The sequence below is a fragment of the Gymnogyps californianus genome, chromosome 2 (genome assembly GCF_018139145.2).
Source record: "Gymnogyps californianus isolate 813 chromosome 2, ASM1813914v2, whole genome shotgun sequence".
In the NCBI taxonomy this organism is placed as follows: domain Eukaryota; kingdom Metazoa; phylum Chordata; class Aves; order Accipitriformes; family Cathartidae; genus Gymnogyps; species Gymnogyps californianus.
This window is the reverse complement of record NC_059472.1, coordinates 166189892-166260006: the sequence shown is the minus strand read 5'-3', so window position 1 is coordinate 166260006 and position 70115 is coordinate 166189892. Positions and strand designations below refer to the sequence as shown.

At 44.7% G+C, this 70115-nt stretch overlaps 3 protein-coding genes across 7 annotated transcripts in view; 2 read left to right on the top strand and 1 right to left on the bottom strand.

Annotated features, from left to right (window-relative positions):
- The first annotated feature begins 18465 nt into the window (after positions 1 to 18465).
- Positions 18466 to 47880, top strand: ALS2CL (ALS2 C-terminal like). Its single transcript, XM_050892360.1, has 25 exons — positions 18466 to 18588; positions 19478 to 19670; positions 21512 to 21577; positions 22331 to 22496; positions 22954 to 23082; positions 23419 to 23538; positions 25357 to 25433; positions 25848 to 25914; positions 26614 to 26810; positions 29289 to 29354; positions 30188 to 30286; positions 31924 to 32082; positions 32388 to 32499; positions 34012 to 34089; positions 35594 to 35721; positions 36991 to 37164; positions 38351 to 38444; positions 39027 to 39184; positions 40670 to 40738; positions 41743 to 41916; positions 42794 to 42836; positions 43270 to 43331; positions 44404 to 44553; positions 45567 to 45663; positions 46542 to 47880. The coding sequence occupies exons 1-25, from the start codon at positions 18483 to 18485 to the stop codon at positions 46611 to 46613; spliced, it is 2856 nt and encodes a 951-aa protein (XP_050748317.1). The 5' UTR covers positions 18466 to 18482; the 3' UTR covers positions 46614 to 47880.
- Positions 47881 to 49837: 1957 nt separating this feature from the next.
- On the bottom strand, positions 49838 to 55997 carry JMJD4 (jumonji domain containing 4). Of its 3 annotated transcripts, XM_050891899.1 has the most exons (7): positions 55783 to 55997; positions 55394 to 55480; positions 54606 to 54771; positions 53350 to 53475; positions 52367 to 52634; positions 51496 to 51642; positions 49838 to 50626 (listed from the first exon to the last, which is right to left on the bottom strand). In XM_050891899.1, exons 1-7 carry the CDS (start codon positions 55829 to 55831, stop codon positions 50315 to 50317), a joined length of 1155 nt encoding a protein of 384 aa, XP_050747856.1. In that variant the 5' UTR covers positions 55832 to 55997; the 3' UTR covers positions 49838 to 50314. The 3 variants fall into 3 exon arrangements, with proteins under 3 accessions (XP_050747856.1, XP_050747853.1, XP_050747854.1); XM_050891896.1 differs by having other exon boundaries at positions 55394 to 55997; XM_050891897.1 differs by having other exon boundaries at positions 49838 to 50623; positions 51541 to 51642; positions 55394 to 55997.
- An 8579-nt stretch (positions 55998 to 64576) lies between these two features.
- SNAP47 (synaptosome associated protein 47) overlaps positions 64577 to 70115 on the top strand; it is a 23996-nt gene continuing 18457 nt past the window's right edge. For 2 of the 3 annotated variants that reach the window (XM_050892376.1, XM_050892377.1), the window contains exon 1: positions 64601 to 65118. In XM_050892376.1, coding sequence (XP_050748333.1) covers positions 64622 to 65118 — 497 coding nt within the window. In that variant the 5' untranslated portion in view covers positions 64601 to 64621. Of the gene's footprint in view, positions 65119 to 70115 lie in introns of all 3 variants that reach the window. The other variant, XM_050892378.1, reaches the window with a different exon arrangement.

The window sequence follows — 70115 nt, the reverse complement described above, 5'->3', positions numbered from 1 at the left end:
TTTCCTGTCATTTTCAGAGCCGGAAGGGTTGTAATCATTCTGCTACAATGAAAGAGCAATACAAAGGGGTATTTTATTATTATTATTACACAGTTTTCTGGAAACTTATCCATCCAACAAGCCACTGAAAGGCTCATGGTTTCAGATAACTTTGCATAGAGGAAGAAGCTGTTCTGAGCTGAAAGATGATGGCTTGGTGCTAACACAGGAAAGTGGGTTTCTTTTTGTCTCTTTTCCTGTTTTCTGGCTTCCTGCATGTATAGCAGCTCCTATGGAATTGGGACTGACTGCCAGAGGCAGTTTTCCTCTTTAGCAAGGCCTCTGGTTAGACAAGCTACCACGGAGCAATAAATAGTTTGGAATCATGAGTCATGTTTCATTCTTGTAACTAAGTGGGCATCATGGGTTTATTTAAAAAAGGCTTCGTGTTTGTTGTTACCGAGAAGTAATCCTCAAGTAAAGTCCCAATGGATTTCTTGGACTAGCCAGCTGTCTACTGTCGAAGGTAGCTGCTCTAAGGACTGGTATTTCTATCTGTTTTGTTCTGTGGAGTAAGACTTAGAATTGTTTTACTGAGCAGTAAGCTCATTAGTCATGTAACGTCATGTAGTATGGTGTCCCAAGTGAACTTGTGTCTTTGGATATGATGTGGGGCTTGGTGCAATTGCAGAGGGGCTTGGTATCTTCCCAAAGTGTCTGTAAACTGGACTTTCCAAAGTTCTGAGAGCAAGGTAGCACCCTGACCTTTGGAGGGCAGCTACGGCCAGATGGATGGGCATCCTGACTCGCCCCTCTACCCTCAGGGTAGAAGCAAGTACCACAGGTAACACCGAGGGGGACACACCTTGAAATGGTGACCATCCCCACCATGACCATCTAGTTCTCCTGCCTTGGCAGTCTAATCTCCTGTGCTGTGTAGGACAGGGGGAGGATGGGACCAGTTGGTGCAGCTTGTGATGCACAGTTTCAGCACCACCTCGTTGCAGCTGGAGTTTGTCCAACAGGGTAAGGAACTGGTACAGCTTGACTAACAGGCACAAGGAGACATGTTACTCTTGGGCACTTTTTGGTCCTTGGATCAGGACCAATGTTTTGTCCCTTATGCTGGTGGCCAGTGTGCTCCTGTGTCCTGGTTTCGGCTGGGAGAGAGTTAACTTTCTTTTTACTAGCTGGTACAGTGCTGTGTTTTGGATTTAGTGTGAGAATAATGTTGATAACACGCTGATGTTTTAGTTGTTGCTAAGTAGCGCTTATCTTAAGCCAAGGACTCTTCACTTTCCCATGCTCTGCCAGCAAGCAGGTGTGCAAGGAGCTGGGAGGGAGCATGGCCAGGGCAGCTGACCCCAACTAGCCAAAGGGCTATTCCATACCATGGAACGTCATGCCCAGTATATAAACTGGGGGGTGTTGGCCGGGCGGCGCGGATCGCAGCTCGGGAACTAACTGGGCATCGGTCAGCGGGTGGTGAGCAATTGCATTGTGCATCACTGGTGGGGTTTTTTTGTGGTGTTTTTTTTTCCCTTCCTCCCCTCCTTTTTGTTATATTCCTTTTCATTACTATTATTATTATTACATTTCATTATTACTATTGTTAGTATTATATCTTACTTTAGCTATTAAACTGTTCTTATCTCAACCCACGGGTTTTACTTTTTTTTTCCCCTCTTTCCTCCTCCTTACCCCACTGGGAGGGGGAAGGGGGAAGCGGCTGCGTGGTGCTGAGTTGCTGACTGGGGTTAAACCACGACACCCTGTTTGGTTTTGCCCCTTTCCAGCTCTTCCTTACTCTAAAGAGAACCGGGTGCTACCTGGTGAAGGCCATCAGCCAACAGTTACTGTCTGTCCAGGGTCTTGTCAATGCCTTGGATGACCTTGCACTTCTACAACTTAAAGTTGTAGCGAGTCCCTGCCGGTGATGGACCTTTGGCAATGCTGGTGCTAAGAACTGGGTCTGCCATAGACCAGGCACTGCATGGACATGTCATCAGAGACAGTACCAGGACCAACTGCTGTCTAACAGAAGAGAGCACAGGTGGAGTGGACTTGCCAAAGGTCATGTAAACAGCCGGGGAAATGGTATTTAGGTCACCTGGCTGCTCAGCTAAGGCTGAAATGTCTAGACTGTGCACACTTCCAGGGATTAACTCTTAACTCTTCAAGCTGAGAGCCTGTGTGGGATCAATACTGTGACAGTTTGCATCTCAGCTCTCTGTCTAGCAGACACTGAGACTGGAGGTTGTAGGAAGAGTCAGTCTCTTAACTTTGTGTGGGGCTTTCCTACATAAGGAAATGAGTGTGGTAAGGAAAGATGTCGAGTACATATCGATATCTTTTCCATGCCTTCTCTCCTTATGCTTGTTCTGTGCCTGTCCTGCTCCTGGCCAGTCTTGTGTTGCAATCTGTTCCTGGTCTTGTCTGATTGTCATCTTCGTCTCTCATGGACAGGAATGCAGACGCAGACACATGACTGTTTGCAGTGCCTGTTACCTGAATTCTTCTGTGCATCCTGACATGAGTCCAGAGAATTTCTAGAAGTGTTTGATTTCTGCACTGGTTTACTGCTGAATGGTAGCTCAGATGCAGAAAACATGTCTGTACCCGTTGTTGATCCCAGTTTCTTGTTCTTTGTTTTCTAATCACTCCTGCCTTGCATGTCTCCCTTACCCTTTAGGGAAAAGGCTTGTGTTGCCTCAGTGAAAAGAACTGGGACAAGTTTGATTATCAAGAAGATTGTGAAACTTCTTTTGCATGAGATACGAATAACTGCGCACACAGCTCTTGTTTCCATGCATAGTTTCCCAATGGCATGCACAAATACTGTGCTTCTGGGCTTGCGAGGCACATGATTGAAAGAGTACGTGCTTGGATCAGACATCCACCTCTGTGTTAGAGTCCCTTGGGTGAGTGAATCTGAGTACTTCAGCTTGTTGCTCCTGTCTGGGGTGGGTGCTGTGTCAGATCCTTAGCTGGCTAAAGCATAACGGATCCATTGAGGTCCCAGCTGCTATGACTGCCCTATTCCTTGCCAAAGCCTCAGATGGTCCTGTGGCATGTCTGTAGCAAGGCAGCAGAAATATCAAGTTGGTGCTAGCTGGGATTAGGGGCCTGGTGCCATCTTAGATTTGCATTGCCTCCTCCATCTCCCAACTCAGTCCTCTTCTACTTGACACCGATGTGCATCTGAAACTCTTGGGATGTCTCAAGGGGTAAATGAAGCTGCTGATTTTTTAAAAAGCTTTTTGGAAGGAAAAGAAAGCTGTAGGATACTGGGATTTATGCTAGGAGGAACTGTCTTTTGTTGGAGGTAAAAAAGGAGTTTCTTTTTCTCACTTCTTCAGCCAGCCTGCTGAAGATGTGGCCTGCTTACCTACCTAGGGGTAAGCAGGAGCCAAGGTTTCACTGAGTGATGCTGTGGGAATGGGAGGCTGCAGGCTGTTTGCTGCTGCTCTGGGGCACGCTTCAGTAACCCCGTATCGGAGCTGGTATAGTCAAGGATATTCTTGTAACTGAGTGAGTCATAGAGCAGCTATTTCCAGAATGGTTGGTTCTCGTAACATGGGGTGGTATTGCCCTGGTGATAGAAAGATGTGTTGGCCAACAGAGCTGACTCGGCACCAGTGGCCCCAGAACTCAAGAATTTGCCTGGGACCTAGTTTCAGCAGAGGAACGTGGATGTTCTGGACCAAACAGGCTTTGGTTTAAAACAAAACAAAAACTCCTTGATGGAAAAGGCAACTTGTTTCAGGGAAGCTGTATTTGGAGGAAACTATGAGGGTGGTGAGACACTGGAACAGGTTGCCCAGAGAAGTTGTAGATGCCTCATCATTGGAAGTATTCAAAATCAGGTTGGATGGGGCTTTGAGCAACCTGATCTAGCAAAAGATGTCCCTGCCCATGGCAAGGGGGTTGGACTAGATGATCTTTAAAGATCCCTTCCAACCCAAACCATTCTATGATTCCATGAAAGGAGACATTTTCTCATGAGGTACAAATTGGGGTGAGATTTGGTGGAGGTTTCTGTTCTCATGGCTAGAAACCCGAAGCAGGAGGAGCAAGATGAACACCTTCTCTTAGAGTTTTCTTGATCAAACCCAGTTTGGTATTTCTAGAGGGGTAAATGCTTTTAATTGCCATAGGTGGTTGAATGTCAATTTGCTGTGCCATCTATTTAAGGGCAGACGTCTTGGAGACAGTATGTTCGTTGGTGCCACTGCACTGCAACTGTCTCTCCCCGATCCCTTGAGTAGATGTTTCTAGTGATGGCATTAAGCCTAGCTTTAAACCATAGGAAACAAAGGTTTAAAAATGAGGTCAAGTAGGAGAGCAAAATGTAAAGCCTGAACCACCTGATATTGCTGTCTGTAGACAAATGAATGCTCGTACCATCCCCTAAGCTCCTGGCTAGAAGTGGTATTACGTGCTCTATGTTTAAGATCTGTGGCTGCAGATAGCCAGCAACAATTTCATTAATAACGATCTGGTCAGATAAGGGGAGAAAGACTCTGAGCTGATAGGGAAGATTTCTAAAGAATTTGGTAGAAAACCGCTGTGTTTATTTAATAAAAACTGTTAGTACAAGAAGCTTAGTTCTGACAAAACTCCAGGCATAGACTCCTTTTTTCAAAAAGAAAAGCTGCATCTGTCAATGTGTCCCTGATTTTTTTGTTGTCGTTGTTTCTTTTTTACAATTCAAAGTCTCTCAGGTCTACTTTCTTTTTTTTACCTCAAGTTTTGAAACCAACAAGCTCCCAAGATCAAAACAGTACTTTTTGTCTTCAGGTTGATCAGGACTAAAACATACCTATTTGCAAAATATGTCCTTGGGTATGGTTTTTTCCCCTTTTTTCCCCCCAAATCAAAGCAGGATGGGGAAGCAATTGGACTATTACATTTACAAGATGAGAAGCATGTCTCATAGACAGCCTTAGATGCTCTTGAAGCATCTGTGTCCTCATCACTGTCCTGTCTACTGCAGAAATGTTCTGGACAGCAGAGCACTATTGACACTTACCCTTTATCAGTCTTTACCTTAAGAAATACTATCTGTCTATACAATATAAGTGATGGACCATGCTGTGTCTCACCCTCCATATCGAACCCAGACCTAATCTGGTCTTAAAGGCTGGATGTAAAGGTGTCCACAGTGTGTTGAAGGTTCCCATTGTGGATGCAGAGGAGTCAGAGTGGTCTTAGCTCTAGGATGGCTCGGTGGTTGCTCAAGTAGCAGCAAATCACTATCATATTTCGCCCAGTATTTTAAGGCAAAGCAATGAAAATCCATGCTGTAACCTGTGGCAATCTGGTAGCTGCTGCACAATCGATGGGGACAGGTTAGCTGACGGTGGGAAATATCCTGGTCTGGAAGCTGGAGGTCTTATCTCTGTTGATGACAGCATGCAGGGGGCAGGAATGTGAAGCTGTTCAGAGGAAGATAAAGAAAAATCCTGGCTGTCTGGTTTGCTGTCAGAGGCATCCAAAGGAGCAAGGATGATTAGGGCTGGGGGAGAAGTGGGAGAAGAGGAAAAGCAGCAAATGGGTAGGAGAGTACTGAGAACTGGGTTGCACAGATCATGACTTGCCTTGTCCACATCCACGAGGGATGTCTCAGAGCTGAAATGCGGAGGTGCAAACATCAGGACTTGGGGCTTCTGCTGCGGCTCATTGGGGTTCAGGCTGAGAAGCAGCCTGGAGGTCTCAGACCGAACATGATATTTGTGCAAATTCAGAGCATTTCAGGAAAACTAGCTGAGTGACTGGAAACAGAATTCTGCTGAGGAAACACAAACAAAAGTAAAAGAGGTGTCCCAAACCAAACCGCTACACCCCTCTGTGTCAGCACAGTTTCAACACAGATTTACCAGACTGGAGTTAAAAAGAGTAACAGGGGAAAAACATGAATCCAAAGCACACACAACAAGCCACTTGACCAAAACTGTACAGAAACAAGCCACAAAGCTGAGCTTGAGGCCCAGAGCCAAATGCACTCAGTGGGTTGAACCAGAAGACCTTAGATGTAACGTAGGCTCTCCAGTGTCCGTCTCCCTCCGGCGTGGAGCAGAGCTCCTAGGCCTTTTCACGCAATGCTGCAGGGGAGCTGGAGATCCCCAAACCTTCGTGCTCAATAGGGAAATGCTCAGCACTGGGATCTCTGAAACCCTCCCCCCTTTCTGGAGGGCAGTGGCTACCATAAGCTCTGCCAGGGAGCAATCTCCATCCGTATAGGGTCTGGAGGCTGGAAAGTCCTCCTGGGCTCAAGCACCTGTGCAAAGACTTTGAAAGGACTTGAGGTGCCTGTCTGCCATCTAGTCCCTTGTGGGTGAGCACTTCCTCAGGACGTGGAAAATCTGATTTCATTCCAAATTTTGGACTGGAAGAAAAAGGTCTGTAATTGTGCCAAGTCCTGATCACCAGCTCTTTGACTTTGCAGCTTGCAGAGCAGGTAGGAGGCCGGCAGTGAGCTCATTGCTCACTCATCCTTTCCATTCCCCGGCTGCATCCTTCCCTGGTATTGTTCCCCGCTGTGTATGAGGATTGCTGCTTTGAGAGTTGCTGCTCTGCCTGCCTGTGTGGTGTAAACCATTGTGTTGAGGCAGACAGTGAGTTATGGGCACATCCCTCTCTGAAAAGACCCCAGGAGTCCGGGAAAGTGGGAAGGAAGTCAACACAATAGAAGAACCTCTCCGAACAAAAGCTGATTGAGGCATCTCTTGTCTCCTGTTACACCCTGAGCATCCTTGCTATAGAAGCTGACTTGTCCTGATCCCTCAGCCCGCAGTAAGTTCCAGTAGTTTGTAAAAGTCCTTGAAATCATATAGGCGGGGAGACGGCAAGCTCCTGAGTCGTAACATGTCGGAGCGCCTGGGAAAGAACGGGGCTTTGTTAGTGCCCTTCAGCACGCTCTGAAGCAGAAGGGGAGGGCACGGGGCTTTTGTCAGGCAGCGTATCTACTTTTTCTGATATGGAGAGCGAGCGCGTGGTGGTGGCTGCTGCTTTGACAAAACGCTTGTGGGGATTTGCTGTAATTGGGGATCAACTGGAAAAATGCTTTTGTGCTTTAGGAGGTGGGGTTGTGGCTGAGCTCCAGTAGATGGGCTGGGGAGGACTCCGGGTCCTCCTGATAGATGGACTTGGGGGGTTTGGGTTTGGGTTTAGGTTTTTTTAGAAGGACGGGAAAGAGTTGCTGCTGGCTGAGGTGTAGCAGAGGACAGACTTTGCATGCATCACGTGCAGGCTGTCACACGCTCTCAGCAGCAGGCTCTGAATAGCAGGAAACGTCCCATTTCCCAGGGTTTCCGTCTGTGAGCTACAGCGAGCGCAGAAGTCGCACGAGGGGAGAGACTGGCAGAACAAGGAGAAAAGCACAGGAGCTCCATTTGGCAAACTGCTATGGGAATGCACTGTAGGTGAAAAAGGATTAGAGCTGAGAAATGCCACTGTGCACAGGAAAACACATCCTCTCCTTCTCCCTTTCAGTTTCCTGTATTTTAAGTTTCCCCAACACATGAGCTGCAAGAGCATAGGTCACAAAATTTCTTGTCCTTTTAAAAAGCCAAATAACAAGCAACTGCTTTAGAAACCCTATTTGCACGGGTTTCGTAATTGTCTCTCTGGGCTCTGTGGGTGTCTCATCTAATGAACAGGCCCAGATCTGTGTTTCAGCAAACGAGGCGACTAGACGTAGGAGGGAGAGGTGGGAGGGGAGAGCGGCGGCTCTGGGAGCACCGAGTATTTCAGGACTCGGAAGCTCAGAGGAGCTGCTGCCGTAGCACTTACCACGGGGGAATTTTAATTGGCTGCCTTGTGCAAGGTACGTTGCTCTATGCGCTGGTTATTTTTGGGTTTCATGACCAGCGTTTGCTGGTTGGTTGTTTTCCCATTGATCCTCAGACTCAGTTTTATGTTTAGCCATGTACAGTAGGAGGGGTGTAAGATCAGCCTTAGCAGGCTGAAGGGACTGTTGAAGGTAATGTGCTATGAGTAAAAGTTCTGAGGCAGAGTAAAGTTTGGGAGTGTTTTCTACAGGTAGAAGTTTTACCTGTGCAAGCGACCAAAGGTGTGGAGTGCATTTTCCTGGAGTGTAAAAGGCACTTGCATGCACCCCTGTGCTTTATCTAGGCAACACGCTGGCCTTGCATAAAGAATGTACGTTGTCTTTAAGGTATATAATTCCCAGTGTGGTCTAGACTTGAGGCATTAAATCCTCTGCTTGCTCTCAGCTTGTGTTTTCCAGAAGGGGGATGCTGGAGAAGCATGTGCACGCGCAGTCCCTCTCCTGCAGGCAGCTGCCTGATCCTCTGTGTGTTGGGGCTTGCTCCTGTTTTGAGGGAGGGATTTTCCACCCGTGCCAGGCAAGCAGACAGCCTTACCTGGCAATACAAGCCTGATGAAGTAAGGCTGGAAACCGTGCATTCACGCTGGGGTTGCACAGCTTGCCTGGCAGAGTAAAGAAACCAATACCCAACTAATTAGTCAGGGCGAGAGAGGGTGATAAGCTCACTTGGGTTTCTGCAAGGGAGGGAAGCGGTCAAAAGCTTGCAAGTGTCTTAGGTGTTAAGTGAAAAGTCTGGGTCAAAGGCCCAATTATAGGGGAACAGTAACACACTTAAGACTTTTAAAAAGTAACAAACAACTACGTGTTTAGAGCCAGAAGAGGAGGAGCTGCAGTTCACAGGAGGGACTGTTTTTAAACTTTAGCTTAGTTTAATTTGGACCTGAACGAAAGCTCTTTGTCTGTGGAAATTTCCTATGGCCTGGAAGCTTCCTAGACCTTGCAGCCGCTCCCTGAACTTGGTAGTTTCATTACTGCCACTGCAATGATTTCAATTCCCAATGAGCTGCAAGACAAGATTTTTGAAGATCTGCAAGGAAATCAGGCAGAATTGTCTGTCAAGACCCTGCCTTCAATTTAGTAATGCATTTTGGAGGCAAACAATATCAGCAAGTTCAAGAGGGAGAAGATAAATTCAGGGACAATAGGTCCATAGGCAGATACTAGGAAAAGGGTTGCACCCTTTGAGATCTCTAACATAACAGTTGGTTGTTGGGGGAATACAAGAGGAATGGACCTCAGAAAGTGGCCAAGCTTATGTTTGTTCTCTAAGTAAGAGCTCTTATTCTTAATGCCAGACTAGCTAGACCACTGGCCTGACCTGATCGGGTATTGTTTACATTCCTGTTGAATTGGAAAGGGCTCATGCAAAGTACTTCGGGCTCAACAAACAGGAATTTTCTGGTGAAACAGTTTTGTCAGAGCTTTGACCAGCTCTTCAGGTCATCAAAAGACCTGGGTTTTGGCACTCAAAGCACCTCAGTGAACTGTGGCGTCTCGGAATGATGATCAGAGGTTAGGAAGCACCGGCGACTCTTTGCAGGTCTGTCCTGCCTTCAGTGGCTTGTAATTTGTCCTCTAAGAGCACCTGAAGGGTTTGATGAAACACTAGAAGCTTCCTACTACACATCAGTCTTTGGTAAAGGGCTTGGGCACTAGAGAAGAAAGGAAGAAAAATTTGGCAGGTCTTCAGTCGGGATTGTTGTTAATGTTCCTGGACATAAGTGAGTTTAAGGGACCCACACAGAAAGTAGAGAAGGGCTGGGTGCAGGCATTAAATTAATCCAAGAAAGTTTTGGGTTTTTTTTTTTTTCTCCATTCCTGTTCCTTTGTACGGACTTCAGCCCTGCCCTGTTTCTGGCAGGTATTGGGGATGCTGTGAAGTGCCTAGGCTTTGCATGGGTCACTTGGTAGGGCAGATCTGGGAGGTTTCGTAAGTGGCATTTTGTAGTGACACGTCGTTAGCTTTTGGACATTGCCTGTATCGTAAGCAAAGATCTGTGAGACGGGAGGAGAGGCAAGCAGTGATGTCAAAAGGCAGGGCAGCTAGAGGATGGATCCAGAGTCTCACTTGTGAATATTTGGTGGAGCCAGCCATCTCAAAAGTGGCTATTGTCACAGTTTTACGATGATTTTCTGTCTTTTAGCATAAAGGAAGTGAAATCCCCTCTGGTCCTACTCAAGTTCTGGAGGTGCTGAGTGGAGAGGATGGTTCAGGGGGATGACGTTACTGTACATTGAACTCCATCTCATCTGTGAAGCAGTTCTGCTACCAGCTCTCCCATTGTCCGAAGGGACACTCCTCTGATATTGTTTGTGCCTCTGGGTTGGTTTCCAGGCTGTAATTCAGACTCTGATACTCAGGATCTGACTCAAAACTGCTTCAATGCAGATGGTAACACGTATTCTAAACCCCAGATGTGTAGCACTGACATTTTTCTTGCTTTTTGAGGCCATGCTGAAATCCCATTTGCTTTGGAAAAGCGGAGTAGGCGTATTGGGAGTATGAGGCCAAAGGAGAGGAGCTCCTGCTCCCAAAGCTGCTACCAGAGCTGTGACACAAATTGTCCCTAGCTGTTATCTTCTGTCTTTCCCATATTTCCACTCCAATGGAGAATTACTGAGTTCTCTCTTCTCATGATCTCCTTTGCTTTGCTGCCTCCAGACAACCTGTAGTTGTTTCAGGTTTGGCTTGGAGTTTCCTCCAGTAACCGCAAGTCATTCTGTGTTGCATATGAGTTGCTGGGTCAAAATAGTTATGCTTCTGCATGCATAAGCTGCTCGTAAGTGATAACGATAATGATAATGGCAGCTACAAGGCCATGGAGGATTAAACCACTAAGAAAACATTATCTCACCTGTGGGCCTTATCGTACTTGCCTTGCTATTTGCAAAGGCTGAATGATATCCTTAATTGTGGTGAGAGTGATCTTCTCTAGCCTTAGTTGTCAACAAGTAAAGGGTCTTATTTGAGTTGTTTAAATCTGTAGCTAGTGGAGACAGACCAGGGATGCCCAAAGGTCCACTCATCTCGCTAAGGCTGGATTAAATTGAGCTTCTCACGTGCCTCTTTTTGGTTACAAAGGGTGTCTGGGGGGTGGGTAGTTCAGCCTTCAGACACCCAGAAAGGGCAGATGGGTATTGTCCTTTTGAAGTCAACTAGATGGTTATGGTGGTTTTTATTTGGCTCAGGAGTGAACTTCCTAAGGAAGGGACATGAGCTTCCAACTTGGGTTTGGGGAAGAAAGAAAAAAAAAAAAAGCTGTGTCAGATAAGGTTTGTGTAAAGCTTTTGCATTCCCTGATTTTGCCAAAAAAGAGAAAAACACACTCCTCTCCCCCACACATAGCTTCCTGTTTTTCCTGTTTTTCTGTGTTAAAGATGGACAAAGACAAAAGTCTGGGGGGGGGGAAAAAGTTCTCCTTGGGCTGAAAAATCAATTACACAGCTTCAGTGCTTTCTGAAGAGAGTACTGAATGCTTGTTTGACCCTTCGTAAGCTCCCAGCCACACACTGCTATCCTAAATTTGCTGAGATTTTAACGTGGTCGATATTTTGACAGCCTTGCGTTGTCTCTTCTTTCAGTGCTTGAGGTCCTGCCATGCAGGCGACCAACGAACAATTTTATGAGTGATGCATAAAATCAGCAATATAAGCCAGGCTATCTCACCTCTCATAATGCAGAAGAACATGCCTGGAGAAGAACACCACAAAAACTGGAAAGGGTTGTAGTAATACTTCCTCCATACGTGCTTCTTGCCTCCTCAGGGACTTCCTGAGCTGGAGTTGATGCCTTTGTTTTTATTAGCTTTTAATTGATTTTTTTCCTCCATGGACTCGTCTAGCTGCTTTTGAACGCACGTGTAGTATTCTCATAGCAACGACAGACTCTTGTGGCAGTGAGTTCCATGGCTTAATTAGACGTGGTGAGGTCAAATGTCCTGCTGTTCATCCTGAGCTGGCCCCATTGCTTGAGGGTAGAGGTGGTTGTGCTGTGCTCCAAATGTTTGCTGTGTGGCCTCATCTGTGCGTGAACCTGGACTGACTGAAAGCCTGAAGGTCTTGTGTTGCGGGTGGGAGTCTTGATGGGTCTGTTCATTTTTTTTATGTTTTTAAACTGTGCCTACCTACTTGCATTGCTGTCCTGCTCTGCAATTTCCCCTTGTAAAGAAAATGTTGAACTAGACCCTGCCTAGTTCCTTCACATGGCCGGCATTGGCACACTCCCTGTATCCCATGCTAAAGCCTAATCCAAGTAACTGCTGCCTTTGTTCTTCTCTTCTTCCTTTTATGCTGCTAAGGGCTGTCTTGGGATTCAGGGTTTTATTGTCTTTCTGCCCTGTTTATTCCCAATTACCTCTTAACTCGCACGTTGTGCGTTTCTGTCTGCTTATGAGGTGGCACCAGTAAGTTGAATGCTAATTCATCCCGAGTCATGACCATCTGAGGCTTGACAAGAGCACGGTCTGAATGGGAGAATTTGCTCCAGCGTGTTGGTGTTGGTTAAACAAAGTCTGGAATTGTTTTTCCACATGACAGAATGGTCTTTGTGCCAGCCTGAATGCAGGCTCAGCTAGAGCGTGACACGTGAGGGAGGATGGCGGTTGGAAACACAATTAGGATGCATGAGGATACTTGGCCCCTAGAGAAAAGCAGCAAAGGTTGGGACAGAAAGAGGAGCAACGTCTCAGCATTGGCCACCAGAGTTTGCCCCCATGGCCTAAGGAAGTCCTGAGTTTATGGACTCTGAGCTGGCACTATTAATTGAATGAGGAGATCCCACCCTGCTCGTGGGCATGTTTATGTGATGGTACATTAAACTACGCTGGGGAAAGGATCCAGGTTAAAAAGTAACCTGGCAAAGAAGGCTAGGGTCCATGGTCCAAGCTCAAACAAATCTTTCCTCTCCCCTCGCACCCCTTAAGACCAACTCTTAATGCTAATCCGTTCCCCCCCCCCCCCCCAAAAAAAAACAACCTATTTTTGATCATATTAATCATGATTATACAGAAGTTGAGCTGACCAAGGGGAGGAAACAGATAGTTAGGTCTGTGCTCATTCTGGTTTAAGGTCCTGAGATTTGTCTGTTACGTCACACACTGTGATGTGATGTGAAGTGCTGGCCTGTATTGACTCAGTCTAACAATAAACTTTTAGTATCTGCTAATTTCTGAGGCAGAAACTCCCTACTGGCAGGTTTTGTGCAGAGCTGTATATTATTCTGCCCTGTAATATGTATCCTTTAGAGCTATACGCTGCTTCGGGAAAGACACAATGCTCATGCAAAGGGTAAGTGAGAGGTTAACAGCAAGGGAGGAATTCTGGGCATCTAGAAGACAGCCTGGCAAGAAAAGAGTTTAAAATTTCAAATGTTTTAGGCTGTATCCTCCTGCAAAGTGCAGGGGCACTTACCAGTCCAAGTGTAAGTGCCCATGCTCCATATTGCATTCTTAGATGGTTTTAGATGCTTTAGTTAGAAGCCACACCGTTACTGGCATGAGAGAAAGTGACCTAGAGAGTGAAAAGCAGTATCTGAGGAAGAGTTTCAGGTTTACCCTGACAGAGGAGTATCTTTAGTACCTCCTGGCTTCAATTTGGAACGCTTTTATTTGCTTCTGAACTAGAGCTTGAATTAAAGCAGCTTTATCCCTGCCTCTGCAAAGATGATGTACTCACTTGATACAGGCTGTAGTAGGAAGTATACCTCTTCAACTGCATGGCAGCAGTAACTTGACTGCCTCTCAAAGGGCAGGGAAGGGAAAACTTGGCCTGTTTAAGGACTGTGTGTGACAAAGTGATGGACTGGCCTCATTTCTGAGGCAGTTGGTAGTAGAAAGATAATGAACTGCAAGGATGGATGAGATTGGAAGGGCTGCAAAGGTGCAATGCCCTTTAGGATGGCTGATGCAGGGAAAGAGAAGAGTTTAAGGAGGGGAGGGGCTACAGCAAACACGGTCGTGGCGTTTATATCCCACCGGGTTTAGTATTAAAATGCCCTAAGCACTCCCTAGATCTGGCATAGTTCATGACAGGTTTCTCCCACCTAAGAAGTGTTTTTGTTGACTAATAATCTTAACTTCAGCAGAGGGGGATTCACAAGAGGAAGATGGAAAATGAATAGTCCCTCTGTGGATGTCCAGTTTGTTCCTTAATGTACAGGAGCTGGTAAGATTGTTTGACTAGATGTGTGTTTCCATGAGAATCTTTGTGTCACATCTGAAATGTATGGGGCTTTCCAGCCATTTTCCTGGCGGAACAGCTGCCTCAGAGCTAGAGACTCCAAAGTAGAAAGGGGTTCTATGCAAAGCTGACAATGAGGCTCAGCATTCCATGAAAATATCTCTTTGCTTGGTTTCCTATCTGTTCCACCCACCCTTCTGGCAATTTCCTAAAACTGGGTACAACAACCTGTTGTGGCTCCTCGAGACATGTATTTTCTTGCTGAAATGTGCATTTAGCAGCTTTGGACAGACCCTGTTGAGGATGAATGTTCCTCCAGATGACCCAGGCTGCTCCCATCTATTGGATGCAACCACTTAGGTTGGTATTAGCTGCTCCATCACCCTTTTTTCTGCCCTCATTGTCATGCTCAGCGGACAGGCCAAGAACGTGATGAGCCACAGAGATCCGGCAACTCCTACAGAAGTTGTTTCTCAAAGTCTTTTTCCTGTTTCTACATGAATACTATTATGTGTCCCTTCTCTAATTACAGACTTGTGCTGTACGGCTTTCTTGTACCTTCATTTAAGGAGAATAAACAGATGTGTCTTATATTTTGGAAAATGTTCTCCTAGGGAGATCTCATTCCTCATGGGAGCCTGAAGCAGGCTGGTGGCTGTTTTGTTTTGCCAGTGGAAGTCTCCATCCTCAAAGGCTGTAGACTTTCTGATTTTGCACATAAAACCAGACGCTGTCATGCTATGTGCAGCTAGTGGACCCTTCCTTGGAGGTGCACCTCCTTCAGTTCTGGGTGTCAGGAGTGCACCATCTTCAAAGGTCTCGACTCCCTAGCAGCAGAGCCATGCATGAAGAACAGACTAAAACCTTGTGAACAGGCTTCAGAGTGGCTCTGCTCAAGCTTGCCTTGCCCTTCATGGAGCAAACACAGAATTACAAAACCACCGAGTCGCGTGAAAGCTGTGTCCAAGCTGGGGGAAGACAGCATGTGACAGCCCCGGGTTTCTGCTCAGCGCTCCCATCACCCGGTGGCACTGCAGTTTGCATTCGTTTTTTCACACGTGAATGTACAATGTGACCTCCATGTGCCCTTGGAGGGTCCCGATTGTTTCCTTTGCCTTCTGTGGCTTGAGCCAGCATTGGTTTTGTTCAGTAGGTGACGAACTTCAAATCTTCTTTGCCTGACTGGGCAAGAATAAGTGTGCAAATGCTGTTCTCACAGAACTGATGGGGAAAGCCTGGAAACGGTGGCAGAAACTCACGCTTACTAATCTTGATGTGATGTGGCAACTTAGGTCTTTTTGTGGTGCCGGAAGGGCTGTTTTGAAAGCTGACTGGTGGTGCTCCCCTATTCAGCAAATGATCCCTGACTGTCATGTTCAGGCAGGAAGTAGGCCACAAATTTTCCCAGGAAGGGTGAGAACATGATTGCTAAAAAGAAAAAAAACAAAACAAAACACAACACCAAAGCCAAAACAAAACACGGCGTTAAATCTGTATCAGGTTATAATGGCAAAGAGTATCCAAATGCTTCTGTCCTTTGCAGAGTTAGCCTGGGTGTCTGTGCAGTGTTGCTACCGCAGGGGTTTCTCAACCCATGTACTGCACCATGGGAACGCTTTGGGGTCATCCCCATAAGGTCTGAGCTCAGGCCTTCATGGGTAATAGACCCTCAACGAACCAGGATTGCAGATGGGCGGGAGGCAGAGTGTGGGACTAGCTGATGGGTGGAAGGGGCGATGCTGCATCCAGATCAGTAGGTCCACCTTGGACATACATAGTTCTTCTTCCAGGTGACCATTACAGAAGTCACCGAGTAACACTTAGGCTGGGGCAGCGATGTTCCTGTGGTGTTGCGCACGTGTGCTTCAGCCCTGAGGAGGCTCCTCAGCCTCCTGCCTCTGCTCATGGACTATCGTGGTCCTGTGGAGCAAAGCTGTGGGCATCCGCACCCTTGGTTTGAGTCATTCAGTTTACATTAAGCCATCTGTATGTAACGAATGGGTGGCTTCTCCGGTTGTTTTGATAACAGAAGAGTTTGGGGAAGCCTTTCTGAGTTTGGCATCTAGCACCCATTCTTTTTGTGTTGCACAGGATAAAACATTTTCATGCAGAATTAAATAAGGACCAGGTGGAGACACCCTCTCATATCAGAGCCATCGGAAATGATGGAATCGTCTTCCCTCCTTCCCCCAAAACAGACAAAATAGGCTTAAAAAATGTAAATAAATAAAATCCACCAGACTGTTACTCAGTGAGCATAATACAATCCCACTGACTACCTGCTGGCCTGTTGAAGCGTTTGAAATGCTGTCACACATCCAGCTTGATTTTACTCACTGATTAAGCAAGCTATTTATGCCTAGAAATTTCTAACAAGCTTGTGTGCTCTCTAGGACCCGTGAGAAACAACTTTATCTTTGTGTCTACAAGACAGGGGATTAAGTAGTGGCACAAAATAAACTTTTAGGTCTGTCCTGTCCTCTTGGTGCTCTGGGGTGAGAGCTGGCTGGCTGCTGTTTTGTTTTGCTTTTTTCCTGGCTCAGTTGCCTTCACTGGGAGGGGCCAGGAGGAGTCTGGATTCCAGCTTTTTGACCTGTTTGCATGCCTAGAGCTTTCCTCTGGGACGAATCACCCGTGTTCCTGCAAAAAATAGCCTTATGGTCATGCAGACCTTGATGTATGAAAACTTGCAAACTAATGAGATTATGGAATTTTTTAATGCTTCACATTCTTCAGACAAATTAAATTTAAGAGGCAGTGGTTACTAAGGAGAAAACATTGTCATTCATCTGTGCAGTCAGTTGTGTCTGGATCCCAACAACCACTTAAAACCAGGCCAGCTAACCGTTCAAACTGCAAAGCGTCCCTTGTTCTATGACACCATTTCAGCCCAAGCTCCAGGATGACCTGGAACGGGAGTTCCTAAGCAGAGTTTGGTGACTTTAGGGAGCTCAAACTCTTATTTAGCAAGGAATCCACCCACGTGGGAAGCTTAAAAATGAGACATTCCCACCTAACTTAGTCACCCCACCCGGGTGACCATTATACAGTCCATGCTAAGATGCTCGAGGTATTTCTTCCCATGAAATATAAAGTAGGGTTAGGCTTCTATGTTTAACTTCCCGACATCTCAACACAAGGAGAATGAATCTCACCTGTTGTCTGTAGCAATCAGGTGGAGGTTCAGGATGTCTTGGAGTATGTCACCAGCAGATAGCCTCAGTTCAGCTCTTCCTGGAAACAGTGCAAAGACTGTAGTTACGTCTCCATTAATAAATAAATTAGGTCTAGCCCCATAGCCAAGTGGTTATTGCATAACCTATACATAGCTAATTTCTCCTTACCTCCCAAAACAGCACGACTATGTGCAAGCTACCTGTTTCAAATGGTCCCTGGACCATACCTGAGAATTGTCTGGGAGAGGCGCTAGTCGGCACACATCAAACCTGTGCCAAAGTCTCTGCCACCAATTTAGCAATGTAAATCTTTGCAGCATAATGCCATATCCTCGTTTGCTTACTATTGTGAACGTAGCCTTTGAGCGAGAACTACAACCAGGCTAAGGATAAAGGCGGACAAACCATATTCAGTCCCTTGAGTTTGCTGTTTTGCTTCACAAAGTTAAAAGAAGCTCAGAGTTTTGTATTTTTATCACCATTAGTAATATCAGCTGATTCTCTCTATAGTATCTTCACCACCTGGCCTTTTTCCAGAGCAGTCTCCTATGACATGCTATTAGCTGGCTGTGTTCACTTCCTCTGATAGATTTCTTTCGGGAGGTAAGGCTGGGAAGGAGGAAGGTACTGGAGTTTGCTCACGTGGGTTTGCTGCCCTTTTTTTTTTAAGTGCTGCCCACTTCCACTTTAGGCAAGCTTTCGTTGTTGACGCAGCAGTTGTGACATATAACCAGCAGTGCAGCGTCCCACTCGGAAAGGAGTAACACCAGACCTCTGTTCCTCTGGAGGGCTGGATGTTTGGGCATGGCTGGCACGGCTCTGCAGCTCCGTACAATAGCTTTTAATGCCAAAAGGTGCAGACTGAGGCACCCGGGCAGAAAACTGGTGAGAGATACGGAAGAGATGCTCTGCTTCATTCTTTGCTGCCTTGTACTTCAGGGATTTTCTTCTGGGAGAACGAATCTGGCACTAAGCAGGATTAACATCTGTCAAGAAGTTTAGGGCCTTTCCAGTCATGTGGAAGAGGTATCGTGGCCCACCTGAGAAGATCTTCAATTTGGGGCATCAGGAAAATGGGCTGTAGCCTCGGTGGTCTTCTGCAACACCAGTTCATGTTGAGCTATGGGGTTTCTGTTTCCTCTTCTAACATTTTCAAATGCTTTTTGGGGACAGCAATTATACCTGTGTGTGCGGTCAAGAGCAGGAAAGGCTGATTGTTTGCAATGAGCGCTGAAGCCTTGGTAGATGGATACTCTTGCAAGGGAGTTTATGTGTGCCTTCTGTGTTGTGTTCAGGACATGTGCACGGCTGAAGCAACTGCATCTCTGCTCCAAGTGGAGGAAACCTTCTCAGCATGCCTGGCACGGATGGATGCCCTCATCCTCAAGCCTCTGCTCCAGGCAGGTAGGTCAGAGAAGACAACTTTTTTGTCTGTAGTTCTAGCCTTGAGTCACTGGCACACCTATGAAAGGATTTATAATTAGAATTCCATGACTGAGGACTTGCTGGAGGCAGGTTTGCTGGAGTAAGTGGTATGTAGAGATGTTTCATTTAAGATAACAAGCTCTTAAGGACACCTATGGCCTTTCATTCAAGCCTAGGACTGTGGTTCCTGTTGTTTTTAGAGGTTAATCCAGATTCTAACCAGTATCAGCCTGTACACCTGCTCTGAGGCTTGTTTCCAGCACGGTGTGTGGAAATCCAAAATGCATCTCACACATATGCGACCCCTAAAGCATGCCCATTCTGCCTCCCTGCTCTCGGTCCATGGTCATGCCCGTCTTTGAAGGCAAAACTTGTGGGTGCAGGTTCTGAGCTGGCAGTAAATCAGAGCACCTCCACTGAAATAACAAATCCATATAAATATTCACAAGCCTGTCTGGCCAAAAGTGGTGCGACTGGATCAGGCCCATAGCGTGGTTCCCTCTCATGTCACCGCCTTTTTGGTCTAGCCTCCAAGGAGACTGGGAGCAGCCCTTGGGGCCAGGGGCAGAAAATTTTCCTCCCATGCTCGTGTCTGAGCTGGGGCTGAGCCTCGCAGGCTGCCCTGACCACAGGCCCCACAAGAATGGGAAGGACAAAGCCTTAGCATGGATAGCCCATACAATTACTCACAGGGACACAACCCTAAATAACCAGCATCTCCTTCCTCCCTGGCATTGTTTTCCTATAAGAACATATGTGCTTTACACTGAAAAATTGGTCTGAGTATTAGATATAGGCAATGTTTTCCACAAGATTTCTTGGAGTCAAGGCTTTCTGATAGCCTTTTTCCCCCATCTTTTCCTCAAAGAGCCTAGTGACCAGAAGGGAAAGGAGAACTTTAAGCTCTTCCTGCTCCTGAATGATCGATTTCAAGCTCTCTGGAACCTCACGGAAGAAAATTACCGGATACTGAAACAAAAGTGCAGCACCTCTGAGTCATTCTGCATCCAGGACATTTACACTGTCTGGAAAGGAGACCTGTTTCTAAGCCTCTACATCCAGTAAGTACAGAAGCATTTTGGAGTGGTGTAAGGGACCAAATTTATCAACTAACTGGTAGGTTGCTGCAATTAATTTGTGCGTTTAATTTGTTCAGTCCTGTCCACTAGTGTTCAGTCATTAGGTCAGGGAACTGATTGCATTCAGTGCTCACGACAAGTGCTACAGAATATAGCATCTGTGCAGGCAGCATAATAAGTAGCCTTTTTTGTAGCTGTGAGTATGCTTGTAAGAGGCAGAATTTTTTTCTTACAAGTATAGTTTTTTAATCATCTTAAGAATAGGAAGAGGACGGGGGCTAGAATTTGTGCCTGGGTAATTTATGAGAGCGAAGCTTCAGCTGTCATCAGGAACAGAAAGGCATGCACAAGCAGGTTTAAAGGACTCACAGGGATGAGGAGAAAAGATGTCACCAGACAGAGTTCATATTACTTGTTTGTGCCACATTTCTATGCTTTTGGCAAGGGATAGGATAGCAAGTGATGGATGTAGCATGATGTGAAAAACATACTGCCCCGTTGCTCTTTCTATAGTTAATTACATCTGCTTCCCATCTGTCTGCAATACAAAATAAAATGTTTACCAAAAGCACTGTAGCGTGTGTAACCTGTGTGTTGATGTCCTAGCATGAGAAATGGTTTATGGACATCTGAGATGACATAAAGATCAGACAGTGTTCAGTCCTTCATTCGTCACATTGGCCATAAATGCGGCCAAGCCTTTGCCAGATGGGTTTGTACCGTCTGTGCAGTTTGGCACCTACACAGGAATGGGAGATGGGTGCGCTGGCTCTGGGACATTGCTGTTCATCTAGTCTTGGTTTTGGTGGTCTTTATGCATGTGGAGGGAGGAGGAATGGAAGACCGCTTTTTGTTTTGTTTTTACTTGGACAGCATTGTTTTAGACAGTGATGCACAACAAGCTTTGCCTTTATGTGAATGGGGTTTGGAGCAGTGTGCGTTGCTCATTTGGGAACCAATTCAGTGAATTAAAGCTGGTTTGCCTTAAAAAGGCATATAAAAGATGAAAACTTGTGCTGAGGTTTCAGATGACACAAAGGAGAAGTTTATCTTAAGATCTAATTTCCCCTCATTTTGAAATTAAAACCTGTTTTTGTTGGGCGTCATGCAAAATAAAAAAAAAAAAGCCGGTTCCTACCCACCTCTGCTGACTCACTCTGTGCAGTCCTGATCCTACAACGTCTCATGCTTATTGGAGTGATATAGGAGGAAGCAAAGCCGCTGTTCAGGGGCCTCAAAATCAGCAGTAAATACATGTCCCTGAAAGATGTAATAAATGGTAATTAGTCTGGACATTATACATGACTTATTTGAAAACACTACTGGAAGAAAGCACGGTATTTGCTGACAAAATATGGCTCGATCTCCCTCTAGTGTGAGATGAGATACATTGGCGTGGGACACCTTGACTTGAATTTACCGTCAGTAATACAGAGCTGATACTTTTACTTCAACCAGCAGAAATTCATCCATCCGAAGCTGCTATCTTAAGCTCAGCCTTTGTAGATTAGCTTTCCAGGACAGTTGCGCAAGTTTACTTCTGCTTATGCTAAATGCCAGGGTGATTTAAACTTCCTGTAATGATACTAGTGCAAAAGTCGACAAGGCAGTTAAACCAAGGAGCTGGTAAAGGGGACAGAAGGGGAGTGAGCCAAGGTGAGAGGTACAATAGCTACGTGTGTCTCTGCCTCCCTCGGAAAGGTGGACCTGACATGACATTTTCAAACGAGCTTCGTCCTTTTATCACTTAAACCTTGTAGCTAATGTGCATCTCTAACTCAGCTCGTGCTTGTGTGTGTGTGTTTTTTTTTTCTTGCCAACAGATATTTCGTCACTTTTGCAAACTACGTTGTAGTCTACGGCTTCGAACATGCCACAAAGAGCAAAAGGTCAGTGGGCTGAAAAATCCTTCTTGAAGGGGCTGATAGTAACACGATGATACTGCATGGGTTAAGACACTAAACCGGGGCGAGCAGCACTGAGCACTGCACTGAGCAGTGATCTCTGTTTCACGGTCTAGCTGGCGCTCCTCTGAAGTGGCCGTACTGGCTGCTCCTGCCATCTTCTGAGACCACGGCAGCAGCTGTTGAAAGGTTTCCTCTACAGATCTCTCTCCGTCTCTTTCTAGCCATGCACAACTCTTTTTGTAGGAGGGGAAACCTGTAAATTTGGAATTTGGGGGTTCAAGTAAGGAGTGGGACCTGAGAAAGGATGATGTGGGAATCTGGCAGGAAATTTCCGCTGCTTGTCCCAGATGTTGTCAGAGTCTCATGGAAATAGCAAATGAAAACATGAGCACTAGATATGAGCAGATTCGCAGCCACTTTATCTGAGTCACCCTCTTGGTGTGCAAACCATCATGAAAGTCATGCTATATTCTGTACATCTGTGGGTGTGGTTCCTATTTGCAAAGACCGCTGGGCCAGAGGCAGGATGGATGGAGCTCTTGTTTGCCTCATTGCCTTATTTCTGCGTGTTTGGTGTGCAATTATATTTGCACACCAATGTTATCTCCTGCTCTTTCCAGTCTTTCTATACCCTCTCTGGGAGTGAGGTGGCATATAAGGTTTGGAAGGCAGAGGAGTGGCAATTTGCAGAAAAAACTAATTAATGAACCTTTGTCTTAATTCACCATCTTGCAGTGAAGCCTGGAAGCACCATAAGACAGTGCTGAAACAATTCCTCACAGACTTCACCTCCGAGACCTCCATGTCACTGGCCTTATACACTGTTCTTCACAAACCTATCCGAGAGCATATCGAGCAATATATACTGCTCCTTACCAAGCTGAATGAGGTTCTCAAAGAGGTAGGAAGCTTTATGTGATGTTACTTGACTGGCTTATGCTAACACCTTATGCAGGGCTTGTGGGGCTTTGCGGTGGTGTCAGTGAATCCAAAGCAGCCTAGAAGGAAAATGATTTCCAGTGGACAGCTGGGGTGATAGTAACCACCACCAGCGGAGTGCAGCCCACCTGAAGGTCTCAAAGCAACGAACAGTGGCCACTCCAGCGTAGTACGAGCTACTCATCATATAGAGAAGCTGCAAAGGGTCAAGTAGCTGGCCTAAGGTTGCACACTTCTGCTGGTGGCAGAGAGAATGCTAGATTTGGGACGCTTTCCTTGCAAAGGGGGTTGGAGGGTTAACTCTCATTAGCCCTTTGGATTCAGAGCTGCTGAGGTTTTTCTGCAGCTGTAGCCCAGAGAGTAGAAGTCCTGCACAGCCATGCCTGAAGCGTTGCTCAAGCCCTGCCTTCTTTTATCAGGGCTCTGAAAAGGACATGGTTACCAGTGCCATCAAGGAATATGTGAAGCTGGAGTCTTTCATCAGCCAAGTCCTGGATGAAGCTTATTTTACCAAGTCCTTATGGAAATCCTTGGGCTACAAATTCACAGTGAGTCATGGATGTAGAAAGTGGCTTGATGGGCAGCTCTTCTGGAGGTCTTACACTTCTACTTATGCATGGAGGGAATTTAATACAGATCAAGAATTTGAGGGTTGGTTTGAAGCCAACAGAGCAGGGCAGTGTGGAAGCCTTGGAGAAACCTTATGGTCACCGGGCACTTTACAAGTTGAGTGCTGTGTCCAGTTCTGCTGTCACTGTCATCTTGTGCCACGAGTCAGATGGCCTCTGTAGGAACTGTTGGCTTGAGTTGTATGTCCTCTCCCAAATCCTGATGTTTCCTGATGCTTTGGTCCTCCATCTTGACCTCTGTGGTTCCCTCTGCAGGACATGCTCTGTGTACCTGAAAGGAGGCTGCTGGAAGATAGCAAAAATCTTCCCATCTCTGCCAGCACGAATCGATCAGACCGGATCTTGCTCTTCGATGATGTCCTTGTGCTAATTCAGGTGAGTTTGCAGTCTTTCAGAGGGATTGGAAGGGCAGCGCAGATAAATGACAGTAAAATTCAGGTTCCTTTGACGTTGAAAATGCAGCAGAGCTTGGCTGTTGGCAAAACCTTGTCTCAGATCTATGCACCTGTGGTTTGCACTGGAGAATAAAAGAAAGTCTAATGAAGAAGGAATAGAGGAGCATCCACATAACTTTTTTCCCAGTAAATGTGTACTATCCAGCCACCACAGGCACCTTTCGAGTAACCCAAGCCCATGCCTGCATATGAATCTCTTGATTTCTGTTCTTGCTTATTCAAGGGGGGCCTGATGGGTCAAAGATGATATACTGTAAGCGTTCATGCATAGGACTAAATATGATCTTTCACGGTTGACTCTGCTAGTGCAATGGAAGCAGAAGTTGCAGGTGTTCTTGGGGCTATTTCAGGGATTTGGGGCCTGGGTATGGGGCAGACAGGGAGTGTCTACAGCCGTGGATAGCTAGATGAATAATATGTGTTCGAAGCTGTTCTGCAGCATGTTAATTAAGTCCAGCTTGGCTTGCTCTGACTGACAGCACCTGTAATCTAGCAGGGCTCTCTTCATGTGCACCTCTCTCTGCTTGCTCTGTAGTCATGTGCCAGCCCCGCAGGTGTCCAAACACATGACTGCCTTGTGAGCCGATTCATCTTACGGGCTCTTCCAAACATTAGCCTTTGTGGTAACACTGGGCAGTCCTACTCAGCTTGCAGGGTCTAGGCCTGAGGAAATAGGGTGGTGATTATCTCATCCAACTTTACATTGTAGATTTCTTAGCACTGTAGTGATCTTGCTGTAAGCAAGTGCCCCCAGGCTCCCTTTATAGTCAGGGGAGCGAAACATGCGCTGGCTGGGCGTGGTTCATCCGACCTATTTTAGATGCCAAAATTAGGACGAGTTGAATCACGTCCTTGACTCCATTGACTAGGGCGAGAGCACAGCGTAACTAGCTCACACAGAGATATCTACATTGTAGACATCTCTGTTCAGTCAACGGTTCCCACCCACTATGTCTCATCTGCTGCTATGACTGTTACTGAGGCTTGGGGAGATATAACTGGACTGGGATTGAACTGGTTAGCTTGGGCTGCTAGCAGGGGTCTGCTGATGAGGGCTCTGGTGCTGGGAATCTGAACCTCCCTCCCTTCCCTGTTCCCCCAAATCTGGTAGATACATCAGTGATTAACTTGTGGTGAACTCCATAGTGCTAGTACCTAACCTTGGCCAACTACATCCTTACAGACAGCAGCTCTGTAGTGTGGGCATCTGGACTTTAGACAGGGAAGGGAGATGTAATATTAAATGCCGTCTTTACCTAGTATTTCAACCATTTTAGTTTCTTCTGTTTGGTGTGCTATTGATCAAAAGAGTGACTCCTTAAATGTTGTATTTGTGGGCCACTATTGGCTGTGCCACCTGGAGTCCAAATCCTAGATAGATCATAAGCAAAACTAGGGCATACTGGGTGCCAGGGATGATTTGGGAGTGTTGTCATGTGATAGGGAAGAAACTCTTGTAGAGATAAGCGCCGTCTAAGAAAGTCTGTTACTGTTAGTTGTAGCCATGGCATTGTAAGTGTGAAACACTTGTAAGTGTTAAACTAAGAGCTTTCTTCCTTCCCCTACGTTTCTTCAGTCTCCGAGGTCTGTCATCGTAGTGTGGGATAGATGTGTGGACCACAAAAGAGGGAATTTACAGTGCTGCCAGTCTTGCTCTGCTATTCAGTGGATTGACAGAGCGGGGGCAAAGTGTGATGTTTACATCAATAACAGGAACATCTTCTCCCTTTTGTTCCAGGGAAACAGCTTTCAGAGTTTTGATCTGAAGCTTGTGTGGGTAGATGAAAACTGCAGGGAGAAATCAGCTCCAGGACTGTAAGTGAAAAATTTCCACTTGGAGGTTTTTTTTTTTTTTTTTTAAAAAAAAAAAAAAGTGTTCAACTTGATTGTGAAACTGAGAAAACGATTCAAAACTTTGTCCTGTCTCCTTTCCACCCGGTGGGATTGGTTCTGGGCTACGGGTAGTTGCAGTACCTCTCAGATGGGATCACAGCAGCTTGGACTTGCATTGCCTGCCTTTGCTGACATATTGAACTCAATCAATAATAAAATGGTTTTGGCTCCAGACCTAGAGAACAAAGATGAGTTGACTAGTTGAGTACCTCTTGAGAAGGAAAAACTGACTGTAAAAGCACCATTAGCTTCTGAAGAGGAATGGGAAGAGCAGGAGCTGCTGTTTGACTGAGAAATGTGTTTTTCATAGTCTCTGTAATGTCTTTTGCTTCACAGGTACGGACTCCGCATTATAACCCCGGAAGAAACGTTCTTTCTCTCTGCCAAAGACCCACAGATGAAGGTTAGCAGTGGGCAGGGTGTTTCTGTTCCACCTGAAATACTGCGCACCAAGTTTTGAGACAGCGGAATGGCACAGAGGGGATGGCAGCTCTGTAGTGGAGGCAAAACATGGACTACTGAGTGGAAGCTGAAATCCCATTAAGTGTCAGGATTTTAGCTTCCTGATCAGAAGACAGATTAGTGGGCTCTGCACCTGCTTAAATGCAGCTGAGGCCTTTCCTCTGTGAATTATGCCATTTTTTTATTATTTAAAGCAGAATAATAAGCCGTGTGGGGTTTGTTGGTTTCCCCCCGCCCTGCTGTGGAGCCAATACTGTATTAGATGGCCAGAGGTGGCTTAGACAGTTGACGGTAGATGAAGAATATCCAGGTGCTGAAAGTGGTCTGCCCTGGGCAGTAGTGTGTGCTGCAGAGCTTGGGACAGTACAGTCCCATCAGCATGGTCCTGTGCCAAGGCCAATTAGTGGTGGTGAGAGTCAGGCTTAAATGACATGAAGTGTTGCGCATTGGTGCAGTAGCCAACTTGCAAGACCCTGTTGATGCTGTAGATGGGCCATAACTCACCAGCCCAGCCAGCTGAATGGCACAGAATTGATGGGAACCCAACAGCTTCTTGTTGCTTCTCCTGAAGTATCTCTTGTTGGGAGCTATTTTGCTTTCTTCACTCGTTACTCCAGCACTCCTCTTCCTCTGCCCACAGGCTGTTTGGCAGTGGAAGCTGAACCAGGCTGTCCGCCAGGCACTGAATGGGAAGCGAGATTTCCCGTTGTGGGGCAAGACTGGTGAAGGCACCGAGCCCCCGTCCCGCCGCTTCTTCACCTATGTCTTCAGGCTGGAGGGCAAGTTCAAGAGCGCATCCTACGAGGGCGAGTGGCACTGGGGAAAGCCGCATGGCAAGTAAGGAGCCTTTTTTGCCCCTTTCCTAAGCAAGAACATGCAAGGATAGCCCTGCTGCCTTTGTGTAGCACTGCCTGGATCCAGTGGATGCACAGATGGAGGTATAGATGCCACAGAGTGGCTGTGGACATGGGATGATCCATCCCGTGCTGAGGGCCTCGACCACAGACTCTGGGCTGGTGATCTCCCAGGGTGTGCCAACCTCTCTGGTTCCTGCCTCACTTGTTTCCAGAGGGAAATCTGGTATTGAGGACAGATTCAGGGGGCAGTTGGGACACACTTGCTTGACTTCAGGGCTTAGTCAAAGCATGAGTCCTGACACGTGTTCTATTGTATTGTAGGTATCTCGCTAGTGATACTGGTTTACGCAGTAAATTGTAGAGGCTGCCTCTAATAATGTGGTAATGATCACATTGAAGGCGCTGCATTGGCTTACGCCTGTAATTAGGACTTAAACTTGAGCTAATGTTTATTTTCAAGATCTCAGCCTGAGGCATAAAATCTTACCATCATGATGACAAAAAAACCTAATCAAAAGCCTTTGCTTGTGAATGCAAGAAAAGTTTTATCCTGTCCTATCAAAATCTATTTTATCATCCAAACTATTATCAAAGGAATTAAAAAAAAAAAGAAATTAAATACAAAAGAGGCTCAAATGCATTTCTTGGGAGCATGAGAACCATTCACTAAATCCAACTGAAGTTTAAGGGTGAGCTCTGCCAAAAGCGAATGGTCTGTAAATCAAAGGTTAAATGGTCCCAACCAAAATCTCTTTGATAAAGCACAGTCTCTGTTTTTGTGAAGAAACATGAAATATGACCAGCCTCCTCAGACACCAAACCAGGCTGATTTGGAAGTTTTATACTTCCTGAGTTTTACACAGTTTGTTTACAGTTGCTATTGAAGCAAAAAGGATGTAGAGACTTGGTTTGAAAGAGCCTTAAAATAATGAGAATATCCAAAATCAAAAGCTTAATCCTGAATCTTCTGTGGAAGAGACTGTGCCTTGCCCCAGAATAGCATGAAATAGGTGTTTGGAGCAGAGCTATGCGTGAGGCAGTCCTTTACATCATCCCCACCTTCCCCAGCACCTGCACTCCTAACAGAGGTCTGAAAACCACTGTGTGCAGACACAGAAGGACAAGCACCTCTCCTTGCTCTTTGTCTCCTCCTACCTTAGGATTGGAGAAATGAGATTAATAAATACCTTTGCTGCTTCAGATTAAGTGACTTGACTGAGGCATCCCAGGCAATTTGTGGCAGAACTTAGTGACTTCGGGTGCTTTTAATACCTGGACTTTTAATTGCTTAATGACTAGGCTTTCCTTCCCACTCCTGAAATTGGTCTTCTATGTGACTTGCTACTAATACAAGGTTACAGAGCAGCAAAGCTGGCCTTGATGGCCTGTCCACCTCTGAGGGAGCGGCTGGCATGGCAAAGCACATGAGCAGAAACCTGCAGCAGTGTGAATCAGGGCTCTTCAGCAAAAACATCTGCATTCTTCACTGTTCTGTCCCAGTACTCCTGATGACCTGGTGTGGGGGAAGGAGATACTCCCACTGAGAAGTAGCTTAAACCATCCCCATGGCTGGAGCAGGCATTCTCTCTGGCTTGCTCTCCTTTGCTAGCATTCATACTAGCAAAGTAAAAGGAGATGTAATTTAAATCCACTTAAAATTAATCTGACCACTTCCCTGTAAATACCAGAAAAAGAGCCTGTCTCATGTAGGTGTTTAAAGTGACAGCCTTGGTGAAAGTCAAACAAATGCGTCATGGTTTTGGTACTGCACCATCTTCTGTTGTCTCTGGTTGGGGAATGTGTAGGGAGCTGGCTGTGTCTGGGATGATGCAAGAATTAAAACAGTGAGTGGGTGTGGGTATGGAGTGGGAGACCGAGAGGGAGGGAAATGCATTCACAACTGGGCATGGCTGTGCAGTAATTTGACCATCGCATTGACCGTTCCAGTCTCATTTTGCATTGTTACCTTGTGTAATCGTTTCTACAACCCCCACACAAAACAGATGGAAAGATATGATCCCTTTAGGCCAGTCCTTGTCTCTCTTGTTTTCATAGTGCCTGGCACAATGAAGTTCTGGACCACGGTGTCATTATGTTGTCTACGGGGATGTGCCATGCTGGAACTTCAGTTGGCTTAATCACATGCTGCACTGCAATTACAAAAGGGTCATGCGCAAGGTCCTAAACGGATGACCCAGCAACTCTGCAAAGTGCTTTTGAGATTAGGGAACTTGGAAGAGGATTCTTCCCACTCATTCCAGGGCATGAAAACATTATGGTCTTAAATCCTTACAGTGCAAACCAAAGTCCCAGAGGTGCCTGGAGAACTTCTGTGTCTCTGTCCCCTGAGGAAATGTTTTTGATGTTAGCCATTTCTAGGTTGTGCCTTGATACCTTCTGTTGCAGCTGTGAATGTTGCTGATGATCTCCCTTGTGTAACGCTCGCTTCAAATTGCAGGGGGACATTGAAGTGGCGTGATGGACGCAACCACGTTGGAGATTTCAAAGAGGGCTTGGAGCATGGGTAAGCCTTGAAAAACAGGGTGTTTCTTGCTTTCAGAATAAGCTAAGAAATGGTTCCTCGCAGAGGTACAGGGACACTGGCGTCTTTTACTCTATTTACTGTTGCAGCCCAATTCATCTGACCTATTTTAGACACCTGGCTTAAGCTTGAGTATGTTGTACCCTAGAGTGAGTGGATTGACAGTGACTACAACAAAAAAAGTGTGGGCAGATGACCAGTTCAGATGCAGACATTTCCATTCAGCTGGATGAATCTGACCCCTGATCTCTAAATCTAGGTGAATTTATTCATATGAAATGCCTTGAAAAAGTTATTTTCCGATATCTTTAAAAACCTCTCTTAAATGAGGAGTTTTCAGGGGAAAGAAACCATACTATGAAATTCAAATATTATTTTTCTAAAATTTTTTGAAAGTAAGACTTTCAGATTTCTCATTTCTACATGAGTTCCAGAATAGGTTAGGTTTTAAAGGGAAAAAATATCGCAAATACTTTGTGTCAGTATTAATAAAACATTTTGTTTGGGCCAAAGCAATTGCTTTGGTAGTCTAACTCAGCCCCTAAACTGGGGAAGGGGTAGAGAGGGGAAAAAACCCAACAACACTGAAAGTAGCTCTGTAGAAGAAGCAATGAGAAACTGTGACTGCAGCTCACAAGGAGATGAGCTCTTCCTTGGACCAAGTCCATTGACACCTGGAAATAGTGTCAGAGGTAGAGCTGACCCCACCCATGTAAATCAACTTGGGAGTCTGGAAGGTCCTTAGTTTATAAACTTCATCCAGTACAACTGAGTCGCCTTCTGCCATGCTGACCTCTGCCATATGCACCTTGTAGGTTTGGAATATGCCTTGTCCCACGCCAATCTGAAGACCGGTATGACTGCTATAAGTGCCACTGGTATGAGGGCAAGATGAGAGGCTATGGAATCTGTGAGTAAGTAAAACCCAAAGACGAACTCTGGGGAAAAAGGGGACTCCACGTGTTTAACGGGTGAAATGTTCCCACCTCACTGCGGAAGGCTCAGTCACAGTGTAAAACCCAGGGTAATTCAGGTGCCAGAAGCTTTTGCTTTGGAGTTGGGCAGTATGGCTTCTTCACAAGCCCTGAGTCTCCCGAGCATTAGAATAGTAAGAGCTTCTCTGCAAGCTATGACCATTGTAACTACCTGACATGGCATCCTCTGTGCCCTGCAGGTGAGGATATAATTTTGCATTCATGCTTCTGGTTGCCGAGCAGAGAGTGCGTGGTGTGCCATCAGCCCTGGACAGACATGGTGGAGCGCACAGCTCCTGTCTCCCCTGGCCATGCTATCTGGACTAAATCTTGTATAGAGTAGTTCCTTAACGATGGATGGGATTGTTGGTCTGGGAGTCATAACTGTTATCCTGAACTGCTGAAGAGGGCTGGTTCCCGCAGTTGGCTTTTTTTTTTTGGTCACTCAAGTTCTGAGCTTAAACCCAGAGCTTAACTTAAGAAATGGAGTCTGAGGTTGTCTTATTTACTCATCAAAATGCTTCTGGAAACAGTCATTTGCACACCAGTGTCTCAAAGCACTGCTGGGAATTTGGATGGAGCCTGGTCTGTAAAGCACTGTATTGTGGGCACATGGTGGTGTCCCAGCGTTACCCACCGTCTACCTTCCATTTAGAAAGGCAGAAATGGGAGCGGAGGCCTGCTCAGCAGGTTGTAGATATAAACCGGTTTCATTTGCAGCCTACGGGGTTAAGTGGACAGGGCCAGCTTGCTTTGTTTATGTAGCAGTGAGCGCAACAGCATCCTCATCTTTGCTTAGGTCACATGTGGCTTGTAGCCAAATGGGTTGGCCAATGTGAAGACTGGACTGCCCGTTGTTGCTGCAAATACCCCTGCTTTCACTGAGCCAACTGTGGCAGAGGAGAGCACACAGCTCAGCTTTCCAGCTGCTTACTATGGGATAGGCCGTCTTCCTTCCTACAACCTGCACGCTCTGCTCCTTATTTATGAATCGAACGCAGAGTACAGGACATGCAGAAATCTCTAGGGAACTTGGAGCCAACTGAGTAGCGTTGTGCTAGTGTCTCTGGTGTCAAATGTGAGCGCACGTTGATAATTACAGATGACAACTCTGCTTAGCGTAAGTGCTTTCTCTGTTGTAGCAGTGAAGATCTGCCGGCCAGCATGGACAGAGCTAAGGGGAGCTCTTCTCAGGGGGATGAGCCCAGGAGAAGGGGTGGTTGGTGAGCATAGAAAGGTGAAGGTAAAGCTGGCTTCCTGCTTGATCTGATTTACTCCTACTCTGGATTTAACCAGTGGTCACTGCGACCCGGCTGGTGAGAGCTCAAGGACTGAGTGGCCTCTCCCAGGACAATTGCAAGCCAAAGTGTTGTGTCCTTGGATAATGGTGAAAGCTAACTCTGGAGTGACTAGCTTGGGTGATGTGCATTCCTAATAGTGAACAACTACTGGCTCCAGAGCTATCAGTCAAATATTTGGAGGCAGATGAGCCTGATCTACTCGCTCTCCTGGCCCTACTCCGATAGTAGCTATCAAATAGTCACAGTCTTAAATTCTGTCTGTCTGCCTCCCTGCAGGTATGGGAATGATATGGTCTACAAAGGTTACTTCAAAGACAACATGCGTCAAGGGTTTGGGATACTGGAGAACTTCTCAGCTGAGCATCCATTTAAATACACAGGACAGTGGGAAAATGACAAGAAGAATGGATATGGAGTCTGGGAAGACAAAGATAGGTAAAAGTGATATGGATCAGAGCTGGCTTTAGGTGCCTGACAGTTTTGTCCCTCTATTGGCAGGGGTAAAGCCTCATGTTTTGATGGGGAGGCTTGGGGATGAAGGTGGGGTGTGTTCAACCTCTGCTATAAGGCTTGATCTCCTGGGGAAGCATCATATGAATTGAGTTTGTGCAGTACATCTGGCACTTGTGCTCCATGCAGCACTGTATCGGGTAAAACTAGCCTCAGTAAGTGATATATCAAATTGACTAAGATCTAAGAAAACAGGGAAAAACCATAATTTGTTTTCTGTCGCATTCCAGAGGGGAGAGATACATAGGGACATGGCTCGATGATCACAAACATGGACAAGGCATTGTAGTAACCCAGTCGGGTGTCTGCTATCAAAGGACATTTCATACTGATAAAATGGTGGTGAGTACACATTTTCAGGGGACTCTCTAGATCGGTGGGATGTGGAATTCCCCATCAAGGGCAAGATTAAGATTTCACTTCATAATTAATCTTTGAGGGAAAATAGAAAGCAAGAAAGCTTAAGCACTGATATTTTACCATGATAATGGTTTTGAAGAACAAGGCCTAGATTAAGTCTTGTTTCTTATCATCTTCCTGAGGTGCAGGTAGAAACTGGATGTGAGACTGTCACTTCTCCTTGCTCATGCTAAGACACCGTATAAGTCTGGCTGTTCGACTGACCATCAGGTCACAATTATAGATCAGAACTCATATGTGAAGTGCTGCACAGTTATATATTATACTACATCTATCTTAGAGATCATTCAATCTTTACCTTTCAAACGTGAGCTTACCTGTGACAAGTTGGCTGTCAAGTTCAGCCATCGACAGATGTTAGTGGGAAAAGCAAAAGGGCTTGGCATTGCTAGAACTGGCTTGGAAATAAAAGCATTTCTTCTCATGAAAAATACGCGCTAAAAAAACAAACAACCCCTTCCCCACTCACCAAATTAGGACAAAATGTTTAGCATGGAAACTTTGTCGGAAGGGCCTTCCATAAAACCTCCATCTGCAGGCAACCAAAATAAAGCTGTCTTTTGGTTTGCCAGCTGCCAAAGGTTCCTTTAACTTCACAAGGCTTCCGGGTGGGGAGCAGTCACTTCAGTTTTCCTAGTGGAAAATTGGTATGGCCAAGAAGCTTCCCTTGGAAACCCTTTATTTTTGCCAGAAAGGGCACTTTCCATCAAGAAAACCATTCCAGCGGAAAATGTGTAACAGCTCTAAAAGTGACCACATTTTCTGGCTGGTATGGGTACGTATAAACCTTCGGGCCCAAACCACGGGCTAAGCCCCAACAAGAAGAATCTTTCCCCAGTGGTATAAATTATCTTGTGTCTGTTCTGCATCTTGGTGCTCCTTCCCTGAAATGTGTGCTATTGTAAGCAGCCGTGGGAGTTGGGAGGTAATGGAACGAGTCATTTAATGAATGCTTAGGAGCAGCTCATTAAAGCCCTGTTGACTGCACAGCGAGGGACAAAGCTAATTCTACATAGCAGCTGCCTTCCTCTTTTCTCTTAACCGTCTTGCAAAGAATGACACAATTGGCTACAATCACATAAAGGTCACAGGATTGGGAGGACCACGAGTTTGAACCTTACGGCAATTCTTGGTGACCGATCTTAGAACAGGAGCCTGCCTTTTGTTCCTTCTTCTAGGGAAAATGAATGCAACAGTACTGTTGTTTAAAACCTCCTGACTACCCAGGATGTCTCTGTGCAGTGATGCCTACTGGGTTATCTCTAGAGTACCTCCTTGCTTTTCTCTTGTGCATTGCAATGATATGTTGGGCTTTCAAAAAGGTTCTCAGACTCTACAGCCCATAAATAGTCCAAGCCAGTGGCTGTTTCCAGATGAATTTGAGCAGATAGGAAGTTCATGTCATGAATTCACTACTTCTGCTTTCAAATGAAGGGTTCTGGGATTCTGCTTTTGGAAGATGACTCTGTCTATGAAGGGAACTTCACAGAAGATCTAACATTTGTCGGAAAGGTGAGCACTTCCTTCATCTCAGCCTTTCTATTGTTGTTTGCTTTCCAGAAAGGCCAATGAATTGATCTCCAAAGTTCATACCTTCCTGCTCCACTTCCCCCAGTCCCCCAGAAAATAACATTTTCCTGGTTTTTGGAATTTTTTTTTTTTCTATTATCAGTCTCATTCACAGAAGGAAGGCTGCAGCTGAGAGACTTCAAGTAGCTGGGGGCTTTGTGCATTGTTTTGTTTTTTACTGTTTTGTTTACATTGAGGGTTTGGGGTTTTTTTGGTTTTTGTGGGACATTTTTGGCTGTGCTTCACAGCTGCAGTTGGGATGCTTTTGTATTCTTAGAACAAATGTTTTAGCCTTTGTAGTGGTTGGGAAAACAGGAAATGATGTATAAGACAAACGGAGTTGCAGTACCAGCACTATGCTAACGTAACTGAGACGTTAACATAGCTGAGGGGTCTTGGAAGCTTAATTTTGCAATCTGCACACTGCACTGACATGTTCAATATTTTGTGGTTGACCTTTAACAGAAATAGCTGGTCAAAGTGTTCATAAAGTGCCCCGTTGCAGGGAAAACTAGTCCTCTGGCTTGTTACAGAAATCTATGATGAGTCTGACAGGAAGTGTGTGGTTATATCAGACTGAGTGGATGTCAAAATAGATTCTTGGTAATGATTGCACATGAGCTCTGTCATTTACTGACTTGTCATGGGAGGAAGAGTTTGTCATCATCTTCTTCAGCCAGAAGACTCGGGGTGGATTTTGCAGAGACTGATTGTAGTGCTTAGATACTGGTTCCTCCAAAATTAATGTTTAGTTTGAGTGATTAGTCTAGAAAATTCTGTTCTTTATCTAACGATGGAGTGCCTCCTGCTAGTAGCAATGAGGATTTCAGGCTCGTATTCAAAGCCAGACTAGTTATGATATTGTTTGGCTTTGGATTTGATTTAATTAAAACCTCTAAGTTTGAGTCAAGCTACTGCATGTCTTCTGTATTTGCCTCAGAGAATTTAAGGTTTGTCTTGGTAGCAGCAAATATTTTGAAAGCGTTTATGGTGAATATCATATGATTCCCCCTACCTGTGAGGCCAAACTTGCTTGTAGTTTTAACAAGCAGAGGAAAAACAGAGGAGAAATTGAAGTTTCATGTGTTCACTCTAGATTAGAAATAACTATTGTCAAATTTAAGCCAGAAAATTTTATACTCAAAGAAGATATTGGGTATCTGTGAAGCATAATGCAAATGTTTTACTCTGCGATTGCGGCAGTCTTTCCCCTCCAGAATCCTACGTGTGTCATTCGATAGCAAGGATGTGTTGTCTCCAGTGACTGCCACCTTAATGACACTATTGCCTTGGATGCTGAAAATGTGCACCTCCGTGCTGGAAGTTGTTCTTAGTCACCGTTTCAGGAGCCTGGCTCTGTTGAAAAGAGAATTTGAGATCTCGGTCCAGCTTGTTTCCTCTCTCTAATGAGATCTTGGCAGAATAACCCTTTATTTCTCCATTGCAGGGAAAGCTGTCATTTGCCAATGGCTTCATTTTGGAGGGAACCTTTACTAACAAGTCGGGCCAAGGCCTTCAGACGCACGGCATCCTGAACACGTCGAACGAGCAGCTGGATGACAGGATAACCAAAGTGTGAGCAACAAGAGCTGACTTCTTGGGTCATGGCTTGTATTTTGACTCTGCGTAGAGGAGTACTGGATCAATCCCTATGGGATCAAGGCAATCCTTGCTGAAAGAGTTGATCTAAAAACTGGTTTACGTGCAAGGAGAGAAGGAGGAAAGGAGAGCATAGTTTGTCATTTAATGTTAATGCCACAGAGGAAGCAGAAAACAGATGTTCTACTCCCATCCTGCCACCATCCACCCAGAGATACTCCCATCCTCAGACTGGAGAGAGTTTTGGAGGCTTAACATTTTCAGTGATTTGTGCATGTGTGTGCGCGCACACACGCATTTCTGTGTATACACACAGGTCTGAAGCTATACAGGCAAAGCTGGGCTGCTAAAGTGCATCACTTGCTCCTTTCCTGTCCCTCTGTGCTACTACATGAATATTACCAGCTGATATTGTAGAGGTAGGAAAGCTACCAAAAATCAAGAAGTGAAGCACAGCACATGAAGCTCTGAAGAGCTTGAATTGGGTCGTGCTCTGTGTGGAGGAAGGCTGTGGAGCCAGGATCAGAGCTTCATGGGGTGCTGATGCTGCTTTGGCAGGCAATGGTGCGAATGCAGAGCAGGAGTAACTGTGCTGAAGCTATCAGGCCACATCCTTTAGTATAGATTCGTCCTCAGGGCTGAACCCTGCAAAGGGATGCTCTGGTTGCCAGGCTGGAGGGCCTGGGTTCAGCCAGTTTAACCCAAATGAAGGAGGCCCAGTGGGAAAGACAGCTGCCTGTCCTCTGAGGGGAATTCCTCTTGCAAAACCCAGCTCAATTTCCTCTTCTTTCCTCTTCAAAACATTTCCAGTCCATCAGAGTATCTGTGTTGCAGAAACAGCTCCTGCTTCCTGTGCTTTTCAGGCAGCAATAGCTGCTGGTGGTGGTTGCTCAACTGTCTTCTTGCTACCAGTCTTTTCTGCAGGCTTTCAGTTGAAATAAATAGTCTATATTTAGAAACATCCATAAGTGAAGCAGAAAGCCTGTGATCAATTCACCAGCAGCGATTCAGATTATGGATGTTCCACGCACCAGGAATTTTTTCTTCACACAAAGTACCTCATTGTCAGGACAAGAGACTTGAGTTGCTTTTCGTTGAATTACCAGTTAGGCACTGCCATCTTTCTCTGCTCCCATAGTTCTTGTGTTAATATCTGATTTTGGAGAACATTGCATATTTGAAGGTGAAGTCTGAAATAATTGAGGAGGGACGCAGAAAAGCCTCATGCCTTGTTATGTTTTGCAGTCAGCTGGGCCTCAAGGAGTTCCCAGTGGAGAAGAGATGGAAGGGAATCTATGACCAGTTCCTGGAGTTCATCCATTCTGGCTGCAAAGAAGAAATGGAGGAGTCTTTCACGGGGTTCCACATACAAACGAGCAAGGAGCTGCGGAAATCTCAGGAGTACCTCTTCTGCCAAAGGTATGAGTATCACATGCCCTCATTGCAACAGAGGAGCCCATTTGTGTAGAGAGGATAATGGTTTACATTGGAGTCTGCTTTGTGTTAAAGTTATGAACCCAAGCATTATCCAGTTGTTCCTGCTCATGAGACAGGAGGATGAATTTTAAGCCTGAATTTAAGGTTGCGCTGTTGAGACCGATTCTTGTAAGTGAAAATTTGGATGGGATTCATTTGATTAAATGTAAGCCATCTGCACATGACCCAGTCATCGCTGAGTCCTCTTGTATTTGAGGGAAACCTAGCTGACTGTCGTGGTTTAACCCCAGCTGGCAACTAAGCACCACGCAGCCGCTTCCCCCCCCCGCCCCCAATGGGGTGGAAAAGAGGGGGAAAAAAAAAAGGTAAAACTTGTGGGTTGAGATAAGAATAGTTTAATAACTACAGTAAAATGAAATACACTACTAACTAATAATAATAATAATAATATAATAATAATAATTGTAGTGAAGAGGAATATAACAAAAAAAAAAAAAGAAATAACACCCAAGAAAAGACAAGTGATGCACAATGCAATTGCTCACCACCTGCTGACTGATGCCCCAGCAGCGATCCGCCCCTCCTGGCCAACTCCCCGAGTTTATATACTGAGCATGACGTTCCATGGTATGGAATATCCCTTCGGCTAGTTCAGGTCAGCTGTCCTGGTTGTGCTCCCTCCCAGCTTCTTGCACGCCTGCTTGCTGGCAGAGCATGGGAAACTGAAAAATCCTTGACTTAAGATAAGCGCTACTTAGCAACAACTAAAACATCAGCGTGTTATCAACATCATTCTCACACTAAATCCAAAACACAGCACTGTACCAGCTACTAAGAAGAAAATTAACTCTATCCCAGCCGAAACCAGGACACTGACATCATCAGCTGATGCAGAGCAAGCTCATCTCCCCTTAAGAAAATACCTAAATAGATCAGACAAGCATGTGCAGGATGCAACCCAGGCTGGTTGTAAGGGGAGCTGAAGGCGATGAATTTAGATAGTCACAGGTGGTGTAAGCCAGTGGAGCAATTGCATTGAAAAGGGTAGAGAAAAACTTATTTGTTCTAATAGTCTTATTGCCCCCTTGGAATCTACCTGCAATACCACTTGGGATTTATCCCAGGGCTTCACTGTGTGGTTTTCCTTCCTCACCTCTCATCTTTTCAGGGGGACTGAGGATGTATCCTGGAAGATAGAAGATATTCTTGAAGAGCTTGTCCAACACCAGGGGCTGGAGTCACTACAGAGTTATTTAGAGAAGGTAAAGTTTAAAACCATAATGATCCACGTCTGTCCACCAGACACAGACACAGGTCATAGCAACTTTCTGTTCTGTTAGCACATATAACATTGCCAGTGACTTCAAGAGTCTTCTCTAAATTATGTGTGAATACCTACGCTTGTGAAGAAGAGGGTTATCCTTCGTGCTTTCTGGACATCCATTTTGTGTACAGCTATGCAGGCCAGGAAGTGATGATAAAGCTTCACTCTTGGTTCTCAAACTGTGTCAGGGAATAACCAGCTGCTGGAAATGATTAATAAACTTCAATGCACTCTCAGTGGTTGTTTTTCACTCAACCAGCCTTTCCCTGAAGCACCCTTTGCTCTCTCTCTTGAATATCACAGCAAATCTCATCAGGAGAGCAATTCTACTAAGCACATTTCTGCTTGATAATGGGAGGAGAATGGGCTTGTGGCAGCAAAAATAGACCAAAATTATAGTTGATTACCTCTAGGCTTGTTCTCCTTTGCTGACAAGAGAAGGTTGGGTGGCCTTTTTAGTGTTATCCTCTACTAATGGCAAGGGCTGACTTGTAAAATTTAGTTTTCCTCTGTCATGCAGGCATTGAAGTCTTCCCTGCACCCACTGGGAAAGCTGCTGAAGGCCTTGACGATTGCTTTTCAGGCAACATATTCTGGGATTGGGGCCAACAGACACTTGCTGACTATGGCACAAGAGGAAGTCAAGTACTATGCAAAGAAAATATGGGAGTTTTACCAGTAAGTCAAGCACGCTGAGTCCTTCCAATGGGTATGAGCATAGAGGGCTTGTGGAGTAGACCATTGGGATCATTTTTTCAGGCCACAGGGCTGCTTTATTTCACAGCATATTTCTTGGGAGAGTTGCTTCAGAATGGTGCTAGATAAAGGGTTATTTGCAATAACTGAGGTCATATGGACCTAGAAAACCTTTATTATGCCCATTGCTCAGTATGTGACCCAGGGGCTTTAATGTGACTAAATCACACTAAGTTATGGCAGCTCAATGAGCTGTTATCCATAATAAGACTTCATTTAGACAAGCACAAATACGAGCAAGAAACCTCACTAAGTAATGAGGACAGCAAAGTCTATCAGAGCACACAACAGTGGTGTTCGATATCTATGTTTGAATGAAAAGTAGCTTAAGCTTAACATGCCTCAACTCAACAGGAGTTAAGAACATGCAGAGTAAGCGCATTGTTGAGGCTCGGCTGATGTGGGTAGTGACTCTAAAATGAGGTTGTTCAGTTGTGTGGTTGTGCCCATGGGTAATTAAGGACTGGATCAAAGGCATGATTGGGGTCCTGTTGCTGTTTGAATATCTTTTAGGAGAAGATACAAGAAATGCCACAGTAGGCAGAGGTGGGGAACTCTGCCTTTAGCTGCACTCAAGGTGGTATTGCCTTAAAAATAAGAGGTTGGATAAAAGCTCTGTTGTTATCAGCGTAGCCCTGTGTGCTTGAGAAAGGCTGCCAGCTCTGTGCTGAGGGCTTGTCTGTCCCGCAGCAGTCTGAGAACAGCAGCCCAGCTGATGGGAACAAGTCAGATTTGATCTGAGCTGTGTTCATGAACAGTATAACAGGGCTGACAGCCCGAGCATCGGTTCATGTGAAGGTGCTTCTGAGCTCAGTGCATACCTTGGAAAGCTTGCTTTGTGTCTCAAGACCTTTCAGATGCAGTGTGGGGAGGGAGACCCGCCTTACTCTGCTGTGCCCCCCTGGCTAAGTTTCCTAGGCTGATACTTCTACACCAAAAAAAGGCAACCTGTCCCTAATCCCCATTTTAAGATTATGAAGTTGCGGCTTGGAAATATCATGACAAACCCAAGCTACTTTTTCAGAGTATGAACATCCTCTAATGTTCATAGATGGATTAGAGAATTGGTTGGTGTGACAGGTTCTGAAGCCTCATGTCCCTTGAGTGGGAATACAAGGAGATGGTGCTCAATGCACACCACTGTTAGGATCTCCAGAGTGACCACCCTACTCTTCAGAAGCTATGGAGATTTTTGAAACACTTACTCATTCTTGGCGCTTCTGCTGGTAATGGAGAAAGCCCTCAAACAGTGAAACTTGAATACCGAAACAACACTGCGAGCATTACAGAGAGCTTTACTAATACCCCACTTGATGCTAGGACAGCTGAGCTCCTCACTTATGAATAAAAAACTACCCTTAAAAAAAGGAGGGAGGGAACTAAACCTTGATTCTGCTCCTCTTCTAGGGGTTTGCTCCATCTGGCACTGGAACAGAAAGGCCAACTGCCCGCAAAGTGTATGGATGGAGATATAAGGTATGTCACCACTGGTTGTTTAATTTTAAGCTGCTTGGACATATGGGGTGTCTTCTAAAATACATTAAGTGCTGAACTGATTGTATTTGTCCATTTGAGTCAGGTTGAGTGCCCACACTTCTCTCTGAATGCAAAGCTTTCAGTAGTTCTGCTTGAAGCGTGACAGCAACTTCTTCTAATCATGTTCTGTAGCAGAATAGAGTGGTGAGTTGGAGGTGTGTGTGGTACACGGCCTTGCAAGATTACCCACACCAGCTGCTGTGCAGTAGCATGGTTGTGTGCGAGACAGCGGTCCCAGCACTACCGTGTGCTTTGCGTTAGTCACAGGAACTTGTTCGCTGCAGGGATGGTGACTTCCATACCAGCACTGAGAGAAAGGCAGGCCTGGAAATAGGGTGTACAGTGTGGGAAATGTGGCAGAGGAGGTAGAAGACATGATGTTCCTAGAATAAGAAGGTAGGAATAATTGTGGGGGACCCAGGTTTAGGGTTTTTCGGGGTGGGAAGAAGCATCTTTCTTCAGCTGTCCCCATTTGGTCTGGAAATCTCTTTGCTGTAATCTGCAGCCATCCCCACGTGGGCTGAATGAAGCCAAGAGGTTGGTGGAATGGTAACCAGCTGGAAAAGGGCTTTATCTGAATTTATTTGGTCTTTATCCCTTAAGCAATAACAAGTGCTCTACTGAAACAGCTCAGAAAGAACAGCTGGAGATAGGTCTCTGGTGCTCCAGGTTTCTCCCAGTGACTAAGGAGATCTTGTGGAGAAACAGTACCCTGTCCTGTCCTACAGCATAAGATGCACTTACATCTTCAGCTTGTGGGCACACGCATGAGTGTTATATAGGTCACTACTGTCCAGCTGACATTGAACTCAAAGGTGGAGGAAGGAGAGGAGAACAAGGAGAACACCTTGCAGTCTCAGAAGCTGCCTCTTCCATTGTGTGCTGTGTGGCTCTTGGTAATATCAAGGTTATAGGTCTCACTACTTTGCTTTTCTCTGCCATAGCGATGAGAAGGCATGCAGTGTGGTCCTGCCACTGATCTTGCCCTGCTTCTACCCCGAGCTTTTCATGCTCTACATGCTCTATCATGAAAGAGAAGATGACCTCTACTGCCAAGGGATCGTGGACCTAAGTCTGTTTCCTGACATCAAGCTGCTAGAGTTTCTGGATGTGCAGAAGTAAGTGACATTTTTTCATCCCAGGATGCAACCCCGTGATACCAGCTGGGAAGGTAGCAGCCAGGGAAAGGTTTGATGGCACAGGAGGAAAGGACATATAACGTGTTCCTGGGTCCATCACTGGCTGTAGCACTGAAGTTTTTCCTAGGCTGTCAGAGGACGCCCTGTCATGGAGTGCCTGCGATACTGTCTGGAAAGACAACATTGACTAGTGGAAAGCTGCTATTATCTACACTAACTTTCATTTTTGTGTAGCAAAAATATTCTTTTCTAGCTCACCAAACAAATGGTTTGCTCCAACTCAGGACCAATTGGACAGAGTTTATAAATGTGTCTTAGAAAGGGCTATAGTCCATCCAATGGTGTCTGCTGCGACAACGTAGGCACACAGTCTCAAGACAGGGGAAAGGCTGTGGGGCCAGATGTTTCTTTCATCCATTCCTGCAGCTAGATCCATCTTTGGAATTGATATGTGAGGACCAATTACTCAGACTCAAGAGGCATGTGAGCTCTTCTAACACAGCATCATCTGCAGCTCAAGGACTTAAGCAGGGTAGCAGGAGACCCAGAGTCTCAATTTGGCAATTTGATTCAGTCTATACTCAGTGCGAGGAATTGAATCTGAAAGTGCCAAAACTCTCCACTGATTATTACAGGAGCATCTGTGAGTAAAATGAACCCTACGCTCAGGTTAATGAGTCTAAGCTATTAATTCTTCCTGTAGCAGTGTAACGAGAGGAGCAAACTCAGCCTCATGCACCTACAAGACTTTAGCATCACCTTGAATGAGGAGATAAAAACAGTCAAAACTGACTTAGGGTGGAGTTAAGACATGGACATCTGCCTTCTAAATCTTCTCTCTGTAATCTCCTTTCAGACACCTCTGGCCTCTGAAAGATCTCACCCTGACAACCAACCAGGTAAGAAATAACGCCAAGAGCTAGCTTTGGTGTGTTAGTGAGATGGCATTGGGGCTACATATTGGTGCTGGCTAATGACGGAGCTTCACCTAAGTGACCACAGGGCAGACTGTGCTCAGAAATCAGAGCTACATGACGTGTTGATTAATTATGATCTGTAGCTACTGCGTATGAATTTCCAAGGATGGGAATATGAGCTCTGCATAGGATTGCTTTGTAAGGCTCTGCTCGCTGGTATTTCAAAGACATCTGTGTTCAGAGTGGCACTGTAGACATCTAAGTGTGTTCACAGGGTGGCACTGTCTACAACAGCTTTATTTTGCCCTCTTTATGGGCAGCAAACATGCTTATTTTGGGTCCAGCGCTGAGGAGCCATGTGGTGGCTCTCGGAGAGATGCTCTTACAGATGCACAACTCTTTGTCTCCCTTTCAGAGGCGGTCCCTTATCAAAGACAAGTGTTTCCTCTCCGCCACAGAGTGTTTGCAGAAGCTGATGTAAGTCACTGTCCGTAACCTCCGACTGACAACCAGGGATTTTCTGTTTTCTGGGAAATGCCATAAATTTACACCCGTTTACAAAAGCATTTCTGGGTCAGCCTGCAAGATTATTTAAAGAAAAGTTGTTTGTGATGTTATTTCTGTTTAAAAGATAAAGTAAATTCTATAGAATTATTCCCCCCCCCCCCAAAATATCAAGACAATATCGATCATGTTTAAATGCAACCCTCCCCTGGCTAATATCTCCCCTTAATTTTGTAGAGATATTCCTACACAAAATCTGACTTTGATGAAATGGAGTTCACTCGTGTCAGTGTGCATAGCAAATTGGGCCTGGCTGTGACTGCCTGGTCATGATAGAACCCATTGCTCTGGACACACGGGGCTACATGAGGGTTATCCATCCAGTGTGGCATCCGAAGATGTTAATGTAGCAAAGCAGAGCTCAATTTAAGAAGCTGAGCTTGATTTATTGGCTTGAAGTCCAGCCTAGGGGATGGTGCTGCAGTAACGAGTGGGAAGGACGTTAAAGGGGAGCAGGGAAGTGTTGTGGGATCCATCAGACAGGAGCTCTCAGGTCCCTAAGTACACTAGTCCTGGTGAGAGCCTCCCTATGAAAGCCAACGTGACTTCTCTTCTGGGGAAGGCAGCCCAGGCTACGTGTACCTTTGCAGGACGTTACGGGCAGAAAAGCCAACCGTACAGATGTGACAACTGTATTAGTCCCTTGATAGAACGCCCGAAGTGATTCATCCCGTGCTCTTCAGCTTTTATTTGAGGGACTGTGACTCAGGTTAGTCCTGTCTAAACACTGTCCTGACTGACACTAGGGTGAGCACGTCATACTCAGGACTTGGGAAGACTCAAGGTCCATCTGGATGATGTTACACCCTGGTGATGCCTCCTGGCACAACCTCATTGACTCCTTTTTGGTGCAGCCATTTGAGATAATTGATGGACTTTTTTTTGTAGCATGACAGTCTGCTCTGATCTTTTTTTAGTTCTGCTGCTTTATCTCTTTAGCCGTGTAGTGGAAGCATCTTTGACATGGCTGTTTTCATGCTGACAGCACCACGGTGGATCCCCGGGAAAAGCTGGTGATCCTCCAGAAGACATATGAGGAGATAGAGAGCACAGTGTCCCGGGTCGTAGAGAAGGACTACAAGCTTCCCATGGATGACCTGTTGCCCCTACTGATGTATGTTGTATCTCGAGCAAAGTAAGTGGAAGTTTTTCATTTCCCGGTCCCGTTCTTGTGCGATACCTCAATCAGAGAAGGGACAGCCGCGTTTCCAGGCCAAATAGTTTAAATGAAAAACTGGGGTTTGTGTTTTAACATGCTTTTTCCTGAGCTGTATTGGGGTTTCTGCGTGCTACTGTCTGCCAGCTGTGGTGTGATGGTGTTGGCCATGATATAAAGTGGCTAGGGACTTCCTGAGTGTCCATCTTTTATCCAAGAGGATAATTCAGAGTTGTCATGGGAAATGCGGTTGTACCTGCATCTCAGATTACCATAGAAAATAGGAACATGAAGCCTTTGAAGGCCAATTGTTGATGCCTTCAAGGCATCATCTATATATTGTATGTCTTCTATTTTCCATTCTCAGTGGGGCACTGTGATTCAGTTTGGAGACTAGGAAGGTCTTGAACACCAACCATCTAGTAATTAGACTTTTCCTGTGTAGGAAGGACTGTAAATGTAACACATTTCTGCCAAAGAGACTCTGGCTGTGCGGCTCTCACTGTAACTGCAGGAACATGCTTGCATCCAGTAGAATGAAACTGTACTTTTTTTTTCCTGGCAAATTTCAGTCAAAATCCTTGACTGACTTCCTAGATATGCTTGGTCTCCAAAAAAGGGTGAAACGTTTAAACTTGGGGCCATGAAATCCAGAAGTTGGTTTTTTTTTCTGCAGTTGTGTTGGATGATACAGGTTTGTTTGCTAGGCAGCTTTCTCAACTGTAGATGAGAGAGGAGGGGAATAAGAGAGACTGTGAAAAATGGAGGAGCTGAAATTTTCTTATGATTGAGCATCTTTGCTGAGATCCGGTCATGCCGGGATTCCTCAAGGACTCAGCTTCCAGAAGATTACGGTGATGCACAAGGAATCAGCAACGGACTTCCAGATCCGTGCCTCCTTCTCTCCAGAATCTGATTTCAAACATACACCCACAAACACCGGTGCCCAGAAATTTGTTCTAGTTGTGACTTTTTTTTTTCCCCCCTCCTAGAATACAGCACCTAGGAGCTGAAATCCATCTGATCAGAGACTTGATGGACCCCACCAATCAAGGAGGACTGTATGACTTTCTGTTAACAGCACTGGAGGTAAGGAAATGTTTTCAACAGTGTCAGTTGCAAGTTGCAGTAGCCTTTCTTGAATAGTAGAGAATACTGATGTGCTACACTCTCATTTCATTTTAGAGGGCTGTTCATATGCCTAGCTGTCCTGGTTTCAGCTAGGACAGAGTTAATTTTCTTCCTAGGAGCTGGTATAGTGCTGTGTTTTGGATTTAGTAGGAAAATAATGTTGATAACACACTGATGTTCTTAGTTGTAGCTAAGTAGTGTTTATACTAAGTCAAGGATTTTTCAGCTTCTCATGCCCAGCCAGCAAGAAGGCTGGAGGGGCACAAGAAGCTGGGAGGGGACACCGCCAGGACAGCTGACCCAAACTGGCCAAAGGGATATTCCATGCCATATGACATCGTGCCCAGTATATAAACTGGGGGAGCTGGCTGGGAGGGGGGATCGCGGCTCAGGAAGTAACTGGGCATCGGTCAATGAGTGGTGAGCAATTGCATTGTGCATCACTTGCTTTGTATAGTTTAATTCTTTTAGTATTACTATTGTCATATTATTATTATCATTATCATTGTTTTTCATTCCTTTCTGTCCCATTAAACTGTCTTTATCTCAACTCACGAGGTTTTTTTTTCCTGATTCTCTCCCCCATCCCAGGGGTGGGGGGGCAGTGAGCGAGCGGCTGCGTGGTGCTTAGCTGCCGGCTGGGGTTAAACCACGACACTAGCACAGGAGGTTATTTTCCTTCCAGTCTAGAGAATATGCTTATTGTTCATTTATAACATGCAGATTTAATCCTGCCTTTGGGAGCAGTATAGCTTCACTTTGCGTGCAAGAGAGACCAGATTTTGGTCCAAAATACCAAAACTTTTCCATAACGGGTTGTTCCGTTCCTTGCCCAGTCATGCTACGAACACATACAGAGGATGAGACTCCACCAAAGAGAGAACGGCCACGTGACTCACAGCTCCTGAGCCCGAGGACCCGAAGGGAGCCTCCTCCCTGCCGCACTTTCTTGACCAAACACTGTTGGATGAAGAAGCAATCATGTCACTGCTGTACTGGCTGCCTTTGAAAAGAGAAGAACGGTTATTTATCAGATGAGGGTTTCTTGCTGGGTTTTCTCTTAGACTAGCTGTGATCGTAAAGCACAGACATACGGATGCTGCGGGCTAAAAGCCTTCAAATACACAACCTCAGCTTGTGTTTGGGAATCTCTTTGTGGAAAGTGGCCAAGGTTTCTTTTGCCCTGTAGTTTTATTTCACTTTCCTGCAAATAGCAATCTGCCTTGAAACCTCGTTGAACTGTTCTCTCAGATGCTGTGTTTGTTTTGCACTGGTGAACTGACATAAGGGAGAAGAGGTTATTTTCTAGAAAGCGGTCAAATGAAACCACAAGAACTATTTTGCTGGGACTATTTCTGGTTGGCAGAAACGTGGCGTGGAGAGGAGAGGCCATCTCCCTGCTCCTAAACAACCGGTTCCTGGAGTGAGGTGGCTTTTCCTGTAGCCCTAAGAGGAAGGTTTTTCCATTCCTCTTCCTGCCTATGCCAAACTCAGTACCTCTCCGTTGCATTGTAAAGCTGCTATTGACTAACTTCCTTGTTTTAGGATACTTACAAGTGTATATTTATACTCTGCAGACTCCTGCTAAATCTCAGGGATATCACACTTGCACCTTCAGCACGTTAGTGCTGCTTTGTAATTCTGCAGGCGTTTGTGTGTGCCTAACAGAAAGGACATACGTTGTCCTGGGGTGAGAGATCTCAAAACCTGGTGAGAGAAAACATAAAACCACCTGGCTTTCTGCACTGACAGAGCTGTAAAACCCCTGGTTTTCCTAGGTGCAGAGCTTTGTGCTGCCAGACCACCCACTGACGCCAGTGGGGTACCAATCAGATTAGAATCGGGCTGGGTTTTATGCTGCCTTTATGAAAGGCAAATGGATATTTGGTATCCTGTTCCTATCAGACAAAAATAGTAACGTCTGAGTTGCATACTTAGAGCAAAAGCTCTTTTGAACTAGATTTTAACCTGCTTTTTTTTACAGCTTGACTTTAAATTGTCCAGGTCTGTGACTTCAGGAAAACAAAACAAAACTCTACAGGCTGTTTCCTCCTGTTTATCACAAGTATTATGCTTTAATAAATAGTACACTGATTACAATAGTTAATATATTGGTATGAGAGTATCCTAATGTATGTTTTACAGTAACTTTGTATTTAAATAAAGCTGTTTAATTTTTAAGAGAGATTCCAGGCTTGCATACTTCTTATTCCAATCTTGTTGCTGTCTTCAGGCATTTGAGAATTTGCTTTCCTCTCTTTAACTTCAGAAAATAGGTGGCTCCCTTACTGCCTTGATCATTCATGGGAATGGAGAATTTGCATTACAAATTAGTTTCCTAATGTAATTGTAAGAGAAAGCGGATCAATAAAACTAGTTTTTGTTCTTCTGTTCCCTGCCAAATCAGTAAGGAGAACATGGCTTAAACTTTTAAGATCATTTCCTGCAATTAAACCACTATTTTTTACCCCATTGCCTCGCACTGATCACACTGAGCCTTAGCAGGCCTTATGAAGGAGGGCTGTTACATCTTCAGAGCTGAAGATGCTGTGGTGCAGAGACAGCTCAGGTGAAGAGAAAATGAGTAGTTGAGACCCACCTTCCCTACCACCCTGGCCTATCTTCTTTCTTCCCTAACAATATTCCACAGGGAAGAGGAACTAACTGCAGAAATTATGCCTCTTCCTGGAGAAGTGCTGCCTGGATTTTTGCATCACAGCAAACTCATGCCATCCCTCCAAAGGAGGATGTAGTCCGCTGGACAGTACAGTGTCTAAACCGATCCTGGGTACGTTGAGATACTGGGTTCTTGGTGTAAAAGCTAGACTTGGATTTTTGCTGGTTTTGCCCAGCAAAGCCAAACAGTTCCAGCTTCAGGGGATGTGAAATGAAAAGTACTGTTCATCTAAGCAAACCCTTTATAAAATTGCAGTGTTTGAAGTGGTTGGTGCCAGTACCAGTTGCACAGCATGCAGGGAGACTGGGGAATACAAGACCAAAAACATGCTTTCCTACCACTATGCTGATTTGTCAGCTTTAAACCATTGTTCCTCACCTCTCTGAAATCTCACCTTGTTCATGTAAGGAAGAAAGCTCCAGCTGCCTGTCTTTGAGAATGTAAACAGCCATAAGTAACAGCTGTGAACTTTTAATTTCAGAGTTGCTTCAAACTGGCAGTTTTCCAGTCTAAAGAAACACCCTGCCAGAAGGTTGAATCACTGAGATGTAGTCACAGCTGTTTAATAAAAAAAAAAAAAAAAAAAGTTGTTTTCTCCATACTGCATTCTTCTATGCGCTGGGTATTGATTTTAATTTCAGGTACCACTTCCTACTCAAAATGCAGAACTTCTACTACAAAATAGGACATGCAAAATGCATGCATGTACAAACTCCACAGGATTATCTAGAAAACAATGTGATCTTTCAGCCTACTGAAGATTTCTACTATTGCACTTTCTAAACATACGGTTATTAGTTGCTCTTACTGGTCATCTGGTTGAAAACTGAGGAAGTTCTTGAGCAATAATTCAAGTGAGCCCCAAAGGGGCAGCTAAGGTAACAGTGTGCAGCCGTTTGTGCTTCTAGGCTTTCTCAGCAACCCGTAAAAGCAAGAGGGATGCTTCACTGGAAATACTCTTTTAGCCCAAGGGTAGCATTCAGGTTGCAAGTTGTGCTGTGTAACCATGCAGTAGTGCTATTTGGTGTGTTAACAGCATGGCTTTTTTAGGAGATAATATGAGGCTACTTGCTAGCTTCCCTGATTAATCAAATCTCCGCTCGATAAAATACTGTGCCTTGAAATAGTGTGTAGAAATGTAAGAGTACGTTCAAGTTCCTCCTTTTGAGCTTGGGTGGATCACAGGCTTAAATTACTAGTGGCAGATTTGCTGTCTGCACTAATTTGCAATCAGGACTCCGGCTTCCTGATTATCATGTTAAATTTAATGCTGCAGGCCCTGGAGCGGTATGAATGCTGACCCTACCTGAGACTTTCAGCTTTAGAGAGACACCACTGTACAGCACACTAGTACAGTCAGCTCTTCCACATCCCGGCTACAGCTGTTGAGCCAGCTCAGGCTTCAATGGAAGCTAACTAAAAAAAAAAAAAACAAAAAGGAAAGAAAAGCTGAGCTGCACCTGGAAGCAGGACAGGTCTTAAAGTAATTTAGGTGTGACCAGACAAAGCAGAGCTTAACTGCTGGAGTCTGCAGTGCAGGTTTGCTGTCTGTATACAGTGCTCTCAGAAACAGAGGGAATATGGTGCAGATCACTGCATTCTCAGTGTTTCGCCCTGACAGACCTAAGCTTGATCCACAGAGAATTTCTGTTCCCCGTCCCTGAATGCATACTCACCAGCAGGGCTCATAATATAATACTAACACGATTTGGGTTTTTCCTGTGTCTGAGATTTTTTTTCCTGTCCACTTTAGATACTCCAATGCTGTCAACTTAAAAAGTGTTGCCTTCTTATGAATGTACTCTCTCCTCACTCCACATTAAGGCTCTTTGTACTTAAACTGCAACAGCTATTAAACAGGGAGGAGTCAGTCTTCTACAAACACCCATTTTGCAAAAGGTTCATTTTACAAAGAACTGAATAAATAGGAAGTTAGAGTAGCGCTGTATCTATTGCTGCTTTCAAGTGGTGGAGCAATGCCTCCGGAGGTGGAGAAAGTGACGTCAGGTCTAGTTTCTTGAAATCTTCATTAGCACTCAATGATGTTAACACCTTCACAGTCCTCTTTAGATCAAACACCGCATGGAGCATGCCCAAGGTGGAAATGGCAGCTTTTGGAGTGTTCTTTGCCGAAGCTTCGTCATCGAGGCCGTTTTCCAAGACAGAAATCCTGTTCTCTGCAATAACTTTGAGGAAGTTGTAGAACTCTTTGTAGTCTATACCCGTGCAAGACTTCATGATCAACTAGGGGAAATGAAAACAGCACTGAAATGGAAACATCTCTCTCTTATTTATAGTAAGAATTAAAAAAACATATTTTATGAAGCTAGTAACTATCTAGAATCATAAGTAAGCATGTTTAAGCATATTTTTGTAATTCCCCAATGGCACTAAAATTCTTTACCTGACTTGAAATGCCAGTAGTCCCAAAAGCAACAGTCTGTTTCTTCTAAGTAGTAAATGGCTGTGGTTTTTGAAACACTTTTTGAAGGATATCAACCTAGCAGCAGTAACAGCCTCCAGAAATAAACTTTACATTTGTTTCATGCTTAAGATTTTGGAAACAGACAAGATACAACACTGCTCAGTATAGTTACGTGTTCTGAAAGCATCACTTTGCAGACAGAGAAACCTGCTGCCACCTTCACCTTAATTTTGCTTGTTTCAGACTGACTGTTTCATCATGAATGGTCTTCAAACCAGTTACTCTGTGTGGGGTCTTGTCTCATCAGTTCTTCTGCTTACATGAAAAAGCACTTTTATTTTATAAAGGGGAATGTAAATACTACATAAAGGATTGATCTCGATACTAATACTAACCTTGATAGTTGAAGAAGAGCAGTTGAAGCAATAGTTTTTCAGACAACATCCTAACCTCCTTCACACAGCAAACATGCACTGGCACAAGCCTTTCCTTATCTTACTAAAGTAATATTTGATTTCCTGCAAAATGAAGCTGTCACCACTTCCTACTTCCGTATGAAACATGTACTAATTCCAGGTATGAGGTTAAGGACTTCTGTGTCTTAGAACTCTACAAGGTGGTGCAATGCACCCTGGAAATACATGATCCTCTAATAGAGAGTCAGGCAGCCAGTATCCTGTCGTTATACCTGGCATTGTAGGTGCCAATCATCCATAGGGTCTTTCCATTCATTGATTTCCCGCTGGACAGCTGCTAATTCATCCTGCAGGAAGCACCACATTATAGCCACATTGCAGCCATTCACCCAGTTGTGGTTAATGGAAATGGTATCCTCCTGAAGGAATAATTTAAATGGTTATTAGGCTCTACGTAGGAAAGTGTGAGAAAACAGCTGTAACGTCACTGATGCTGCAAAATGTAAAATCATGTTCCTCAGCAAGGGAAACGCTTCTTTGGCACCAATACCACCACTGTGCTGAAAGGCTGTCTCTTTCTAATGTCCCTGAACAACCAAATCTTGTTTCACTCTGTAAACTGGCAAATGTCTCTAGTTCCTCTGTCTGAGCATAGCTTTTAAGAGCACAAAGGTGGGAGAAGGTGGTGGGGAGAAAGCAACAAGGTTGTTAATTTTGGTTTGTAATCATTTAGACCAATTTGTTAGCATTTTCCATTATTAAATTACAATTTACAGTTAGAAACCAAGATTAACAGCCTCACCATAAGCCCATCTCACCTAGCATCCTGTTTCTCAGTGACTACTAGCATCTCATGAGGAAAAGCATAAGAAAAGAGGGTTCAGACAGCTTCTTCAATTGTACGCTCTTCCAGCTTCTAGTGGTCAATGACCCACGGAGCTTATGAGTTCAGGCTTGCTTTCAGCCATTATCTTGAGCAGCCACTGATAGACCTTTCCTCCGCGAATCTCTCTCAACTTTTTTGCAGCCCAGTTAGACTTTTGGCATCCACAACATGCTGTGGCAATAAAAGTTTGATCTGATTCAAGCCTGCTGCCCGATTACCTCTCTACGTTATGAAAAGGCTGGTAGCAGTTATCTTACCAGATTGTAAACTTGATGATGCCATCCACTGGGGATGAAGACTATCTCCCCTGCTTCCTGCACAATTTCAACAGGGGGTTGACTTTGGTTGTAGCGAGGGTAAACACCCCGGTCCTGAAGACTAGGTGCAGTCACGTCGAAGGGCAAGTTGCCATGGCGGTCTTTCAGATACTCCTCCTGTCCTGCGGGGTACAAGAGCCATTTCTTTCTCCCGCATATATTGGCTGACCAGCTATAGGAACGGAAGACATCAGCGTGGAACGGAGTCCTGCAGGGCAAATCAGAGGTTTAAGTAAAGACAACGCCTAAAAGCTGTAAGATGAATTAAAGTCTCTGAGAATCAGACATACACACAGAAATCAACCTTTACTATGCAAACCTGATCCCAAACTGTCATCCTCTTCATTTGATTGATTTATGTATTAAAAGGCCACTATATCTACATAGTATTGCAATGTTTTATAACCTCTGTGCTTCTCCATCAGTTAGTTTTGAATCTGTCCCACAACTACCTCAATGGCAGGAGATTCTGTGATGTGAACTGATGAGAATACTGTAAATGCAACTTTATCACTAACGCTGGACTTAAATGTTCACCTGCAAAATATTTGACCGACTCATCAGCGCCCCTCCAAGGCTTCTGTTGACTCTGCAAATCACAAGTGGCTGACGATCCCCAGGGAGTTTCTGCTCTAAAACCTTACATAAGCTAGCTGACAATTTTTGCAGATTTTGTGTGCATAATTTAGGGCTTTTTGAAGCGCAAAAGCACTTTAGCTGACTGCATAAGGACAGCTCACATCCAGAACCAAATGAGCTGCTTGAGAAACAAGACTGGCTGGGTTCAGGTACACCACTATTCAGTACGGCCACGCTGCCTCTGCAGCATGATGCTATCCTGAAGGACAGTGTGATAATCCCCTGTAATATTAATCTTAAAAAAAAAAGAGTACGTAAGAATGACAGAAACCACACTGCCTTACCATGAACCTTTAGGTCCCATGTAGACAAACCGGTAATCATCCACAGCTATAGCATCCCAGTATTCATTCAGCCAGTCGGATGAGAAATACACAGGGGTTGTATAAACATCTTGCTCAGGGAAAGCTCTTAAAAAGATAATGTGTTGGAAAAGGGTCTCAGAAAAATGCAACATTGCTCCTTCTACCTCAGTTTCCAAAACCCAGATGCAAAGACCAATCTGGACTCTAGCAGGCCATTAATACTTAGCTGCCATCTCCTTTACATCATTGACAACTCTGAGTTGCAGGCCAAAGGCACACAATAGTGCTCTTCTGTCTCCCGAGAAAGCTGTGAAGGTTAACTGCTATTTGGGAGACTCCTAATTATGGCCAAGAGAGCTCCTAATAAACACATTCTCTTTAGATGAGATGCCTGCAAGACTGGTTGTCCAACTGGATGACAGGTTGGGGGTGTGAGGGTTAGGAGGGAAGCCAGGCTGTGGGATTTTGACAAGTGTGTGGCCTTTTCCTACAGGATATGCTGCCCCTTTCCCATCCTCGGCTGCATGTGCAGACTTTCTATAGCAAGCCACAGCACTGGTGTCTGGGAAAGCAGACAAACAGGGAGGCAGGGACTGACAAATTTCCTCTATTGTAATGAAATGAAAACAAGAGCTGGTCACAAGAAAGTTGGATTAAGAGCAGGATACTTTTAAGGAAGAAGAGATTTGAGTGAAAAGACATGGAAGTCCTACACAGACATGGGGAACAGACAATGCATCCACCTTGCAAGCAGCAGGCTGGAGGACAAGGAAAGCCAGAACAGGGTGAAGAGAACTTTAATGACTGGGAAGGTTAACAGAAAAGAAAATGGATAATAAAGGATTATAACTCACACATGCTCACTGAATTAAACATAAATAGAAATGTCCCCCTTCTTTTTAAGAAGGAAGGTTTGCACTGTAGCAGTCAAACAAAAGCCAAATGTTCCAGCCACACGGTTTCCACAGGGATAACATACAGTCACATAAAACGTAGATGAGAAGGAAAGCGCTCAAGAATGTCAGCCTCTTCAGGAAACAATGACCCGTTTAAGGATCTTGTTGCGTGAAGTACCCCAAGAGCAGTGCAGTCTAAGACTGATATTTTGGTGGGCAGGTGCTAACAAACAGCACTGGTGGCATTTAAAGGCTCAGGCACAAGAAGATGAGCATTAAGGTTCCACGGCAGCTCTTTGCTGTGCGTGGCATGCAGGGGTTCCCACAGTGCTCTCTTACCTGCTCAGGTGCCAGTCCTTTAGATAAAGGCACCCTCGGGATGAACGGTAGTCATTTTTAATGTACTCTTTCCAGTACTTTATATACTCCTTGAAGGGGAGCTGCTCCTTCGGGTTAGAATTGTACTCCTTGACATCACAGTTGGCAACAGGTACTACAGCCTCTCCTGAAATATAAACTCTTTGAGCCCACGTGGGGACAGAATAACTGATGCTGAAACCGAACTCCCTTAACCTTATCCACTGCAGCAGCCTCTAATATCTGGGCCCTATAATGCTAAGTACAGTACAAACACATAAAGCAACAATCCCTAGCCCAGCTCTCGCTCCCAACAGCATCATTCTAGGCAAACATGAGTCAGACCAGAAGTTATTTATTTAATGTGACCTGAATTTTCCTCTTAAACTACATTAGGAGTGGGGTATTGATTCTTATTAAATATACTAATATTTTACAGCCTGAAGAGATATTTCACTGAAACTATAGAATACCTTTCCCTTGCCTGGGGAAAGTGTCAGGCTGCTCCTCTGGTTAACGTTAAGCAGGTATATAAATTGGTATGGTTAAACTATACAACACTTTTTATTTCATTTCATTGTGGAAATAAATTCGAGGTTGGAATCTGCGAAACATAAAGGGTGAGTAAGTATAGAAAATGAACGTATTAACTTAGAAAAAAGTCTGGAGAATTGCTTGGTTTTGTCTAGCGGTTCTACACCTAAAATTAAAAAAAGCTGTGTCATTTAGCACACCCATTTTAATTAGGTATTAAAAATGCCATGACTTACCAAACTTCTGCAGCAGATGATCAAAGTTAGGCTTTCCATCCCAAGTAACCCAATTTCTCCTGCTGCCCCAGTCTTCAGTGAATTTAGCTGAGAAAATACAGGGATGGTTGGGAATCAAATAATCCCGGAAAAAGTCCGAGTAAGTGAATGACTCTACTTTTTCAATAAAGTCAACGTGTCCTCCGGGGAGGCAGAATGCACCCTGAGATGAACTGTTGTAGTCACGAAAAAAGGCAGTGGAACAGGCGAATGTTGCCCTGTCCATGCAGGCTGGATACCCTTCCTGGCTTAGCCAAGACACATTGACCAGATGCTATCCCGTTATGCTATGGTAAAAAAGCCACCTGCTTTAAAACGTGACTCGAGTCTCTAAATCCATGAAAACTCACAGGAAAATATAAACGGCCAGCGGTAAAACAAGAAGTTGTGCAGGAGCATCCCACCATGTTGGGCTAATTAGGATCTTCCATAGTTTATAAAGTTTAATGCTGGTGGGGTATCTGACAACAAAGTCACCCTACAGATGGCGAAGATGTTGCTTTTTCGTCGTCACTTTCTTGCCAGGGTGACCACGCTCTCTGGGGATGACCAGCAAAGGCTGTTTCCTTCCTAAAACAGCAGAAACATTAATTTCAGTGTGACAGCCCTGCTAAATGAATTAATTGCAGGGGTGGAGGGAAGGAAACCCCCTAAATATTTGGGGCCCTGGGAAACCGCTACAGCCCAGAGACTGTACTGGGGCTCACCCCTTTGTCAGGAGAAGATATACGCTCTGGCACCCCCCACCCTCCCCAGACCTTTCTCTATCGGCCAGGCAGCAATTACAGTTTGTTTTTTTTTTTAAAAAAAAAAAAAAAAAAAAAGGTAAATACCAGTGAATAAAAGGGAGGTATCTGGGAAGGTGGAGAGGGGGGAGACTGAGCACAGAGGTCCGAAGGCAAATGAAGCCACATACCCTGCAGGGATGGGCTTCAGGAGAGGGGAGACACCGGGGGTGAAGGGGAGACGAGCGCGCTCAGGGGGAGAAAGGGGCCGCCATGAGGCGGTTCCCCCCTCACGGAGCTCCAGGGGGGGACCCGGACGCCACAGGGCGTCGCACACGCCGTCCCCTCCTTGGGCTCCCGGTCCGCCCGCAGGTCCGCGGCCTGCAGAAGCCGAAAGGATAGCGAAGGACGGATACTCACCCCCGCCCCCCCCGCGGGACAGGACCCCGGGGCGAGCGGCGGCGGCGGAGGGGACAGTCTCCCGCAGCCGCTCACGGAACCTCGGCGCTGAGCGGGCGGGGCCCGGGGGGGTGAGAAGAGGAGAGCACCGGCGCGCGGCTCAGCCAATAGCAGCGGGCGGCGGGCGCAGGCGCAGAGCGTCGGTGCGGGGGTCGGCGCCGTGCTGAGCTGCGCTGAGGGAGGTGGGTGTGGGGCCGGCCGGCCCGGGGGGGGGGGGGGGCCGGGGCGGGGGAAAGGGGGAGACTTGGGGGGCTGTGTGTGTCTAGCCGAGGTGTGAGGAAAGGTGGAGGTTGGTAGTATCTGGGTAGGGGTGTAGGAAGAGTGGTTTGGCCTAAGCGTGAGAGGAAGATGAAGATGGAGAGGTTGGGGGTTGGCCTAGGGGAAGAAATGGAGATGGGGGTCTGGGCTAGAGTGGAGAGAGGGTTATGGGAACGGGGGTTTGGGTAGCTGGCTTATAGATAGGGGAAGGATAGACATGATGGGGGGAGGTGGGTCTGGCCTTGAGGAAGGTGTGGGGGTTTGAATAGACTAGACTATTTCAGTTGGAAGGGACCTACAACTATCATCTAGTCCAACTGCCTCAGCAGTTCAGGGCTGACCAAGTTAAACATGTTATTAAGGGCATTGTCCAAATGCTTCCTAAACACTGACAGGCTTGAGGTGTAAACCATCTCTCTAGGAAGGCTGTTCCAGTCTTTGACCACCCTCTCGGTAAAGAAATGCTTCCTAACGTCCAGTCTAAACTTCCCTGGTGCAGCTTTGAACCGTTCCCATGTATCCTGTCACTGCATACCGGGGGGCAGAGTTCAGAGAGCTCTAGAGATCAGTTTGCCCTAGAGCTGTGGCAGAGGGAGGGATGAGGATTGCGGTGGAGCCTGGCCTAGCCGTGAAGGAGAGAAGAGGATTTTGAGTGACTGACCTACGGCTTTCCCTAGTAGGACTAGGGAAAAGAATGGAGTCTCTTCTGGTATTGGGAAAAGGATAGGGACTGGGGAAACATCTGGTGTAGCAGGTGACTGTGTTGTGTTTGGGGTGAGGAGGAGGAAGACTGTCTTTGTACTGGGAAAAAGGAAGAGAAAGGGACGGAAATGTTTTTCAGGAGAAGGGAGTTCTAGCTTGGGGTAAGGATATAGATAGTGAGTCTTGGGAGGATGGCATTGGGGAAGGAGAGGGGAGCAAGTTGTGGGAGGAAAGAAGAAGCACAGAGGAGGGTTCACCCCTGAGGTGGGGCAGGGCACCCAGGGAGGGCAGGGGAGCAAGGTTTGGGAAGTGTAGATGTGTCTGTGGTTTGGGTTGCAGAGGTTGAGACAGGGTCAAGGTCAAGGAAGGCTGATGAGGTTTAGACTGGATGCTGTAGGGGCTGGTGTGGGTTAAAGGATGGGAACTGAGGCAGTGCCATGCTTAAGTGTATTTGGGAGAGGTTGGTGGGACTATGGTCTTCTCTAAAGTCGCCTTGTATCAGAAATGGAGTGAGATCAAAATGTTTTTTCCATAGAAGGATGGAAACATGTTGATGTGGAGAAGCCCCTCAGTCTAGAGCCTTTCTTTAGTGGGGATCTGTTGATCTTTTGAGACGAGGGGAGCTGAATTTCTCTGTGTGCCATAGTAGAGAGGTACTGTGTGTCTTTGCCTGCTGCACCTCTTGGAGTACTTCATGTCTTGTAGCATCATTTGAAGAATCGTAGAGTTAGAAACCTGGTGGAACTGCATCTTAGGCCTTTAGTTAAAAAAGAGGGGAGAGTCACTTGATAGGCCTTAAACATTTTTATTATGAGGGTTGTTGGGCTCACAGGAGTGTTAAACTCATCATTTGCCAGATGGTAGCTTTGGGAATAAACTGCCAAAGATAATGACCCTATGGAAACTTCAGCGATGAAGGAGGAGGAAAAAGTAAACAAACACCAACACATTAGAAACGTGTGCAGAAATGTTCTGCAGATAATTACCGAGGGCAGATGAGAAGAATCAGTGACTAAGTTTTGCAGGCTCTGAGGTAGACACATTGTGAAGGGACGGTGTTCTGCTCGTGAGCTGACGGCACCTTCTCCCAGGGTACGTAGCATCTCCTCACATCTGGGGTAATTAGTAATGCTTACATTTCGTTGAATGATCTCAAAGCGCTTCACAAGAGAAGGTGAGTCACCTCCTTTTTATAGAAGCAGCCACCGAGTTACGTGTTAGCTAAAGAATTTATACAATGTTGTGGTGACGCTGCCGGAAATATAATCCATATCTCTTTGCTGCTAATCCTAGTTCTTGCTCTATGCTGCTGTGTGTAGCTGTATATGGTACTGCACTCGGTTCGGGGGGCAGATGTGTCAAAAAGACAAACTGTTTGCTAAAAAAAGAGGTGATTTACAGGATGTAGATAATATGTTGATGTTGGGGAGCCCAGATTGGGAGAGACTGCATGTGTCACCAGGTCTGTAGACAAATGTGTAGGCAAACGTATATTTCTTTTAAAAATATGAAGAAATTTGTTGTGAAATCATTTAGATGTCTCTTCCTCTTCCACTGCATACAGGGAAGTGGTTTAAGGACTGTAACCCTCTCAAGTTTATAAACCTATTCTTGACTGTATTTACAAGTAATTTAAAGCCATTTGTTTATTTTTTTTTCCTGCCGACCTATTCCATTGCATGGTATTCTAAAGGATTTAGATCTGCTCATTGTTGGGGTGGTTTTTTTGTTTGTTGTGGGGTTTGTGGTTTTTTTTTTTTTTTCTGGGTGGGAATACTGAAATGGTATGTTTTATTGCAGGTGAGGCTTTTTTCAGTGTATTTTACAAAACCATGAATATTCCATGTCTTCTAATATAAGGAATTTCTAGTCATGTTTTAGGAGGAATAGAATGGTGAGTGACATAATGCTGAACTTCAGGTGGTGGAGTCATAATAAAGTGATGGGAGGAGGAGGGGAGAGAGATCCTGAATTTCAAGTAATAGTTCCTGATAGTAAACCAGCTGTGTAAGTGGCAGAAGGCTTCTAGCTCAGCGTTTCTGAAATGGGATTGTCAAAACTTTAGGAAATATGGGGGGGGGGGGGGGGGGGGGGAATCTTTTCATTTGGGAGAACAGTAGCTGAGCTGTTTGGTCTTTAGCGGTGAGCTCACTGTTTACATCAGAGATGACGTTGGTATGTTTAACATTGCTTTTCATTGCACAGCTCAAATATGATGAGGCATCCTCCATGTAGGTGCTGTACTAGCTAATAAGGGAGAAGCAGAGGCAAGGTTCTGTTTTATAAAAGGCAAAGTGCTGCCAGTAGATGAGACCAAGAAATTTCTTCAATATTGACTCGAGGAGAATAGCGTTACAAAAGTAATAGGGTAACGATGGTTTTTAGCTGCTCAAAAACCGTAATCACAGGTTAATGTCCGACATGATATGACACAATGCATGAGTGTCATAGGTGAAGTACATATTTAATGCCTTTTTCCAGCTAACTTCAAGTAGTTGTGACCGTTTCGTCTTTTGTTTGTTTAACATTGGTAAAATTTCTCATGTGTTTTAATCTGACTCCTTGAAGCCTTGTGTTAAATTATAATATGCTGTTGAATGTTCATAAATAGTAGCTGTGTTCTGTACCGTTGATGACTGTTTTCATTGTTGAATAAAATCAATCTTGGTTATCCTGACGTACATCTATGTTTCTGCAAGGTTTAAATTTCTTCTGTAAGAAAGGAGAGAGAAGGGGAAGGAAAAAAAAAAAAAGTTGTGCAGATCTGATGGTAATTAAAACGTCATTATATTGGGGAAAAACGTGCTGGAACAATGAATGGATTTAATTCCCAAATAGGTTTTTGCTTGGAAATTCTGGCCTCAGGCACAGAAAGGAGCTGACTCTCAGGCAAAGCCTTTAAGCTCTCAGGTGAGTCAAAAGTCATAAGACCCAAGGCATGTACACATATATATACACAGGTCAAGTGACTGCTTCGTTTCTTCTCCTGGACTGAGGGGACTTGTTTTACTCTTAGATCCAGGTTTAAATATATATTCTGTATTATTTATATATTTTTCCTTTTGGTAACGGGCGTAGTAGGATTTTTGCTTTAGCTTCAGGTTTTTTTACCTGCTCTTTTGGACTTTGAAGAGAAAGAAACACTCAGGAGAAAAATTCTACCTACGGATGGATGGTTCTGTAAAGGCAGCAGCCTCCAAAAGGCTGCCTGAGAGTTCTGCATTTACAGATAGAGGTAAGGAGCTTGAGATATCGTTTAGGAAGATCTTTTTTTATGGCACAGTTGTGAGACTGCATCAGACGCTAATATTTTCACAGCCTTAATGGTAGAGAGCAGGCTTGAGAGAAAAATGCTGTCTTGGTGGGGAGCTGGTGGCGGTTGTATAGAGTTTATGGAACTATTACTGTGTGAAAATGGGCTCTAGGCTGAGATTTTACGAAACTTTAAAAGTCATTTGCTTATTTACAGTTTCTCCTTGCTTCCCTAATACGGCTGTGCCTGGTTGAAGGTGGCTGTTGCTGTTAGCAAGATCTAGGAGTTGTTTTTCAGATGACATTATGTTCTGCAGTGCCTGTCCCAGCAGTGAGCGTTGAGAAACCTGCATTTGGTTCCAGGTTTCCCTTGTGATCTTTTTGCAAGGCGTCTAATCTTTCGGTGTCTTGTTTTCATCATTATTTATAGACATTATTTATAAAATAACATCTCAGGGCAACAGCTTGTTGTGAGCAGCCTGTTAATATTTATGAGATTTTCGGAAACTAGTGTAAGTAGCGAAGTCTTGCACAGGGCGGGGGAAAGGGATGTCAGCTACTTTGTATGGGCTGGGATCTTCTGCTTTCCTGAATGTGACGCACTGCTTTGATAAATTGGGAGGCTGCTGATTCATTTTAATTTTTTTTTTTTTTTCCCCGTGGGTCTGATGGGAGCCCTTTCAGTAAATTTCATTTGCCTCTGCAATACGTTTAGGCTACGAGGAGCTTGAGGGTGGAATAAAAGATGATTATTTTTGTTTGTCGTCTGTTTGCTCTTCTATTTACTTCATATCTAGGCAGTGTCAAACAGTTAAACTTAATTTGGATATGTAATTTGTAAAACCTAATTAATAAAGCTGTAACATGATTTAGTTTCAACTGTCGGTGATTTCAGCACTAATGTAATTTATGTTGTTGCTTAAACTGACATAGTTGTCAGTTATAGTAACAAAAAATATACTGTTATTAGCATATAACTGTGTATCCATATTAGAAACACTTTCCACTTAAAGTATCCTGTAAAAGCCCCTGTTCTGCTTATGGCTGTTTTGAAATCTCACTGCTGATGTTTGTTTCTTTGCAGTCACATTTGACTGATCGTTAAGAAGTATTTTTCTTTTCCCTGTTTCTTTGTGTATGACAGAAAGAAAATAACCTTTCAATAGAAATTATAATAATCGGCTACTCACAATGCACAGTCAGGCTGGGAAAAAAAATTTCTCTCCATCAGATCTGTCTGATCAAACCTTGCTGTGTTAGAGGAACCACCTTCTTTTTCTAGAGAGAGGAATTGAGGCCAGAGCTTTTAGCTTTTTCTCCAAATTATGAAATTATGTAGCAAATGACTGAGAGAGAAATAATATTTCCTAGAACTTGTCATTGTTTTGTTGGCTGTAGCTACTCATTTAAATCAGATTTCTGTGGGCTTTTTCCCCCTCTCTTTGGCCCATAGTGCAGTGCAAAGTTGTCTCTCTAGGATTGCGATTTTATTAGGCCAAAACAGATTGAGAATTTTCACTTTAAACTCTGGCTGCTTTGTAAACTTACGGCTTATTTTTCCCATTTGCATCACTAAAATTCATAATGCCATGGAAATACGGTATGAAAACCAAAGTAAAGATTTTTGTGGAATATGACATACCATGAGTAGTCCTTATCTTGGTCATGACTGAGGTTTTGAACATATTTAATAAAAGACGTCATTGGAACTGGACTCAGAGTTAAAGCGCGCTCTCTTTAAGGCATATTAATGATGCAGCAGCCTGAAAGCACTAGGAGATCTTCAGTGTGTGCTACAGGAATTCACACCAGTGCTACCTGAAAAAGGACTATTAGCTTTTTTATTTGCATTAGGATTCCTAGACATTTCCTGGAAGCGAACAGATCGTACTGAAGTCAGAAGGTGTAAGTAGTGTCAGTGACAACCGAACTGGGGATTTTGTGGTGGAGATCTAACTTTTCATTTATTGTGCCGTACAAGTAGCAGAACACCTTGAGATAATGCTACGGTACTAATCTATAAATTGTGGTATGATACATCAAAGGCTTTGAGAAGATAATGAATATGTGAGTGATTAAATCACCATGACACAATGGGTGTTCACAAAGTAGTTGTGGAACGTAATTGGTCTTCAGTGTTCATGCTGAAAACTGTGACATTATGAAGGAGATGTTCCAGGAAACATTCTGACCCTTGGGTACAAGAAGCCTCTTTGGAAGTGTGGAGAGATGCCACTCCCGATACGGTTCATTTAATTTACCGTTCTGAATTTGAGATTGTTTTGATGTAAGCAAGCCAGGCCTGAGGCATATGACAGCTCTTTGTTTTCTTGCTGGGATTCCAGATACTGGTGAGCAAGTCTTATGGGATTAATATTACGTCATTGAATAGCATCATGGGCTCCCAGGAGAACATGGCCTGTCACAGAGGTGCAATGAAATCACTATTGCCCTGAATGTTGTGTCCCTTCACGCTGAGTGAACAGAGTCAGTTCTGCTGGCTCTTTTAAGCCTCTGCAGTTCTACTGCTGCTTGCTCCGCTATCACGTGTGCGGAGTTGCTCTGCGTACCAGGCCAGCAGCGCCTCTGCCAATACCACTATGGCATCTTTTTCATCTTAACTTCCACTTGGGTCAGTCAAGGTTTTCCCAGCAGCGCTGCTAAGTTGTTTCCAGTTCTTCCCAAACTCCTATTTCCAAACTTCTTTGATAGTAACAGAGCAACAACAAATATTTCACAGCACAAATACTACAGATTTGGGGGGTTTATTTTGGCTGTGTTGTTCTACCAGAAGTTCTAGTATCCACTTGAGTTTTGTAAGGTAGGTATTTTTGGATATCTCTCCTGAGACCAAGAGTAATGGTCTGAGATAGTGATGATTTCTGAAGATTATTTATCCATTTGTGGCTGGGTGTTTCTGTTCTTTAATGATTGTGAGTTCTGGTCAGTGGTGATTTTGGTTTCACCTGCACTGTTGAATGCGTTGGATAGACATTCCGGATGTGTTCTTAACATACCTGGATGTTGAGATATCAGGGTGGAAGGGGAAGGACCAGTTATTTGTTGTGATTGTTGTAGATATATATTGATGAGCTGGCGTTTTAGTGTATTCTGGGCTTTCTTCAGTACCTGTTGGTCTATGGGAAGTGGCTTCTGATGACGAGGTGGGGAATGGAAACATTTTTACATGATCGCTTTCTGGTAAAAAGGGATATGTGAAAGACTCAGACAAGTTAGTAAAAGTTTTTCATGATTCTGTTTTCAGTAGGTTCCTCTCCACCCAAAAATATGAACATATGCATGTGAACATATAGACTAATCTAATTATAAAGCACCTCCCCTGTCCAAAACAGCACAACAGTTAGTAAATATCTGGGGCATTAAGGCAGTAGTCATTTGAAGTTTGTGCTGTTGCAAATCATGTGCTGAAACACGATGAGAACGTTATAAAAAGGGGAGGCAGTGCTGTATGGAATGGGCAATAACGACAGTCCTGTTCAGAAAGGGTGAACCTTTCTGAAAGAAATACTCAGATGGTTAGAAATGGTTACCAACTTTTGTAACCTCTCCGCAGCTATTTCCAAATCTATCTTGCGTATGTACCTGAAAGGTTCCAGTGAAAGTACTGGAAGCCCGCTGTGGATGGGATTAATTATTTATGAGTGTGTTTTAACATCAGCTTTTACATGTTGCTAAGGAGTCTTGCTTTTTTTTTTTTTTTTCTTTTATTCTAGTTTCTCCTTCTGGCTTTGAGGGCGTTGCTCTTGAAGAAGAGGATCTGAACGGCGAGCTGATGAACGAAGACATACGTATCCATAGCTGGCCTTGTTCTTACTACTTGGACACCAGCAAACAATGGGTCTCTGGCAGACTCTCACTGACTCCTGTTGCGATCAAATTTACAGCTGACAAGACTGGGGAGCTTTTGGTCAACTTCCATCTTTCTAGTGTCAGTGAGATCAAGAAGGAATCTTCAAATTTAATCTTCAGCTCCCTTACCATCTTAGAGAAGAACACCAAGCACTGGTTCAGTTCTCTGCAACCCAACAGAAATGTGGTATTCAACATCCTTGAGCACTTCTGGAGGGAGCAGTTGCTGTCAAGCCAAGGTGCAGGAGCAGAAGCAGCAGCTTTGCAGTCAACAAAGGGAAAAGAACTGACCGGGTTATTGACTGGATCGCAGAAACGACTGGAGGACACAGCAAAAGTGCTGCATTACCAGGGCGAGCAGTTTGATAACATCATGAGAGGACTCAACAAGATCGAAGGGGATATGGATGTAGCAGACAGGTACGGTACTGTAGCATCCTCTGAGCTAAGCAATGGTTGTGGGATTGTATTGTTTATGCCTGAAATTTGTGGGGCAGATCCACAGAGGTCTTTAGGAAACTAAACTGTTGACTTTCACTGAAAGTTTAAGCCCATGATGGTCTTTTGTGGATCTAGTTCTTATAATAAGATGTTTCTGTATTTCTGTCCTCCCTTCTGTGCGACGTTTTTTCACCCTGGTGAAGTTGTTTGTGTACCTATAACTGTCCTCTGTCCCTCAAATAACTTTTCAAGCCCTTATGAGTTTCAGCCGTAACTGGCAGAAATGGCAGAGATGTCCAAAATATTAACAACCTGTAAGTTTTGAGAGAATAGGCAACTAGTTCGGGGAAAGAGATGCAAATTAACGTCCCCACTGAAGGACAAGGTATGGCATTCACGTTTTTATTAGATATGAATTAGAATATGCATAAATGAAAAATACTGGAAGTTGGCTTTGGTTAATTTTGCCAGTCCTGGACCAGCCTGTTTTGGTGTTCCACAGCAAACACAACCACAGTTCTGCTTTTCTGGTTCTTTTTCAAAGGAAATGTTGAATATGGCAGGTGGGCTGCTGACTTGGAGACAGTTTCCTAGGGTTATCAGGAGATAGCTGCCAATTAATCTTCAGTTCAAGTAGATTGTACTCCTTTCTCTGTGCGTGGAAGTCAGCTCTTGAGGCTGCCTTTTGCATACAAAGTGTGTGTAGTTGAGGGCTTTATGTTTGTGCTTTCCTTCACAAGAACTTACTTCCCAGCTACGCACAAGCAGCGAGGATTGGGTCTGTGGTGTGGATGTAGTCAGGGAAATGGCTGTAGAAACAGTGCTCCCTTATTTGTGCTATAAAACTGCACTGCTTTTAACCTTACTTGGAATACTCCCTGCCTTTAGGTCTAGGTGGAATAAATACATTTTGAGGAAAAAACGAGCGGTGTTGAGCAACACTGAACTGCTGAGCTTTGTCTGCAGAGTGTGGTGGTGCAAGAACTGGAGAGACACTACTAGACTATTTGTGGTAATCTCAATCAGGCACTTAAGCCATTGTATTAAAAAAAAAATTAGCCATGAAGGGCTGCCTTTAGACAACTGAAATAAGAGATTTGGAGCACATTTGAGATGTTGCTTAACTTTAGCTGTTGCAGAACTCAATGTGAATGGTAAATGGTTGGTGTCTTAATCAGAACGTTATGACTTTACTGTTTAATGATCAACATTCAAAGTGAATTATTCTATGCTATTTTGTATGCTGTAAGTTGGATTCGCTAACAGTCCAAAATAGTAAGATTAAGAGTAGTGTTGTGATGTTTGAAGATATATAGCTATGAGTGTCTTCGTAGAAGCTCTGACACCTGTGTGAAGAAACAAACACAATAAAGTTCAAACTAGTTGTTTTTGGAAGAAGCATCTGTTTTTAGCTGGATATCGTATCTAAAAGAAAGTGTTGATTTCACAATGATTCTGGTGATATTCTCCATACCCTTTAATGAAATGCCAAGATAACTGAAAGCTTCAGCAATAGCTTTTAAAGTTCTGTAGCAATAAACAATGAGTAGGAAAATAAATACCTGCTCATTGTTTTTGGAAGAGAGTTTTGTTTTGGATTAAGATGCACTGGGAGGTATTATTTGTCCTCATGAATCTGAAGAGCTAGATGCTTTGATTTAAAAATGGAAAAATAAAGGAAGGCATTGACCAAATGTTAGCTGAGATTCCGTTTTATCTACAGTATGCAGAGTTTGGCCAGCTTGCTCTCAGGCTAAAATGCAGCTCAGAAGTCATTAGCGAAACTGTGCTTTAATTGCACTGTGCTTTTTGTGGAGTTCTAACACTTAGTTTTCTAGCATAGTTTGTCTGTTTTTGTGTGTGTGTGGTTTTTTTCTCATAAAGCTGCGTCCCACCCCCTGCACAAAGTCTTCTCTTAAACTGATAACATCTTCATGTCCCTAACCGATGTAGAAAATGGGGAAGGCTGTGATTGAAGCTCATTTGATTGTTACATATTGGGTAATTCAGACTATTAACATAGATGAATATGCTAATGTTTATTAAGGCTCTTTGACTCTTGCTTTCTTTAGAAGCTTGATGAGAAGTAACTACATGGATAATATCATGCAGGGCTATTTTGCATATGTAGCAGATTTTGTGCAGAAGAAAACTTTGGTAATAAACTTTTGTGTCTGCTAATTCAAGGTTATATGAGCGACACCAGTTTGATAGCGGTGTCTTTCATAAAAAGAACCAGCCCCCTTTTATGTACTTTCATATGTTTAAAACTTTGATTAACTTTATCTTGCCTGTATGTGTGGGCTTTTTTGGATTGTTAGTTCTGTTCTTGTGTAAGCCTGGGTATATACAGCTGCTTTCAGTGGACCTGCGTGCAGATAAGCAGAGCTGAGTCTGACGTGCTAGCAGATGTTCAAAGACCAAAAATAAACAGAAAGCCAGATTCACTGGTTCCATTTTAATATATTACTATTAGAGGACAAGGTATTCTGGTTGCAAATTTTCCTTTGTATATAAGGACCGGTCATATAGTTTGTTGATACAGAGGGGTGACTCCTCTGTGGAAGGCCAGAGAAGTTGGCTGGAGCCTCTGTTAGGGCTGTGCAGCAGAAAAATCTTGACTGTAAATCAGACATCGCACAGCCGGGATGTCAGTCCCTGGGGAAAGAGGGGAGGAGATGGGTGAAGGGATAAAGTGATAAAAATTAAGGCTCACAGCTATCCAGAGTAAGTTACCACAATGTAAACGGAGGTTTAGACTTGTCACATTGCAGCTGCTTTTCAGGAAGTGAACGTACATGCTTTTCTCACGATGAATGTGAGGAAGCGAACCCATATTGCGGTAGGAACTTAATGACTTTTTATAGGTTAAGACACAGGCATAAGCTGTCGTTGCCCAGCAAGTACCTTGTTGTATCTCTTTCGCACACCAAGAGGACAGAAAACGTGCTTTGCGTTCTGTAGAAATGAGATCAGGTCATTTGTTTCTGTTTAGTTAGGGCAGGTAGGTTAGAACATGGCTTTTAATTTGGAAGATGGTGTGTACTAGCAGACCCTAGGGCTTTTTCAGTCATTCTCTGTGTTGAACTTCAGTTGAACCTCATAGTTTCAGAATTCAGCCCTAAATCTATGATACTGTGCCATTTCAAATTCTGTTATTGCAGAACTTTCTGTTACATCTCCTTTGGTCTGTCTCCGTCTCCCCCCCCACCCCCCATTTTTTTTAAGGAGTGTCACAGCATTTTCAAAGGGCAGCGGAGAGCTCCAGACCCATTACTCATGTTGCATGCTATCTACATAAATATCTGATGTTCGTGCTTTAGTTGGGAGTAGATTCTTGGAACAATTCATTCTGCCTCCGCTATCCATGAATTCAGTGGTTGACTCCCAAAATGACTTTTTCTGCTTTTCCTAGCAGATGAATTTCTTTAGGCAGGTCTGTTTTGAAGCTGGTGCAGAACTTTGATGGCTAGTAAACAAAGCGTGTTCAGTTAGAGCTTCCTCTTTCAGATTAGACTTTGTCTGCAGCCAAATTAAACAGGTTTTTAAAATCGCAAAGTCTTATGTGGACACACTGATTCGCTCATGGAAAATAAATCATTACAAAAAGTATCTTGAGAGCAGCACTGCTGTGATGCATATTTTATCAGGCAGTACCTTTCTAGGGTAAACTTAAAAGCAAATTAAATCAAGCTGGCTCTCCAAAATAGCAATGAAGCAGTAATACTTTGTATTTTGGTCTGATAAGGCTTTCATCTCTAGGATTTAAGACAGTAAATAGTCTTCTGTAGCATCAGTAAGATGACAGTGTTTCATTAAGGATTTTATTTCATGTGGTCTGGCTTCATTAGAAGCATCTACTACAACTACCGTGCCAGTGGCACATGGCAAATCACTGGATAGTCTTTAAGGTATTTGTGGGGTGGGGGAACACACACAACTCTGATCTGGGTTGAACTTCCTTAGAGCCTTTTTGTGTTTGGTTTAAACATAACCTCTTCCCTCCTGTTAGTTAACTGAGAATCCATTTGTGCCTCTAGAGGTGGCTTTCCTGTTCTGCTCAGCGACTGACGGGTGGGCTGAGAAATCTCCATTTAAAACATCCTGATCAGGCTAGTGGCCTGCAGGCTGGTGGGATACTTCCAGCCAGCTCACTCCTGTTTTCCAGTGGGGACTGGGTAGGGTTGTTTGAGCAGTGAATGCATCCCAGAGGGTTGACTTGCCTCTTCCTATGCCTGCCTGCAACTGGAGATGAGCCACTTTGGCTCAGATGCGGGTGGGTACCAGAGGGCTGCTGGTGGGTGAGAGAGTAGCACAGGCTGGTTGCACAGTGGGAGGGAGCGGGGGGATATGAAGTTACTGTTGACTGTGCAGGGAGATGTAGTTGTCCCCAAAATTTCTTTCTAGCCACTGAGGCTGAGTCATCCTGAAACACAGATCCTCTGCTAGCAGGATGGGTTTGGGTGATGGGCAGGGGATGAGAGGAGGGGGAGAGAAATGGAGCGTCATAGGTGCTGACTGTGGCTCTGCCTCTAACTCCTGTCTAGACCTGGAGAGGGATGCTAACAGGCAGCACAGCACATGGGAGATCAAACGAAAACTACAGCCTTTCCTCTTATTCCCATTTTTTTTGGTGGAAAGAGTACTGGTGAGGCTTAGACCCAAAGAGATCTGTGATTGTGATCCTTTCTTGGGAAAGGACCCCAGAAAAGGGTAATGGGCTATGCTGATAGAAAATACAACAGAAGGATCGTGTCCTACATATCACTGATTCTTCCTAACAGCTTGCTACATCTATCTTGCCTGCAGCTGATAAACTTAGGTGCCTGCTTAGGTGCATCTTCTTGCTTAGAAATAAGGGGCTTGACTTCCTGCGTTATTTCTGGCTATACAGTGGTCTTCCTTGGGAGCAGTTGCTTAATTCCTCCGCAGAGTCCAGTTATCTTTAAGCTAAGGCACGAGTTTGCCGGCAAGGA

Excerpts from the sequence above, each read along its gene's own strand:
- ALS2CL (XM_050892360.1), top strand. The coding sequence starts at position 18,483 with ATGTGCACGGCTGAAGCAACTGCATCTCTGCTCCAAGTGGAGGAAACC. Across the intron at positions 18,589-19,477 it reads CAAGCCTCTGCTCCAGGCAG|AGCCTAGTGACCAGAAGGGA; the intron begins GTAGGTCAGAGA and ends TTTTCCTCAAAG. Across the intron at positions 32,083-32,387 it reads GTCTGGGAAGACAAAGATAG|AGGGGAGAGATACATAGGGA; the intron begins GTAAAAGTGATA and ends GTCGCATTCCAG.
- JMJD4 (XM_050891896.1), bottom strand. The coding sequence starts at position 55,658 with ATGGACAGGGCAACATTCGCCTGTTCCACTGCCTTTTTTCGTGACTAC. Across the intron at positions 51,643-52,366 it reads ATCATCAAGTTTACAATCTG|GAGGATACCATTTCCATTAA; the intron begins GTAAGATAACTG and ends TTATTCCTTCAG. Across the intron at positions 50,627-51,495 it reads ATTGGCACCTACAATGCCAG|TTGATCATGAAGTCTTGCAC; the intron begins GTATAACGACAG and ends CATTTCCCCTAG.